Below are 72,089 nucleotides of genomic sequence, written 5' to 3' on the forward strand. Positions count from 1 at the left end.
ACCTTCACCTTTGAAATAAGCAATGTCCTCTTCCAAATCAGAAAATGGTTGATCTCTATCCATGCAAGCATGAAAAGGAGAATCATGATGATGAATGTAGCAACCAGCTACAAAAATGGGTGCTCTTTTTGGTGTCATAATTTTTAGCCATACATAACGTTTGTATTTGTCATCTTTCACAATTGATACAAAATCTTCCAATCCTTTCTTAACCATACATGCTAACCCTCCTTGTCCTCTTCGTTGCTTGAGATTCTTTGACCACATCAATGAATGTACATTGTAATCCTCCAAGCCGTTAATCCTTTGTGTATCATGCTCCCAAGTTTCAACAAGAAGTACAACATCGGCTTTGCTTGTTAGTTCATCAATGCCAACCCCCGCATTCCATGGGTATCCATTACAATTCCAAAAGCATATTTTCAATTGTAACTCGGTCTCATAGGTCACGCATCCCTATTTGCTTGAGAGACTTGCCTCCTCCTTGGGCACATTTTCTTCATGAGAGATCTCCTTGTTTTTATTATTCTTTTCCTCATATGCCTTGCGACGCATATTTTGTTGCTTAATAGTGCGATCTTCACATACAAAACATTTTGTATCCCTCAAATAGATCCAACTATTATCAAGGATAATCTTTCGCTTGGTCTCATCCGGCATGGTGCATACAATTGGCCGTTGTCCCGAGCGAGGAGCTCCTTGCTTCCCCACTCTATGTGCTCCATAGACCATAACTCCGGACATGCCAAAGTGGGTTTTGAAGAAATCTTCAATAACAATGGCAAGAGAAGGAGGTGTCTCCAACTTCTCTTCGGGAATTCCACGAATAACAATGTTCTTGGAACGTCGCTCCCGTTCCTTCAACTCCTCCACATCCACATTCTCAACATTCTTTGTTTGAACCATAGCTTGCATGAGTGAGGAATTAGAAACCACATTGCTACCACATACATCAGCCCAAGACTTGTTTGTGCATACATTTTTCATGTCGCATACATCCCGGCTCATAGTGTCAAATTTCTCCTCTTTCAATACATGGTCATGCTCTACTTTGCTCATCCGCTCCTTCAAAGCATTCAAGTCCACAAGAGAGCGTTTACATTCCTTGACTTCCTCTTCAAGTTGCATCAAACGTGTTGTTTGCATCTCAAGTGTCCTCTTGAGATTCTCATTCTCAACCACAAGTACCCTTAGTGTGCCATTCTCCATTGCAAGTGCTCGTAAGTCTTCGCCTTGTTTGTTTACGGTCTCTTGCAATGATACCAAGTACGCCGTGATCATGGTTTTCGATGTCGTTGGTTGGGTGGTTGTGTTGCTATCTCCACACTTAGGAGATTTTGGATCATTTTCCAAAATGGTTGTGGACCTTGTTGAAGAAGAAGAACCCTTGCGAGTGCCGGAAGACATTGTATGTAAAATAGGAGATGAGAATCAATTTTGTTGAACCTGTTCACTTCTGAAATGCTGCTACAGAAACGCCTTCCATAACTCTGAAAATTTCTGTCTTTATATCAATGCGTAGAGGACTTCGTGCTCTTCGATTGAGGCTATAGATCACCCAAATCGGAGTTCGGATGAAGAAATTATGATCAAAAGAGTGGATTGCTGTCTACTAGGTCAAAAAACGATTGCATTTTTAGAGAGAGAGAGAGAGAGAGAGAGAGAGAGAGAGAGAGAGACTCCTGTTAATGCATCGAATTTTGAGGTTGATTGCCACATGAGAGGAATGAAAATATATATTAACGTATTCAAGAAGGCAAAATGACCTATGGGACCCAACCATTACTAACTGGTGAATCTAATACCATGCCTGGGTATAAAAAATATTTAAAATGAAACTAGAAGTGCTACTAGTTGGAACTGAGAGAGAGAGAGAGAGAGAGAGAGAGAGAGAGAGAGAGAGAGAGAGAGAGAGAGGCACGTAGGAGAGAGCACGTGTCGTAACCTCCTCCATCCGACAGTGTGGTCTGCAGCTCTAGCGACACCGATAACATTGCGCGTGTAGCTATAGAGGAAGAGAGAGAGATTTAGAGAGAGAGAGAGAGAGAGAGAGAGAGAGAGAGAGAGAGAGAGAGGTGACTGTTTTGGAGTAATTTTATCCTTCTTTTTGGAAAGATGTGATGACTACGTCGAATTGTTTTCCAACTTCAAACATGCCCTTGCATGGTGAGACTCCCAAGTAAATGTGTATGCCGACAAATATTCAAGTAAATAGGTAACATTTGCTTGAGGTTTTCAATTAGATCTCAACATCTATTTAACTTTCTTGCTTGCATTTAGCACTGAAAGAACTTAAGCTAAAAATTGGAAGACAAAAGCCCACACTTTGTTGGGGGGGGGGGGGGGGGGGGGGGGGGGGGGGGGGAGAGAGAGAGAGAGAGAGAGAGAGAGAGAGAACTTTTCTTGATTTGCTTTAAGAAATTTACGACGAACAAAGGGGTTGAGGGTAAGAGGGGCCATGCCGCTACCGAAGGCGGCGCCGTTTTACTATTGAGAATAAAAAGTATTGCTTGGACATAACCAAGATGATGTTGCTGAAGCTTGTCAAAATGTTCATAACTAGATTAATAACCATCTACAAAGTAGTAAAATTTATGCAAAGCTACAAGATCTTGAGCTTAAACTTACGGAAATTTGCATTGAGTCTCATTAAAACCTTTCCACTCGTTCCAAATAAAAAAGGTCTTAGGACAAAACATGGGTTGATCAATATAATTCAATCACAATTGTGAGTTTTGCTATATAAAAAAAAAAAAAAAAAGGGGGGGGGGGGGGGGGGGGGGGGAGAAAACATGGGTAATGGACAAAGGAAAGCACTTTTGCAAAGCTCAAAAAGGTTTTCAGCGAGCTTCCTGTCCAGGATATTAACTCATCGGTTGCATTCCTTGCCAGATATGAGTAGAAGGAACATGATCAAGAAGCTTTGAGCTATTTTTACGCAAATGCAAAGCAAGGCTTTTCCCTGAATATTGTAAGCAAGAGAAGGGTAGGTCGGAGTAGTATGGCCACTTGGCACAAATGCAAGAGGATGGCTCATCTCTAGGTATGATTGTAAGACTCCCATTCTCCAGTGGATCCCTTCTCTTTGGTCTCTACTATTCAAGAGGAAACTGAGATATTAACCAATCTCTACCAAATCTTGAGTTCAAGCCCTCTCCAATAGATCTTTGAGGTCTCTTGGGATTGTTTTCTATGACGTTAGAAACTTTTCTTCTTCTTCTACTCTTCTCTCTAAAATCATGCGACAACCTGTGTGAGGAATTCCGTCTTTGCAGATAATTCTGAATCATTGTTTGAGCCAAGGTTAGTGTGTTAACAAGCGATGCATGTTCCTTCAAATAGGCATCTAATTTACATGTTATATACGCTATGGTATGGTTGGGAACATGGCATACATAAGCATAAGCATCAAGATTGCGACATTGAAATGGATGTGGCATTGTTGATGCTTATGAGCCCAACCAATAGTAGGTGATGTGTACCTAGATAACTAAATAAGCAAATGAGTGAATCATGGGCAATTTGGATTTCTTCCGGGGCCTCCATAATAAAAGTAGGTACCCCAATCGCTACTTGAGCCAGTTTGAACATTATAACAGGTCGGACTTTCTGCAAATGTATTGACATCACTTGCTGACATCAAATTGTTGCTAGCCTCCACAATAAGGAGATGAGAGAAATAGGAGCACTTTCCAAATGACTCAAATGGAAAGTGACCACTGCCCATTTGAGTGGATGTATGCTTGCCACCTGGCTGTGAATTCACCACCTCACCACCCCATTCCACCATGCTTGCAGACTTGGACAAGGATGTGAATAATGCTGCTGGCCAATACCCCAATATGTATTTGTTGCCGAATTGCATCCACCAATTTCCTTCCTTGGGATCCTAAAAATGAGAGACCGGTCATTTTGTCACAACCCCTCCCCCCCCCCAAAACCCAAAAAAAAGAAAACAAAAAGCTTAGAGCAAGACTTGGCCTTACCTTCCAAATAAGAATGGTAATATCATATTGATGGTTGTCGTATGAGGAAATTGGTGCAATGCTGGCTCCCAATGCTATGTCGTTGCTCACTTGCACAAAACCTGAGCAAAGAAGGTTATAACACCCTGTCGTTTGGTAGGAATCACTCTGCTTCCAAACAAACACAATCTTTAAGCTTTTGATACTTATTGTTCATTATTTTATCAAATAAAAGGAATTAATTTCAAAGCTACCATTCAACAAAAGAAAATCTTAGTCAAAGCTGGTGATCCTTTTTTTTTTCTTTTGGGCCATACTCACAATTGTGAGTGTGAGTGCAAGAGTTAGATTATCTTAGAAATGAATGTACAATAAGATTCTTTGTGCCTTGAGGAGTCAAAAGATGCAAAGGTTACATGCCTGAGCCTTTTCACACACATTTACATAGTTCCGTTTCAAGATGCATTTCGACTTGTAGCCACCCATAGTTAACACTTTTTAAGTGTCTAATGTTGAAGAGCGTTTGCTTCCACTCATCAGAGTCCTTGTTTTTTCCAACAGAAAATAATTCGCTACTTTCCTATATGATTTCTTTGAACTTTGTTGTCGCTTGGTTTCTTTCAAAAACTCGAAGGTTTCACGACTTCCAAGTTTGTTTGAGATAACAGAAGCGAACAAATTGTGTGCAGACCAGAATGGTTTGATTTTAAAGATCGTTCCTCGTAGAATCAAGTCATTCTTGAAAAATCAAATCTTCCAAGTTTTCTACACCCATTTGCACACTTTAGTCACAAGACCTCTCGTGGCCGGGAAATCTTTGAAAAGATGAGAAGGGTCTTTAGTAACCGCTTTACATCCCAAGAAGAGGTATGTGCCTATCCCTCTGGTATCCCTCTGGATTTTACCTTGATCCTAGTTGGTATTCCCCCCCCATAAGGAATAATTTCATTATGCTATGCCATGGACAATCCCACATGTTTCCTACAACTACTGCCCATTTTGACTCAATCCACGACAATCTCCATTGTTTGTTAAGTAGAGAGAACCAATCTGCTTTGTAGATAAGTTTGGTTTGTGTTCCCCTTGATTGTGGTAGATCAATATTCTTATTTCTTGACCAGTTCCAGACTTTCCAAACATATTCGACCTCATGAATAGGCACCAGAACATTGCTTAGACTCTTCCGGGGTCACTATATGTAAAACCAATATATCATGTGCGCTCAAGGACTATTTATAAAACCCCTTAGCTATGATTTTTTCACCAATAAAAGGGACACTTTTTCGATTCAATCTTTTTTTTTTCAAGATCAGTTTTTCAACCACCTTTTGTACGTGAAAATGTGAAAAAATACATAATAAAATAATCTCTACTATTGAACCCCACGTGTTCTATATTTATTTATTATAGTGACCCCACTGAGCTTAGACCATCAACCACTCTATTGACCAATAGAATTATGTTTTCATTGAGGTTGTGTATTGGGTAGTTAGTTGGTCTGTCTCTTTCTAGCTCATGCTGCTTCAGTCCTAGGACTCAGTTAGATATATTAATCCTTTGTTATTGGTTTTTCTGGCAACTTCTCTTCAGAAGGGCTTTAGAAAACCACCTCAAATATTAGAGAGCCAAGGGGACCAATGTGTAATGGAGTATCTACTTGACTCCGCCCATTCTAGTGCTTCTGATGCTTTGACAAATTTATGTACCAGTTCGCCCCTATTGCCACCTAGCTTTATGTTGCCGTAGATTGGTGCCAGTAGTTTGTTGTGAGAATCTACTTCCTTCCATGGGTCCCCTTGGAAGTAGAACTTTACTTTGTCTATCATATCCCATGCCATAATGGCCCATACGTGATCTTGGTTTGCTATTGTCACAACAAACTTGGCACATTAAGACTCCACATGCACCATTGGGTTGAGAAATCCAATTCCCCCGGGTCCTTGGGTCTAGCAATCCACTCTTATCTTTCCCACTATCACGACAGTATCTTTGGAGTTTTTTCATACAAAAGGTTACACAAGATGTAAGGACTCTTTCCAATTGCTTTTGGTCATTTTCAGGATTGGCGAGAAGAAGGATAAGTACGGGACCATGAACGAGAGACTATCTTCACTTTACTGTGGAAGGGGAGAAGCGCATACTCCCATCTTTTCACCTGGCTCCTAATTTTGAGCATGACCAAATGAAACTTTTGTTTGTTAGAGAATCCTACCCCCCTAGTGAGACCCCAAGGTGGCAACACACTGTTTCTTTAGAGACGAATTCTCTACTAACCACTTAGAAGGGACACATGAATCATTCCCTGAGAGGGAGGAGCCTTGACTTCTCAATGTTTCATTTAGAGCGTGAGGCTATGGAAAGAATTTGAACTATCCCAAGAGTCTTTTTGAGTATTTGAGAGGTGAATTTTAGAAATAGTAGTGAATCATCATCAAAAAGTTTGGCCAGGAGTTGTTTGTTACCTAGATGAGATAGGCCTTGAATGTCCCCTTTCTCAGTGCTCATTTCGAGCATGTAGCCGGGAGTAGCATACATGCTAAGGTATAGGTATGTAGGTGTGTGACTAGCCCTCTTTTCACACTTGGATCTAGCACCCCCTCTAATAGGGCTTTATTTGGTAAGTGAGTTAGGGGGGATTTCAGGTCATCCCATAATTCCTCAAAATACTATGGTCATTCTGGGATTTCAAGTCATCCCAGAATTCCTCAAAAAACCCTATCATCATTCCATTCCATCCTACCAACTTTTCCTTGACCATGAAATATAAGGCAAGTGAACACTCGATTGGTGCAAGAAAAGATCCAAAAAACCTGGGTTTGGGAATTCAAAATGAAGGGATCACCTCAGCTTTCACTTGGTCATCTTCTCACTCAACATGCCCTTATCAAGTTTGAAAAGGAGATTACAAACATCACGAGGAAAAGAAACGGTTTCATCTACCACAAACTTGTCTCTCTAGTAGCCTCTACCTCACAGGATGTGACCCCTATAAGATAAAATACCTAAAATTGAGAGATCAGCTAAGACACAAGGAAAATCTTGCTCTCCACCATGCTATCGCCTTCTTTAGGCATGGATGGGCAGGGAAAATAGATCGACTCTCAAAAGAGATGTTCAAAATCTTAAGAAAGAAGAAGGCAAGAGACACTATCCCTCATCTCTCCTTGTGATGGTAGAGTCTACCAGAGATGAAGAAAACCTAAAAGCTTACTTGATTGCACTTGGAGAAACTCTTCACTCCTAGAGAGCTACTTTCTCCCAAAATTCACAAGGCTTGAAAATAGATTTGGCAGCACACGAAATTAATCATTCCATAGGATTCTTATCAACTTGCTGATCAATCTTTGTCTTTGGCTCACATTAATATTTCTATAGAGGGTGTTGAACCTAGAAGACTTTAGGATTACATATCATTTCAGTCTGATTTCTTCTATACCTTGAATGGCATTCTTGCCCCTGTTCTCCTTCGTGTTTGGGAAGAGGACCTTGCCAATTGGAGACCCCTTACTATGCTCACCTCAACATATAAAGTCTTTGCCAAAGCAATAGGTAATCAGATCACCCCGATTTAGATGAAAGAAATCTCTTTATAACAAGAAGGTTTTATTAAAGCAAGAACGATTTTGGAAGCTATGATTGTTCTATGGGATATTGGTTATGATTAAGATATTCACTAACATAGATTTTGACAAAGACCATGATTGATTGAAATAGTCTTTTATTATTTAGAGTTCAATGCCTATAGGGTTTGGTCTGAACATGCTACTGTTTGCTACTATCTTATGTGAGGGAGGCAATGCGCCAGTGAACATACGGGCAAGAAGGAAAGAGTAATTGGGAGAAACAACACACAAGAAGGAGAGAGTGTGTATTGCCTTTATTGTATATATGAGAAGGGTGAAATAGAGTTAACAAGTTAGTAGGTGGAGAGTGTCAGTCACGGGTGGAAGGCCACATGTCTTTACTCCAAAACCTCCCACTTCAAGGCCAATGTGATCGTAAGTGGTTATGACTAAAGCTAGTATGTACATTCTTGAAGCACATCAACTTCACCCTTATACAAATATGCTCACCCTACACCCATTAACTCGATGCAATGTGCAAACTGCTCCATAGCTAGGCTCTTTGTTGTAAAAGCATATGCTGGGTTGCCATCATTATGGACCTTGACAAGCTCAAATCGATTATCTATTAACGCATCCCAAATGAGATGATACCTCACCTCAATGTGTTTTGACTTAAGTGAAACATGAGATTTCTTGCCAAATCAATGGTACTCTGACTACCATAATACAAAATTGGAACCTGTTGAATGTCTAAATCTCCCAATAAACGTGCCAACCATATAGATTCCTTGTTGGCATCTAATGCTACAACATAGTCAACATCTGTAGTGGAAGAAGATGTATGATCTTGGAGAGATGATCTCCAAAAAATGGCTCCTCCTAAAGTTATGAAAATGAAGCCATACATAGATCTTCTACTGTCGAACTTGTATAATCTTCATTCGTGTAACCAACAATAGATGCATCACTATTACCAAAGCGTAATTATTTGCTCGTTATATCCTTCAAGTGTCTGAGGATGTGTTTCACCGCTATCCAATGTTGCTTGCCAGGATTAGTCATATATCGATTGTAAATCCAATGTCTGGCCTCGTCGCTACCATAGCATACATAAGACTACCTCTTCGACGAAAGAATATGGCACACTAGCTATTTCTGCTCTCTCGGAATTTGATTTTAGAATCTTCCTTGCTTAGTTTCAAATGTGACAGTAGTGTACTCATTGCCTTCCCCCATTGCATGAAACACTGCAATACCTTGTGGATATAAAATTCCTCAAAAAGCTCAAGAATTTCCTTTATCATATCTCTCTTGATACATATACCAAGAAAATGATACATATCTCTCTTGATACATATACCAAGAAAATGATTTGCTTCATCCAAATCCTTCATAGCAAAATTTTTGCTCAACATTTGCCTCAAGTTGGCATTCTCCTTAGTAGACTTTCCTGCCATGAACATGTCATCTACATCTAAACTGAGAACATCCAAAGAACTATCACTGAGTTTCTTTGTATACAAGTAGTGATCCTCTTAAATCCTTGGGATTGCATAAAAGCATCAAATTTTGATTTCACTACCTTGAACCCCGCTTTAAGCCATAAAGCGCTTGCTTTAGTTTGCATACAAGCTTCTCCCTAGTTGCCTATTCAAACACATTAGGTTACTCCATGTAAACATCCTCTTGTACATTTCTATGAAGAAAGGATGTCTTCACATCCATTCGGGCAAGCTCCATGTCAATGGCTACTAGGCCAAGCAATGTGCATTGTGTAGTCATCTTGACAACGAGCGAGAAGATTTCATCAAAAGCATCTCCCTTTTGCTACTTGAATCCCTTAGCAACCAATTTATCTTTGTGCTTAGGCTTGAGATTATTAGATGTAAACTTCTTCTTGTAAACCCATTTGCAAGGTAAGGCTTGCTTGCCTTCTAGAAATTCAACCAAGTCCCATGTCTCATTGTTGACAATCGAGTTGTACTCAGATTGCATGGTACTTGACATTGTCATCAATTTGCATGGCTTCTTTGTAACAAGATGGCTCATCGCAGTCAGTTAGCATGACGTAGTCCAACCCTGGCTGAAATTGCTTAGATGAATGTGAGGATCTACCTAATCATCACAAATCTTGACCACTGCTCCAAGCCCTGTCAATTGGGCCGCTGCTACTCAAAGGTACATCACTAGTCTTTTGAGTTTTTGTAGATTTTGAGGCAATGCCCTCGAATGAGACTTTTCTATACAACCTTTTTGATAGGTTTCTTGTGCATCTTCAATTCGTCATCTTCAATTCCTCGAAGATATACTTGTGTGACTTTGGGTCTAGCTTTTTTCAAAGCTCTTTGGGCATATGTGCATATGTCTCACATCAAAAGACACGCAAATGATCATAATGTGGCTTCTTTTTGGACCATAGTTCCTCTCAAATTTGGCAATTAAATGATGTACTAGGTGACTTGTTAATGATATGTACTGCTATGAGTATTGTCTCTACCCAAAAATCTTGAGTCAGATTCTGCATAGAAAGCATGATTGTGACTCGCTCGTAAATCCTTCAATTCATAGTTTCTGCAATTCCATTCTGACTAGGTGTGTAAGGTACAATAAATTTCCTCTTGATACTCTCTTGCTAGAAAATTCTCAAACTCCTTGGAGACGTATTCTCCACCATTATCAATCCTCAAGCTTTTGATCTTCTTGCTACACTGAATCTCTACCAATGCTAAACATTTTTGGAAAGTAGAGAAGACTTGATCCTTATGTCGCAAAGGATAAACCCACACCTTTCTGGTGGAATCGTCTATGAAAGTCACAAAATAGCTACCTGACCCTACAGACTTGGTTGGCATAGGACTAGGCACAAACGTTGCTATGAACAAGTTTAAAGTGGCTGTGAATGCTTCCTATTCAATGGCGATGAAGTATTCTTAGTTTGTTTACCATAGAAATGCGATGCTTACACATAAGAAAATTGGAATAACTTAACACAAGTAAGTAATCAAAACGTGCTAGTGTTTCCATTCCCTTTTGGCACATGTGGCCTAGCCGGCCATGCCACAACTTAGTGGATGGCAGCTTGGCTATGGATATACAATCCTCTTTTACACATGAAACAGACATGTACAACATTCCATACTTATGACCTTTGAGAATCACAAGATTTCTCTTCCTGATCATCCATGATCCATTCTCAAAAGTGGTTGTGTAACCCAAGTCGTCGAGTTGACCAACATACATCAACTTTTTGCTATGCACGCCAATCTTTCTTTAAATGTTCTTTCTTGTGGCAATGATAGAGCTCAACATTGTGCAAAGAATCGATTTACTACAAGCATTCCCACGATCCTTGCATTTGGCACGGTTTTGAGTGCGGCCTCTCTGACCTTTGCCACTGGCAATATATGCATCACGTTGCTTTGTAGGTTCCATAGATTTCTTCCGTATCTCTTCACTGAATAGATTGAAAACTACAACATCATAGGTCAACTTGTCTTCATGTGCAGAGTTGCTAATCGTTGTGCAAAATATATCCCATGAAGAGAGTAAACATCCAGTAAGAAGATGGGCCACACTTTGTCATCAAACTACAGTGCTTGTGATATCAATTGGCTAAAAAGTACATTGAATGCATTCAAGTGCTTGAACAACGTGTCACCTTCTTTCATGCAAAGCTCAAAAAGCTTCTTCATCAAGTGTACTTTGTTACTTATGCTTTTGCTCTTGTACGTATTACATAGCTTGTCTCATAAAGATTTAGCAATAGCTTCACCCACTATATTGAAATACATAGATTCAGCTAAGAATAAGAAAATAGTGGACCTAGCTTTTGCATCTATCATCTTTCACTATGATTTCCTATTGCCATCTCCCTTTGCACGCAAGATTGACTCTTTGAGTTAGCACATCCTGGATTCGCTCTTTCCACATAGAAAAATTAGTGTCGTCAAACTTTCTAATATTTTAAATGGCCTTCTCAATAGAAGAGGCCATTTTTGTAAGACTTGAGTACTATGAAGAGAATACCAATAGTTATGGTGAAAAAATCCGACAAAATTTTGAAGTGTCACAAAAAGCATAGGTAGACTTGTGGGAAAAATTCAGCAGAGGCTCCTTCGTATTGGGAGTGAAAAATCGACCCAAATGATATATAAAAAGGCATGAAATCAACTCAAGAGAGTAAAACTAAGCATAAACTGTGAATTTTCATTGACAAATGACTGTCATAGGCATAGTTAAGCAAAACATCTCATAAGATATATGACCGATGACGAGGATACTATGATAGGGGACTCCAACAACCTGTATCATTTGAGAATATCCCATCTCAAAAAAATCTCATGCAGGACCCTCCAAAAGGCTAAGCAAACACAAGACACTCGCCATAGTCTTAGAAAGGGCTCTTTCGGTCAGAATCTGAAAAATGGGCGATACTGCCAAAAACGCCAAAAACATGGCTTCACACGAAGTATAGTTCCCGTAACTCAACTTACATGTGTGAGAACCATACGTAAACACGTATTTGACACTAATGCAAATAGTAGACAAGATCCTTGTGGGGATACCTACTCTCAAAAGACCTCAATGGCACTCTAAGTGCTAAAATAATATATCTGGCAATGCATAATATCTCATCGTGATATTCCTAGTACCTACCAAAAACACTGCCTAAGGGCCTATGAAAGAGTTGTATTTGTCTTGTATCTAACAAACCTATAATCCCTGTGTCCAAAGTAGTAGACAAACTAGAGAAAATCGAGATCTATGTCTCATAAACAACCACAAGTGCCATACACGCCGCCAATACGCATATGGCAAGCCGTAACCTCTCTGAAAAACATAGAGAGTTTGAAAATACATGTGAACTGCATAAGGGATGTATGCTTGGGCTATATGCCCCCTTATAAGCCTGATATGAGTCTGTGAGAAACCTTATGTCAGTGTAGATCTGAATCCAACGTCATCTTTTGCTGACGGACGGAAGTGCTGAAAGCGTTGATGCTTGAAAACCAAATTGTCGAATCCAATGTACTCATTGAAAGAGTGCCAAAAGCGCCAAAAAAGGGTGTCAAATTGTATGTGTTGGAATCTAGATGCTGGAGGAAAATGTCTCCCTATGTTGTCGAGGAAAAACCGAGATCAGGTGTCGATAGTAGGCTAAGAAAGGCCGTCAATGTCGAAAGTACCAAGGGAGATCGAGGCCGAGATGGTACCGAAAAACGAGGATATGCCGAAGGAGAGCCAAACCGCTCTCTCTCACTCTCGCTATGCCGAAAACGCCAAAAATCCGAAAAGTCGGCTCGAAGTCGATATTGAAATCAAAGAAGCCCATGGAGGAGAGAGTCCGATCCTCTCTTTGTCACATGCACATCTAACCCTATGTGTACATGGACAAGCTACTTCATGACAGTGATTCATTTCAGTTAGATTAGGAAGTGATCTAACACTTTGTGAGTCTGTTCGCAGACCGTGCATATCCAGGCAATTAGAGTAGATGCATATCCTCTGGTTGCACACAACATGACCATCAGATTTCCATCAGAACCCATCAAGAGCATGTTTACAGTGCATAGACCTATTTTCCCTATTTTTGACATTTTTCACTTATTATTTTTAAGTGACTTTTGTTGGGAACTAGGTAGGGCAATTTTAGCAAGCAAGTATATAAAGAAACCTAGCGCTAGCACTTTCTGGCAGAAGAGGCAACAGGAACCAAGGGTTCAACAGGCACCTTTTTAGCAAGACTCCCCATTGGCAGGAAGACTCAACGTTTTTCAGCCATCAACAAGATCAGCCAGCGGTTTTGCACTTGCAGATTCCCGGCGATAGTAGAACAACAGATCAGCCTAGCGTTTTGCATTTGCAGGACAACCGGCAACAGCAGGACCCCAGACCCACTAGCGTTTTTGCAGCAGACTCCAGTTTAGCCCTAGCTTTTTTTGTTTGCAGATCAACTCCTACCGTTTTGCAGATTCATCGCGACAAGACATCAAGAGGCACCAGCATTTTCAGTTTTCAACAGTAAGATACCGCAGTAGAACCCCCGAACCTCACAGATCTCACCTTTCCGCAGAAGATCCTCACCGCACGGTCAAATCCAGCATAGTTCGCAGATTCAGCCCAGAAAACACAAATTTCAGCATCAACGTTTTTAGCGTGTCGTCGTCGCATCGTCGCCATCGACATCGTCATCGTCATAGAGTCAGAATTCAGCAGACTCAAGATTTGCAAATTTCAGCATGTCTCGTCGTCTCCTCATCGTCGTCGACATCATCGGCAAGTCTAAGCATTGTAGAGATTTGTGCAATCAATAGTAGATCGCTCTCGCCATAGAGAGTGGGGCCTTCGGAGGAGGGTTTGACAACATTCTGGTGTCGTATTCTTCTCTTTCTATCTCTCAATCTCAGCACCTTTATTCACAGTGTTCACCACTTTGTTTGTGTCCATTGCACCCTCTCACTAAAGAACAGAAGGCTCTCCCTTCCGTAAGTAAAAGGAACCCTTGAGCACAGTTCGGCGCACTCATATTGAGCAAAGTTCAACATTCACTTCCGCTACACCTTACATTGGCATCAGAGCTTTGGCAGTGTTTTGTATCACTCAAGGAAAGAACCACAAGAACCACTTATTTTTTTTGGCTTGTTGCGGTCGCACGTAACCCAAGTCCTCTTGGGCGTGTCGATTCCTAATCGTGTTTTTGAAGAGTGACAGGAGACCCAAGAAAGAAGGGCTTGTCCAGCCTCCCCTTTGTGCCTCTTTTCACTCATTGAGAGCAGACCGTGCACTTAGCGGCCAACCAATCGACGTGAGGTGGGAAAATGCAACCTTGGTGTGAGCACAAGGCCGCCAAGGGGTGCGCCTGCAGAAACGAGAAGAGCTCGGGTGAAGAGAAGATCCTCCTCTAACACAAATTCCAAGCTAAAGAAGAACCTCATGAACCTCAACCTCAAGAACTCAAGACCCTCAAGACCCTCAAGAAACCCAAGAACCAAGACCCACAAGAACCAAAGTTCCTCGTGAACTTAAGAACCCAAGACTTCAGTGGATGGTCATCACCCGAAGCGGCATGGATACTTCGCATGGAGGTGATGAGCATGGTTGGTGAAGAAGAGATTTCCCCACCACGAGGTTTTTCCGACCCTCCCCCTTCCCTATCTACGCAAAGGATTGCACTAACTCCTATGGAGGCTTTCGACAAGATGATGATGGACAGGCAGTTAGAACGCGAAGCAAGAACAACAGAAAGAAAGACAAAAATTGATCGTAAGTACCAAGAAACAATGGCAGCCATAGCGCATGACTGCAAGCAAGCATGCTTGGAAGCCAAAGTAAGACTAGCCGAATTGAATCGTGAGCGCGAAGAAAGAGAAGCAAAATTTGATCGCGAGAACAAAACAAGAAAAGCAATGAGCGACCAACACATGAAAGAGATGTTGCGACTCTATTCTCACGTGCAGGCACAGATGCAAGAGATTCGGGAAAAGGAGACTCTCTCATTCTCTTCTTCTCCAAAGCATGACACAGAGGATTTGCATGATGATAAGCATGATGAATTGAATGATAATGATAAGCATGATTAGGATGACAATGACAAGCATGATGATTTGCATGATGACCAAGATGTGATTTCTCACGAGCATGATGATTTACATGATCAAGATGTGATTTCTCACAAGCATGATGATTTGCAGAAAGAGGATGTGATTGTTCACCAGGATGATGGTTTAGTTGATGCTTTTTCTAGCGAAGCTAACCTCGTTGCAGATTCAATCAATCACGAAGAACCGATCTTGGCTTTTGAGTCGAGGTCCACAGCACCCCCACAGGCAGATTTGATCGATCACGAAGAGCCGATCTTGGCTCTCGAGTCGAGGTCCAAAGAACCTCCACAGGAAGTATTATGTTTTCGAATGATTAGTCAGCACGCATTGTTCGAGTGTTTCATTCGTGATGCTTTCCTCTATTTTAGTCACCGTCCTTATGTGATCCCTTTTCATAGGCATGACATATTGTACGATGAGCACGATTCACTCATGAATGAGCACGGATGTATGCGGATTACTCATGAAAAGATGAAATGTTTGCATTCAAGGAATTCACATTCCATGTCTCTTCCTTGGCATGACACAGTATCGGAAAGAGCACAAGAAGGATTGAGCATCAAGCATGGGCATTTCCATTGTGATTTGCCACAGTTGATTGATTAGATAAAAAGTCAACTTTCGACCCCATTGTTTGCGTGTGTTTGATGAACGGTTTGGCACTCCGTCTCTATGTTCATCTCCATTGCATGCACAATTTTTTCGAAGAAATAGAATTTTTCAAGTCACTTTACATGGAATGGGTATGTCCATGTCTCTGTGTTGGAAGTGGTTTTAGGAATTTTCATACTCGAAGATTCTTGAAGAAGGTAGACGCATGACTCTAGATGCAGTTGAAGCATCGAAGGAGCCACAAAGACTTTGTGTCGCTTTCGGTGCGGCACAAAGAAGCAAGCGTTGCAGACCTTTATGAAGTTCAAGTATCGCATGACCCATGCATCAGAGTGGACCGACGAAGAGTCCTTTCTAGGACTCCAGACCCTGTTGACGATCTCCATCGACACTATACAGTTCGGTACCATTACCTCACTTTGAAAAGGAGGGGATGTCACGTCTAATCCTATGTGTACGTGGACAAGCTACTTCATGACATGGGTTCATTTCAGTTAGATTACGAAGTGATCTGGTACTTTTGTGAGTCTGTTCGCAAAGCGGGCATGTCCAAGTACTTAGAGTAGATGCATATTTCTAAGTGCCTATCCTCTGGTTGCACACAACATGACCATCAGATTTCCATCAGAACCCATCAGGAGCATTTTTACAATGCATAGACCTATTTTTTTTATTTTTGATATTTTTCACTTATTATTTTTAAGTGACTTTTGTTGGGAACTAGGTAGGGCAATTTTCACAAGCAAGTATATAAAGAAACCTAGTGCTAGCACTTTCTCGTAGAAGAGGCAACAAGAACAAGGGTTCAGCAGACACCTTCTCAGCAAGACTCCCCACCGACAGGAAGACTTAGCGTTTTTCAGCCATCAACAAGATCAGCCAGCGTTTTTGCACTTGCGGATTCCCGACGACAGTAGAACAACAGATCAGCCTAGCGTTTTGCATTTGTAGGACAACCTGCGACAGCAGGACCCCAGACCCACTAGCGTTTTTGAAGCAGACTCCAATTCAGCCCTAGCGTTTTTGGTTTGCAGATCAGCTCCTCCGTTTTGCAGATTCATCGTGACAGGACATCAGGAGGCACCAACGTTTTCAGTTTTCAGCAGTCAGATACCGTAGTAGAATCCTCGAACCTTGTAGATATCACCTTCCTGCAGCAGATCCTCGCCGCAGAGTCAAATCTAGCATAGTTCGCAGATTCAACCCGTAATACGTAGATTTTAGCATCTGTGTTTTCAACGTGTCGTCGTCGCATCATTGCCATCGACATCGTCACCGACATAGAGTCAGAATTCAGCAGATAAAGATTTACAAATTTCAACCCATCTTGTCGTCGTCCTCATTGTTGTCGACATAGTCGGCAAGTCCAAGCATTGGAGAGATTTGTGCAATCAATAGTAGACCACTCTCGCCATAGAGAGTGGGGCCTTCGCAGGAGGGTTTGACAACATTCTGGTGTCATATTCTTCTGTCTCTATCTCTCAATGGTTTGACAACATTCTGGTGTCGTATTCTTCTCTCTCTATCTCTCAGCACCTTCATTCACAGTGTTCACCACTTTGTTTGTGTCCATTGCACTCTCTCTCTAAAGAAACGGAAGGCTCTCCCTTCCTAAGTAAAAGGAACCCTTGAGCATAGTTCGAAGCACTCATCTTGAGCAAAGTTCAACATTCACTTCCACTACACCTTACACTCTCTCTCTCTCTCTCTCTCTCTCTCTCTCTCTCTCTCAAACTGATGTCGAAGCTCGAAATTTGATATTGTATATGTGTTACATACACTACGATTACCATACGCAAGGAATTGTGTGTGTGTGTGTGCACACAACTTTCACCCTTCCAAGAAAAAAATGACTTGTAATCTCCAAATCTATTTAATTCCTCGAAGCTTTAGAATTTCAAGCTTCAAGATTTCCTAAGGTTGACGTTCAACAATGATCAATTCTCCAAGCCTTAGCATTCCAAAGGTTCAACATTCTCCGATTTCTTAGACGCTTCACCTTTCAATTTCTTACACAAAAACTTAATTTATCAAGGTTGAAGCATATTTCAATCTTTGCAAGCCCAAAACCTCCAAGTCTTACACAAAAACTTAATTTATCAAGGTTGAAGCATATTTCAATCTTTGCAAACCCAAAGCCTCCAAGACTTTGCTAAAATTGATCTCCCTTCTTCAAAAGCTTCAACAACACCTTTTTTGTAGATATGAGAGAAACAGAAAATCTCCTTTGCTTGCTTGTCCAAACTTTTAGCCTGTCGAGAAGCTTTCATGTATGCCAAGGCCATTGCAAGTATAGTCGAACCCACTTTGATACAAGTTGTGAGAGAGGCCATGTGCCCATGTGCACGCGTGCGAATAGGGGAAGAAGGGAGGAAGAGTAATTGGGAAAAACAACACACTAGAAGAAGAGTGTGTGTGTGTGTGTGTTGCCTTTATTGTATATATGAAAAAGGTGAAATAGTGTTAGTGAGCTGGGAGGTGGAGGGTGTCAGTTGTGGGTGGGCGGCCACATGCCTTTACCCCAACACCTTATTTGTCAATGCTAAAGAGCAAGGATCTCCATAATTCAATGGACTATTTGAAGCCTTTGTGCTTAGTAGGTTTATTTTTTAGGGTTTTCCCTTAACCCCTCTCCTCTTACCACCGTGACAACCAATGGTCTCAATCCTCTAGTTAAAGGTAAAATTGCAACATGGCTTATTAAGAGTGTGCCTCTTCCTAGTTCTCACCAACAATCATGTCTATCTCAATTTGTAGATAGCATGTAGCATTGTTGAGCAACGATAACTCCTCTATATTTCATTTATGAGAATTGCTTCATGTCTTTTGTTTTGCTTTAGGTTCTAAGATCTACCAAATTTGGGATTAGGTCTTCCCTCTTCTCTATCCCTCAGTGCTTTCATGACCAAGATGCAAGATTATCAAAGAGGGAGAAGTCTTCAGACTACTAAGAATCCCTCTAGGATTCGATACTCGCTAAAACAAAGATGGAAATGGAATGTGAGTTGATTCAACAGCAAGTTGTCAAGGTGGACTACTAGTTTTCAAACCTCTCTTGCTAGGAGAGTCATTGTTATTTATCATTTTCTCGTAGCTCAGGTTATTTTTTTATAGTCTTGCTTGGACCTACGTAATTTTTTGTTTAAAAACATCGTGAAAATCTACTGCTGAAGTTAGATGGGACATTTGTCTTCCCAAAGATAAAGGGGATCTAGGCATGAGAAACATTCAACTTCGCGTAGATAATCTTGCTATTAAATTCATTATCATAGCCAATTAGAATCCTTCTTAAGAGTGGGCTCACTTGCTCTTTTGTCACCTGGCTCACTTCTCTCTAGATAACTTCAGGAGGTGGACTACCATCTTCTTTGTGCCTCTGAAGATCAAGCCCAAAGGTCTGACTGACTTTGATCTTTGTGGACAGCTTGGAACATGTATAGAACCTTTTTAATCACCGATTGCGACTTCAACCTCTCCTCCCTTGTCCCCAATTTTGATTTGATATGGTGGCCCCTCAAACTTTTCCCTCACTTTTTCGAACACCAACGATGCCCGCCCTCAGAATTTATAACAATGGTCTCAAATGCTGGACTCGCATTTAGAATAAAAATTAAGACGAATCATCCTTTGACGACGAGCTTCTTGCTGTGTTCCCGGAAATGACATTGCTACATTCAAGAATAGCTTCCCAAAAGATCAGGAATGACAACTCAACTCCAGAGACACTACCTTGCACGAAGCCTTTGGTTGGCAAGGAGGCTTCCTTCTCAACAATCCCTATTACCTCGGTGTAGATCGAGTCCCTCCTCTACATGTTAGTAACCCCTTGATCGAGATGAGGGGGTCTTGTTGTATAGAAAACAACAATTAAAGTTCAAAATGGTTTGGTTCTAAGCCATCCATCTGATAAAGTCTATTCTACTCTGGCTTATCCTTCACAAAAAGCTCTCTCATTAGGAGAAGAGAGTCTTAGATGGGCCAATTTAATGAAATTTGTTGGAGATGGTCCAAAGATATTGAAGTTTGCCACACTTGTTTATAAATTGTCCTTCTTCTCCTTCTATTTTAGGAAAAGTTACCAAAATACTCCTCAAATACAGGGAAATTTCCAATATACCCCTCAAATTTTAAATACTAACTAAACACTCGTATTTTGCCAAGGAAAATTCCCAAAATACCCCTTGTTATTCTTGCAAACATCTCGTAACACTTTTTTTTCGCAACTCTTCAAAGGAAGATTATTTCTGCAACAACTGAAGATATTAGAACTAGGATTTTGAATGGCATTGTGGATTGTCAGGCTGAAACGGCTTATTATTAGTAGACACAAATGCCACTATTTGTGAGGTCATGGGTGATTTTTTAAAATATATAAAGACACTTAAGATCTCTATAGTCAAAAAACCTGAAGTATGCAAAATTTGGAGTAATCCGTCCAAATTTGCTGATACAATCATATTTTTTGAAACTTGAGCCTCATTTTGGAAAATTTTCCAAGTCCCACGAGAGTACTTTGGCAATTTTCCCTCTATTTCAATACCTCTTAAGCAAGAACTAAATTTTTCTCCTAATTAGAAACACATTCTTTTAGGAGATTTTACTCGAAGTTGTCATAAAATCTGATATCTAACCAACCCAAACGATTTTCACATATTGAACTGATCATTTAATGTGGGAGAATAAACGGGAAAAAGGGTTAGAATATAGACATGTGCTTACAGATCTATCTCAACACGGGGCTAATGGTAAAGGGGTCCAAATGAGAGATGGTCTGTGAAAGAGCAAGGCTAACCAGTGGAGCTTAAAAGACCTTAGGGTTAGTTTCATTGAAGACCTTCAAAGGTTAGTGTTAAAAGTCCTTTGACCTTAGGTATAGGGCTGAGCTTGAGGTGGGAACCCGGCCCAAGCTTGAGGTGCTTGTCGTGCTTGATGACTAAGGTGCTTGAGGTGCTTGTCGTGCTTGCTGACTAAGATGCTTGAGGTGCTTGTTGTGCTTGCCAACTAGGGAGCTTGAGGTGCTTGTGGGAACACTACCCAAGCTTGAGGTGCTTTGTCATCTTTGCCGACTAAGGTGCTTGAGGATAAGGTGTGCAAAAGTCAAATTCTATCCCTACAAGAGAGGGGGTGAGCCCTAAAGCTAGGGGGATGAGAGAGAACACACACAGACACACTCACACTCACACTCACACAAGGCAAGCTTGGTACATAGAAAGCATATAGGACACTTGTCAAGTTCCTCCTCATGTTGCCCTCATGGTGTGCCTAAACCCTATTGGATAGCCTCCCAAGGGGTGGAATGATAGTTTAGTAGATTTAATTAATTATTTTTGTATTTATCAAATCCTCTTTCTCAAAGGGGAAAGGGGGACAATTGTCCCAAGACTACCCTTATTGCTTGTCATGCATCCTGCATGTGATTGGCCTGTCTTCTGTCTTGCAGCGGTCTAATGAGCTTCAAGCTTGAGCTACAAGGGGGGGTCGACCAAAGCAAGAAGGGGGCTAGCTTGGGGGTATACTCTCCCACACACACTCACACACACTCTTATTTTGTGAAGTGCAAAGTGCAAGAGCTCTATCTCCTTCTCCAAGCTAGTAGAGAAGTTGAGAGCTTACACCAATGCTCTTGGCTATAGAATGCAAATCCAACCAAGAGCCATGCTTCAATGCTTAAGCTTGCCATCTTCTCCTTCATTACTATGCTATTATGTATGCTAGCAAGAAGAGTGATGATAAGCGAGGAACTAATTATTTCTTCTATGAAATGTTTCTTCTTCCTCTTCCCTACCCTCATTCCCCGCTAGCTCTCTCCACCTTCGAAGGTGTTTGAGGCCTTGGGACTGAGGCTTGAGATAGTTAATGCTTTTTGCAAAGTTTATGTTATGCTCGTGATGCATGAAGCTTTCCATCTTCATTGCATCACCTAGGTCACAACGAACACAAAGATTGTATTGTACCAAGTCTCTGTTGATGGGAGAATCTATAATATAAATGCCTATTGCAGGGGGAACCGGCTCCACATAAATCCAGTCCTCAACTGTTGTCATGTAAACTTTGTCTCTTGCAAAAGTATTGTTCATGCCAAGTTAACTAAGTACTATGTTTATGTTGCTACCATCAATTAAGTTCACCCTCTATGCTCACAAAGTTATCTCACAAAAGTGCTTTATCTAATTTTCTAATTCCGCTATTCTCAAAGTTCATAGGCCATTTCCATTACATTGGTATCAAAGCATTTGGTTTCTCTTTTCTTGCTTAAGAACAGAGGTCCTTAAGTAGCCTATTAATAGTTAATTTTTGTTAATTATATTAGGGTAAGTGGGACTGGGATCTATTATCGGTTTTGTTGAGTCCACTATGTGGGAGGCTTTTTCATTATTGAGCCATAAGAAGTCCGAAAGGAGCTATTCCTCAACAACTCTGCAATATTAGACCCACTCCACTACTCTTTATAATTAACCAATTCGAGCCGTGGGTGTAGATACTTAAGTGCCGATTTTCAAAGGCTAAGAGGAATAGAACCTAAGGTTTTGAATTGCCAAAGCATACACTAAGTAAGTACATAAATTTTGTTAACATGGCTGATAATAACCAAGAGAGCAGAATGAACATTGATAACTTTGATTTTGCACATGAAGGTACTAATGATGATGCCCCCATGTTTGTCAATTATCTTGTTACTAAGTTGCAGCAAGCTATGGGCAAACCTGCTTTGCAAGTCGAAGTTAATCAACAGCTTCGTGCTTATGGGATTGCCCTTCCTCTCCAAGAGGAGAGAGCGCTTAGGAGGCCTCTTGAAGAGACCCCCAAAAGAAGTCTCTCTCCCATACAAGAGAAGGAATCCAAAGAGCAAGAAAATAATGAAACTTTAAGTTCCTCTGAAGATGTGGCTCCATGAAGATGGCAGTTTAGACGATCGCCGACTCCTCCCAAGAGGAAACGAAGGAAGAAAAGGGCAAGAAAGAGCTCACTCTCTTCTTCTTCTCCTTCACCTCCTCCTCTTTTGACAAAAGCTATGGCTATTCTCCTAGAGAATACAAGAGGGAAGGACATCAAAAATCATACCCTGCATGGTGAAGGTCACAAAATCTCAAGAAGTTCAAAGAGGGAGGAAAGAATATCTCTTTTCTCACCTACGATTGCACCTTTGGTGCTACCAACAAAGTATTGGCCTTCATCCAGCAATTTGATGTAGCCTTTGGAGACGAGGGCTTCAGGGAGCATAGTTACCCGGAACGGGAAATTGGAATGGGGAACGGGGAACGACAACATGCATGAAATGCCATTCCCTGTTTGGGATACTCACGTCTGAAACACGGAATAGGGATCCGGAATGGGAAATTAGGATGGGGACGGGGAACGGGGACCTGAAAATGGGCATTCCCTATAACTATGTCAAAGAGTCCTCCAAGCTACGCCATGTAGCTATGCACTTCCAGAAATCAGCTCGCCAATGGTGGGCTAGCCTTCATGGAAGCGGCAAAGCCCCAAAGACATGGAAAACTCTACGAGTTTCCATCATGAAGCAATTCCTTGCAAGCGATGCAAAGGAGAAAGTGCTCATCGAATGGCGCAGTTTGAAGCTTCTCTCCCATCATGAGTCTATTCACAAATATGTGGACAAGTTTTGGGACTTACATCTCAAGGCTACTGTCTTTCAAAAGATAGACTTTGCGAAAAAAGCAACAATTTTGTGCGGGATTACCTGAAGAGATGGCCGAGTATGTCAACTCCCAACGGCCTGGTTCTATTAATGAAGTAATCCACCACACCATGATTGCTTCGCGCATCAATTTTCAACAAGGGGCAAGACGGAATGTCATGGAAAACAAAGACAAAAGTGACGCAAAGGGGAAAACCAATGCCTAAAATTTCCCAAGGAAGTTCCAACAACAACAACAACAACAACAATAATTTGTCTAAGGAGAAGGGAGTTTACAAAGGTAAAAACAAACTCTCTCCTAAAGAGCCTGAAACTTTTCACAAGGATCATAATTGTTTTAAGTGTGGGGGGCAAGGACATGGCTATCGTTCTTATCCCAAGAGAAATGCTCGCTCAATGAGACTCCAAGAGCTTCCACCATCGAAGCTCCAAAAGAGGATGCTCATTGCAAAGGATCACCTCTCTCCTATGATGCTGCTTGGGGAAAGGTAAGGGAGCATGATGCCTTCATCTTGTTTGACCCTAGCTCTACTCACAACTTCATATAACAGAGTTGGCCACCAAGTTGGGCATTCAAGCTTTCGAGATGGGGGATGCTATAACAATGATATTGATTTCAAGGGATAGCAAGTCTCTATTACTCCCTTGAATGGGAAGTTGAGGCGTCATGTCCAAAGCTATGTCGACAAAGAAGACTTTTTTATCCCTCCTCTCCAACATGAGGATGCTATCCTAGGAGCACTATGGTTCAATCGCATGGCTGCCAACATGAAGTTCCCTGAAAGGAGAATCTACTTCATCTACAGGGGAAAGAGCATGTACGCTCAGTTTTTGCGTACATGATTTTCGTCAAAGAGTCCCTAAAAGATCCTAATGTTTCATCAAATGTAAATGGTAGGAATCAAGAAGAGTTAGACTTGTCTAATTTTCTAAAAGGATTCCAAGATGTGTTCATCGATGATATCCCTATGGACTTACCTCTAAAACGAGAGGATGATGACCATCGAATTGAGCTCCTACCATGAAGCTCACCTTCTAACAAGCCTCCTTATCGAGTTTCCCAAGCTCAACAAGAGGAGATCATGGGGCAAGTATAAGAATTGGTTGACAAAGGGATGGTGAGGCCTAGCTCCTCTCCCTTTTGTTCTCCAGTCATTTTAGTGCAAAAGAAAGATGGTACATACTATATGTGTGTCGACTATCGAGCACTAAACCATATCACTATCAAAAACAGACTTTCTGTGCCTCGGGTAGAAGATCTAATTGATAGGATACAAGGAACTACCTACTTCAATAGGATTGACCTTAAAAGTGGCTATCATCAAATAAGGATAGTGGAAGAAGACTAAAGACCGCGTTTCGTACAGCGTGTGGCCTTTATGAATATCTAGTCATGCCTTTTGGCTTGACTAATGCACCAGCCACGCTCAATCGTCTAATGGAAAAAATCTTTAGGTCCTACCACAAATTCACTGGAGTGTTCTTTGATGATATCATCATCTACTCCAAGTCCTTGGAGGAACATAAGCAACATCTCCAAGTGATTTTTCAAGCATTGAAGGAGAACAAGCTTTTTTTCAACCAAAAGAAAAACGAATTTTTCCTTCAAGAGATTCAATACTTAGGTCATATTATCTTTCAAGATGGTATCGGTGTGGATCGATCAAAGTTGGAGGTACTAAAAGCATGGCTTAATCCAAGGAATCTACACAAGCTAAGAAGCTTTATTGGTATGTGTGCATACTATTGATTTTTCCAAATAGCAAAACCATTACATGACTTAACAAAGAAGAACGTTAAGTATTCATGGATTGCTAAGGAGAAAAATGCTTTTGACAAGTTCAAAGAGAAGCTTACCTCCCAACCAGTCCTCATGCTTCCGGATCTCGCAAAGCCATTTGAAGTACAATGTGATGCTTGTGGTGATTGCCGTGGAGCAATCTTGCTTCAAGAAGGGCATGCCATAGCATATAAGAGCCGAAGGCTCAATACGGATGCACAGGTCTTAGGAATTTATGAAAAAGAGCTTTTAGCTGTTCTACATACCCTAAACACATGGAAGCACTATTTATTGGGGACTCTATTCATTTTGCGAACATACCATCAAAGTCTCAAGTACTTCATGACGCAAACAAAGCTTTCCGACAAACAAATGAGGTGGACAAATTTTCTTTCGCAATTTAATTTTCATATTGCTCACATTGCTGGTAAGCACAATCAAGTGGCCGATGCATTTTCACGACAACCAAAAGTTAATGCGGTGTCAATAGCAACTCACAATGATCTATCTTCTATGATAGATGAGTATGCTACTGACCCTAACTTTAGAGATGTAATGTCAGTCCTTGCTTTGGAAAAGGAAAGGAATCATTCACCTTGCAGAATGGTTATCTTCTCCATGCCAATAGGCTATGTGTTACCCACTCCCTTTGTGAGAAAGTCATGTATGAATCCATGCTCCTCCCTATGCGGGACATAGAGGCATTCAACCTACTCTCCGAGGAGTAGAGACGTATTTCTATTGGCCTACCATGAAAGTGGACATACAAGAGTATGTTTCAAAATGTGTGGTATGCCAAAAGACCAAGTGTGATAGAGAGAAGCAACCTGGATTACTCCAGCCATTGCCTACCCCAAATTCGCCATGGGAGAGTATATCCATGGATTTTATCTTTGGATTATCCGAGTCTATCCATGTAAATACGAGAATATAGACAATAGTCGACAGGTTTAGTAAGCAAGCATACTTATTCCTGTCAAAAAGACTATAAAAGCACACCAAATGGCAACTCTCTTCACATCATAGATTTTCAATCACCATGAATTGCCAACATCCATCGTGTCAGATAGAGATCCTAGAATGACGAGTAATTTCTGGAAAGGTCTCTTTGAAAATCTAGGTACAAGATTGAATTTCTCTTCGGCCTATCATCCACAAATCGATGGCCAAAGTGAGATAGCCAATCTTACGATACTCGATCTACTAAAGACTTATGTTACCGAAGTACATCAATGCTCACAATGGGGAAAGTACTTACCTCTTGTAGAGTATGCATACAATAACACTGTACATACTTCTACGGGAAAAACACCTTTTGAAATCATTGAGGAAGACCTAAAAGTCCCTTGCTACTTAAAGTGCATGGGAAGAGCTTCGCTGCCGATGAGTATAGCCGTGATCTTCAAGAATCTTTTCAAAAGATTAAGGAGGCTATACCCAACTCTTAACAAAGGCAAAAAGTTGTTGCTGACAAGTACAAAAGGGCCTTAATGTTCAAAGAAAACGATTGGGTATTACTTAAGTTTCAAAAGGCTCGATTGAGGCAAACGACGGGCAAAAATTATATGGACCATCAAAAGTATTATACTAACTAGCAAAAAGATACTATGGTCCTTTCCAAATCTTGGAGCCCATCAATGAGATGGATTATCAACTCAAGTTGCCCAACCATTGGCTCATACACAATGGTTTTATGTGAGCCTACTTAAGCCCTATAAAGGAGAGTCACGAAGTGAACCAATTATTGATAACCCTCCTGAAATCGAAGACCAAGAAGAGGTGCTACAACCCAAAGCTATCCTTCTCCACATGAAGACAAAGTACTACAACATGGTAAGATTATACAACGGTATCTTATTAAGTTCAAAAATTATCCTTTCGAAGATGCTAGATGGATGCAAGGAACACAACTTAAGGATAGTATGAACCTTGTCAATGCTTACAACGCTACATTAGAGTAAGCAAATGTACAAATTTCTTTCAAATGACCAATGTTTTTGTCTTATAAGACTAACTCTTTCTTTTTATTGTGCACAAATTTAAATAGTATGCATCCTTAAAATCATGTTTGTGATGACGACGTCTCTCAAACACCAAGTAGAATTTGTTACTCTACTTGCGAGAATGAAATGGACTAAAGAGCAGACATACTTGCGGCAGCTATGTCTTCAAAGCACCAAATGGATTAGTCATCCATCTTGGAAAGATGTCGTAGGGTAAAAAGGGATCCTTTATCCGTTAAGTTAGATTGACTAATGACTAAGGCTTTATCTCTTCTACCTCATAGTCGAGGACGACTATGATTTCAAGAGAGAGGTAATCTTATAAAATCTAATATCTAACCAACATAAATGATTTTGTCATATTAAACTGATCATTTAATGTGTGAGAATAAACAGGAACAAGGGCTAGAATATAGACATGTGCTTACAGATCTATCTCAACAACACGGGGCCAATGGTAAAGGGGTCCAAATGAGAGATGGTCTGTCAAAGAGCAAGGCTAACCAATGGAGCTTAAAAGACCTTAGGGTTAGCTTTATTGAAGACCTCCAAAGGTTAGTGTTAAAAGTCCTTTGACCTTAGGTAAGCTAGGGATGAGCTTGAGACGGAAACCCAGCCCAAGCTTGAGGTGCTTGTCGTGCTTGATAAGTAAGGTGATTGAGGTGCTTGTCGTGCTTGATAACTAAGGTACTTGAGGTGCTTGCTGGCTAAGATGCTTAAGGTGCTTGTCGTGCTTGTTGACTAGGGAGCTTGAGGTGCTTGTGGGAACACTACCCAAGCTTGAGGTGCTTTGTCATGCTTGCTGACTAAGGAAGGTGTGCAAAAGTCAAATCCCATCCCTACAACAGAGGGGGCGAGCCCTAAAGCTAGGGGGATGAGAGATAACACACACACACACACACACACACACACACACACACACACACACACACACACACACATACACACTCACACAAGGAAAGCTTCGTACAAAGAAAGCATATAGGATACTTGTCAAGTTCCTCCTCATGTTGCCCTCATGGTGTGCCTAAAGCATAGTTACAGGGAATGGCCATTTTCAGATTTCCGTTCCCCGTTCCCATTCCAACTTCCCATTCCCAAAGTCCATTCCATGTTTCACATGTGAGTATTCGAAACAGGGGAATGACATTCCATGTCCGTTGCCGTTCCCCGTTTCATGTTCCAATTTGCTGTTCCGGGTAACTATGGCCTAAAGCCTATTTGTTAGCCTTCCAAGGGGTCCAATGATAACTTAGTAGATTTAATTAATTGTTTTTGCATTTATGAAATCGTTTCTCTCAAAGGGAGAAGGGGGACACTTGTCCCAAGACTACACTTGTTACTTGTAACGCATCCTGCATGTGATTGGCCTATCTTGCAGCGGTCTAATGAGCTTCAAGCCTGAGCTACAAGGGGGGGTCGACCAAAGCAAGAAGGGGGCTAGCTTGGGGGGTATACACTCCCACACACACTCTTATTGTGTGAAGTGCAAAGTGCAAGAGCTCTATCTCCTTCTCCAAGCTTTTAGAGAAGTTGAGAGCCTACACCAACACTCTTGGCTATGGAATGCAAATCCAACCAAGAGCCATGCTTCAATGCTTAAGCTTGCCATCTTCTCGATCCTCATTATTATGCTATTATGTATGCTAGCAAGAAGAGTGTTGATAAGTGAGGAACTAATTCTTTCTTTTATGAAATGTTTATTCTTCCTCTTCCTTACCCTCATTCCCCGTTGGCTCTCTCCACCTTCGAAGGTGTTTGAGGCCTTGGGACTGAGGCTTATGATAGTTAATGGTTTCTGCAAAGTTTATGTTATATTCGTGATGCACGAAGCTTTCCATCTTCTTTGCATCACCTAGGTCACAAGGAACACAAAGATTGTATTGTACCAAGTCTCTATTGATGGGAGAATCTATAATATAAATGCCTATTGCAGGGGGGACCGGCTCCACATAAATCCGGCCCTCAACTATTGTCATGTTCTCTAAACTCTCTCTCTTGCAAAAGTATTGTTCATGCTAAGTTAACTAAGTACTATGTTTATGTTGCTACCATCAATTAAGTTCACCCTCTATGCTCACAAAGTAATCCCACAAAAGTGCTTTATCTAATTTCCTAATTCCACTACTCTCAAAGTTCATAGGCCATTTCCATTACAGAAGTCTTTCTTTGCAGTGGAACAAGGCCCAAAGTAATTTTTTAATTATTATTTGGAAGCAAAGGTATAATGTTTTGTTTGAGAGGGATTACCAGACTCCAAGTCTGAGGCTACTATTTGTTTTTCATGTTTGTTTTTTAAATTCGAGATTTGAAGTATGATCAATGCAAGCTATATCGAGCTTGCACTACTATCCTCAGAGATGTCAACATCTACTCGTTGAGGTAGTCTCAATAAGGCAGTGGTCACACCGTGCATAGTTATCAGTTACTCTTTGAAACAAGTGCCTCATGCATGGTCATACGTGCACCAATCATTTGCCTTATATGTGAAAATAGTGTAAGGACTAGGTTGCATACACCTACTATCCTGCAACCTTTTCAAAAAATTTTATCGGCTTTCTCTCTCTACTTGTCAAATCAACATGAAAAGTTGTGCAGTTGTTTGTCGTCTTCTACCTCCGCAGAGCCCCCGTCTGACTTTTCAAGCTGCCGCCTCTAGCCCACCAATTTTCTTAGCCCTTGACGATGCATCGATTTCATCCTCACCATGAGGGGAGAAATTATTGACTTTACCGAACAGCAACTGGCTACTCCAGCTAGATCGCAAGAGAGCGGTGCCCAAGGAACCTAGCCCTAAATCTACGGACATTATAATCCGAGGGAAGAGGAGAAGAGAGTGCACAGTGTGTGGATGGAGCCAGTCTCCAAGAAGTGGGAAGCTCCTTATTCATGTGTATATACAAGAATAGAGGTAAGTGGTCAGTGGATGGTGGACAGCCAAACACCAGACGTCCGGTCTCAAGCAAAGATACAAAGCTTTTATCCCAACAACCTCGCACTTAAAGGTGAATGTGTCAATAAGTGGATCCTACTAGCTAAACTACTAGGTATGTACAAGAAAATAAGCGAGAGACTTTCTCAACCTACACTCAGTTGCTCGTTCAATCAACCTATATGCAAGTGTATCGGCTCTAGTGATAGGTGAGCATGTACATCCATGCTAGAGCTTGCATTGCAGACAACTGTGTATAGTTTGCATAACTTCACAATGCATCATCCTAATGTCAGTCACTCTACGAATGACACTCCCTGCTGCAAATGCTCCCACTGTAGTTGGTAGGTCGGGCCTCGACACTAATAGGTAGTATATGAGATGTTCGAACGTTTACGAAATCTACGTAAATCTGGCTATACTAGCCTTCTCAGTGCTATTTACATGCACTACATCATCAAAACTGCTCATCATGTATGAATGTGTCATTGCCGACACTAGATGGCTAGTCCTCCATAGGCGAAACTATGAGTCTTGGCATAGCCTTTAGCATGAACATATCATGTTGTAAATATTTGGGTATTTGAGAATTGCCTGTGTGTGTGTGTGTGTGAGAGAGAGAGAGAGAGAGAGAGAGAGAGAGAGGAACCTCAAAGATCAATCTTAGGCTCAAATAATTAATCTACCACGTTGCGGTGATTGAATTTACTATCACACTCCTTACTTGACGCGCTCAAAGACAGGGCGAAGAGAAGTGAGCTCTCCGAATAAGGCTTGAACTCGGGACGTCTTCCCACCAATCTACTACAATGTTATTCGAATTACCCGAAGGTGTGTGTGTGATAAAAAGTGTGTGCGAGAGAGAGAGAGAGAGAGAGAGAGAGAGAGAGAGAGAGAGAATGTGTGTGTGTGTGTGTGTGTGTGTGAGAGAGAGAGAGAGAGAGAGGGAGAGGAGAGAGGAGAGAGAGAGAGAGAGGGAGCGCACCGTCCAATAGATGAACAAGCGGGTTTTGGTGTCACCATACAAGTCGGGACTCACCTGCCCCCCCCCCCCCCCCCCCCCCCCAACACACATACACACACACACACACAGTGATCAGTATCGTTTGCAAGTGTGGACATTGCAAAAGAGATGAGCAGGTAGAAAAGACAAACACCGCGGCGACACAGTTCAATATTCAAGCCTTTGAAGCCGCCTTTCCTCATGAAATATTTGATCTACTGTACAGGTGAATCTCTTTTCCCACCAACACACACACACACACACAGAGAGAGAGAGAGAGAGAGAGAGAGAGAGAGAGAGAGAGCATGCAGGGAAAGTCGTCGAACCTGCCAACCAGCTTCAATGCTGTTGAGATCATTGTTGAAGGAGCCCCCAAGGATCCAAATCTGGGAGAGGCTAAACTCGTTGGACGCTTGCACGCTCGGATTCCAGACGTTTATGTTCGCCTTGGCTCCATAATACTGGCCTCCTTGCACGTACCCTATTGCATGCTGCTCCCCACCCAGATTATGAGTGCCGGGTGGGATAATCAAAACCCTTCACATTTACATAGACAAACATGACAACACACAATTGGCCACATCCCCAGTTATGCATACTAACCTGATGGCCTGTCGCATCGACTGAGGCAGCAGGAACTGCTGAAGGTTCAGGAGGGTGATGAAATTTACGCCCGTAGGTGTGCATTTGCGATGTGTTTCGGCGGAGGTCACTTTCAGAGGTCCTCCTCACAGGAATGGTCCCCTCCGGACAAGAAACTCCTACCTGATGCCAGAGTTGTGGATGCCCGGTAGTGTTCATGGAACCCTTTTCTCTCACATGAGCATGGCCACCCGCAGGCTTGTGATTGCTAAACTTCCGCCCCAAGAATTCAGTGGTGCCTGTAGTCATGGATAGTGTAGCTTAACACTACGATTGATCACAAATGACGTAGCTCAAAGAAAGAAGACGATGAAAGAGGACTCAACCAAAAGGACACCCACCTCTCCTTCCCTCTTTCTTGTCCTCAACCACTGAATCTTCCCGATTCTTGGCATAGTACAATGGTTGCATCTTTAATTACCCACAACAGAAAACGGTTATAGGCAATCAGCAAAATTATAACAAACAAGCTAGCGGGTTTGATCGCTCATAAGCATAATTAGATGTTACTTGCATACACAATCACACATGGGCGCCCATAATATATATAATCACCTTGAAAGGCAGAGTAAATTAAAGAAACAGCTCAAAGTTCAGAGTATGTGGACACTAACTTGAATTTTGTGATCCCTGAGGAGGGGATGATCAAGAGCTGGCTGTTGAGAAATGAGAATACAATCTATCAAATCTCCATCAGGGCTCTACAACAGCATCTCAAATTTCAACACCAAAATCTGTCAGATATCTAAGTATGCGACCCAGCTGAGGGCTGGAAAGACATCGTTTGCAGCTAATTATGAACACAGGGAATTAGTACTGAAATTAAAGAGTAGTCTTAGCTTACCTCAATAGTGCTGATGGCAGGCTTGTTGAAGCGCTTAAGGTGTTGTTGAACTCTTGATGAGACAGCAAAGGCGGAAGATGTGCTCAATACCATAGCCAGCCACAGAAAGGTCATATAGAGTGGTAGCCGCACCAGCATATCATTCACAGAGTATTGAGCTGCCATTCTCTGTTTTTGCTGCAAGCTAGAGGAGCTTGCTCTTCATTTGTCACAGATTGCTTGCTGCTTTTCGCCTCATTGGTGGAGCCCTTGAGAAAGAGGACTTCTCAAGCCCTTCATATCCAGTCACAAGCTCAGCCTTGAGATGGGTGATAGTTCATGAGGAGGAAAAATTCACTGCACAAATTAGTGGGATTTGCATCTATGTAAGCTACTCACATTAAATGAGAGGACTCACTGTGTGTATGTGAGCTTGCGCAAATATTGTGTGTGTGTGTTCATTGGGGCACAACATGAAGTGCTAGTTCGATCAAAGAGAAGTAAGTTTTGCCATGGAGAGATCACACAAGAAAAAGTTTTTAGTTTACTAGCTGCTCGTTAACTGGCTACAAGTGGCAAGACACCTTTGTGTGTGTAAGTGACCAATGATTTTGGGCTTACAACGTAGTACTCAAAGCTCATGCTATGAGAGAGGGTCTGATGAGGCTTTGAGGTAGTTAATGTGTGCACAGAGAGAGAGAGAGAGAGAGAGAGAGAGAGAGGAGCTCATGTGCCTCTAAAGGTAATAAAAGTCGTGTGTGGTAGACTAGTAGGTACTTCTGTGCCTTGTGGGGTACCATGCTTGCAGGCATGCTTCTCTCTCTTGTTGTGGGGTGGGGACTAGGCGCTATATAGCTAGAGACGTGTACATGATGTATGCATCATGTATCGCATCCCAGCTTTGACAAATTATTGGCCTTGCACATGCCTTACATTTACCGTGCAGAGGAATTATAGGGCAAATTTCAGGCTCATTTCTTATAGGAGGTTCCCGTGTTATGCTCTAATTAATCAGCTTCTACCCCAGTTCATCACGATTAGTATTAAGCACCCTTCTGCAGATAACTTGTTTACAGAGGTAATCATTATCATCAGTCCTGCATCTTCTGTCTTTGCAATTGCAATCACCAACAATTAGAAGCAACTAATCCTCATTAGTTACTCAAGGTACAACTTAAAATACTGCCATAGATCATACCTTCTTCTCTGTATTGCACTCCCGGCACAACCATTGTCATGTGCGAGCTGTGAGAGTAGGTCCGATTGATGTAGATGATTTTATTTACTGGCATTAATCATAATTATATTAATGATAGTTAAGGAGCCACTAATTGGATCGAGTGAACCAGTTAGCTAGTCTCGGATGTCTCAGCCACTCCTTATAATTATCAACAATAAAACCGTAGAATTAGAAAACAGTGGGTACCATATGATAAGCCTTCTTTGGAGCTCTGTAGAGTCTGGCATAACATTATAAACAGCTCCTCTACCACAAGTAGAACTGTCTATCGACTTGGCGCTTTTGATCTGAACAATTAGCTGCTCAAGCGCAATTGAGTTAGGTCCAAGATTGCTTTTAGGCAACCGTAAAAGATGCCATTCTTTTACCAATAAAATGCGCCTCAATGGCCTCCTCACAAGTGGCCATGGTGAAATTGATGGATAGAATATCACGTCTTTGCATTCAAGAGGATTATGCTTTTGATGTACTAATTATATTATAAGGTTGGGTGCACGGTGCACCTCCCACGTCAAAAAACGATCACGTAACAAAAGTTCACGCCCTCGTTGTGTGTATTAATGTGTGTGTGCGAGTGTGAAATTGTGAATGTGCGTGTGCGACGGTGTGCGTGTGCCTGTAAATTAGTGATGCGTAGTACCTTTTAGAGGTTACTTGCAAATGTGGGCAAGGCGCAGCAATGAGCATGCTCTCATTGGGAGCTAAAGGGTCACTGTGAATGTATCGATCAGAAGCCAAAAAGGCTACAAAGCAGGTTGCTAGTACATGTTTCCCGAAGAGAGATCAACTTTGAACTTTCAAGAGTGTGTCTAGGCTATGTGTGTATGAGAGAGAGAGAGAGAGAGAGAAGGGTGGGGGAACTCGGGGAGTGTGTGTAGGTGCTGAGAGAGTGGTCAACAGCAAGCTTCCTTTGTTCTCTTCTTTCTCCTCCTCCTCTGATTACTAGTCACCTCCTCCTTCCTAAGTTCTAACACAGACAGCGGCAATTTTTATTTCGCATCATCTTCATACTACCACAAGTTTCCGCCGGACAAAGTGGACCAGCTGGCCAGTCCGCTACCGCCACGGCACCTTAACACCCACTAGTGATGTCAAAAGATCATCCTCTCTTTTAGACTTTTTCACCACCCACTTGCAAACCCCAGGAATCAAAAGGTTAATTTAGAGGCAGTTTACATGGGCACTGGGTTCTCACAAGAGGTTGCCAGAAAAGAGCTCGCAGCCGGTTGGCAACAAGTTGCATTCTTGCTCCAGGGTGAAGAGGTGGAGCGAGACTGCAACTGCAGAATACGACAAGATCGTGCAGGAATAAGACATCTCCTTTTACTCTTGGAACACTATTTATATCCATTTTCTAATTTTTAAAGTTCATTGTATGACTTTGCTGAGCCTCATGTGAACTTGATAGCTACTAGTTGGTTGCGCATTTGAACAACAACCGGTAGCTAGCAAGCACTGCACACGTGAACTGTACCTTAATGGGCTAAGAGTGCTCCCCCATAGGCCCACCAACATAGCTGGCCCTTTAGTGGGTGGAGGCCCGTCATAGGGAGAATCAACACCCCATTAAACAATAAGCAACCATGATTTCGAAGTGCTGGCAACAACTAGCAATACATCGTCAAAAGAGGTGGTTGAAGCACCCCATCAAAACTGTTTGCAACAACCTGTGGACGAGGCATTTGTAGCTAACGCATGTGTATGGGGTTGCTTTTAATTTCTTTGAAGGCCCTCCAACGATGCGTCTAGAGGGCTTCCTCTAAATGCGGTGATTATTATCTGGTCGCCTACTAACACTCTATTCTACTTGACTCCATTACAACCACCTAAGAGCTGAGCCCCCTAACAACAGAGCCCCCCTAACAACTTACTTGAATTAGTGGTATGAGTGTGTTGTGTGTGTGTGTGTGTGTGAGAGAGAGAGAGAGAGAGAGAGAGAGAGAGAGAGAGAGAGAGAGAGAGAGAGAGAGAGAGAGAGAGAGAGAGAGAGAGAGAGAGAGAGAGAGAGAGCTTGCATATTTGATGGCATGTTATGACATTAAGTAGCCCTTTAAGACCAATGTTTCTGAAAAGGTGAAGTGTAAAAATTGAGTTAATGCATGTAGCAACGACAAACAACAACCTTATATACATATAAGTAGATTACAGACACTTTAACAAAGCCCTAAAAGTAGAGAACTTGAGTCAATTTAGAGGGATGTTATCACAAAGGGATGATGTGGCATGGCATAAAGGATAGAGGCCAGACAGAAGGGGGCCTAAACCCTAGCAAAAGAGGCTGAAGAAGTTTTAACAACTCTCAAATTATTGTTGAGTGGCGTAAAAGAGGTTAGGGTTAAATACCTAACCCAACCCAACTTATGGAACTTGGCCAAGAGGTGTAAAACCCTAAAAATAAACGCAAGAAGCCAAATTGCGTAAAAATTGTTGATGTGGCGGGCTGTACAAAAGTTTTACGATTGGCCATGTTGACATGGAGCAGATAAGCATTGACGTGACTTGCAATTGAAAGAAGATGCTTGGGTGCTACTACGGTTTGCGAGGGCATGCCTATGGAAATAGGAGGGTAAGGAGAAGCTTCTTCCAAAGCTAAGTATGCGATTCTATGGACCTTTCTAGATACAAGAAAAGATAAATGATGTATCCTTTCGACTGAAGTTACCAGATACTTGGAAGATTCACAACACATTTCATGTGAGTATATTGAGACCTTTCATAGGTGAAGTGCTAGTGGGAGCTAGATGAGGAACCCAAAGTGGAAGAGACAGAGGAGATCCTCATTCCTGAATAGGTCCTAGCTCACAAGGAAAGGTAAGCTGGCAAGCCGGTATTTGTGTTGAAATTAGGATTGTAGGGAAACACACACAGCTTGGAGAATATGAAGGAAGCTCAAGGTACACAACATAGAGTATATTACTTAGTGTGCAATGGAAAGATAAGTTAGCCCTAGAGTGATGGGTGAATATACAATGCACGGGAGAAAAAACCTCCTAGTGAGGGAAAGAATACCCCCGACGGTCCTAAGTGTGTTCACACACATCACTACCACACGTATATGGTAACCAATCCCCCCTGGGAGTGATGTGGTGAACAAGAGCTGACACATAGAGTATAAGGAAGTGCCATGCCCCGAGGACATGATCAATTCACAAAGGGGAGTAAGCCCAAAGCTTTGTAGAAAGCTTCGAATTTCTCACGAGACAATGCCTTTGTGAAAAGATCTGCAAGGTTATCCTGTGTTGGCACATAAGACAAAGCGGATCTCTCCTGCTGAGAGCCTCTCCCTGACATAGTGGTGATGCACCTCAATGTGCTTTGAGAGAGCATGGAACAGTGGGTTCCTTGCAACTACCAATGTGCTCTGCCTGTTAGTGTAGATAGTGTTGGCAATGTCCTATCCAACACCCAAATTATCCATAAGGTGTCTGAGCCATACACGCTCAACCGTACCTATGAAGACTAGAAGTGGCCACAGTAGGTTGCTTCCTTCTCAACCATGAGATACATGAACTATCGAGCATGAAACGAAAACCACTTGTGGACACTCGCATGTCAAAACAACCAGCCCAATATGAGTCCGAAAAGCATGTAAGTCTTGCCAGCAATGATGCCCCTTTGGGATAAAACAAGCCAATATGTAAAGTGCCACTCAAGTAGGAAAAAATCCTCTTGACAACTTGCCAATTCTTAGACGCATGGACTATGCATGAATCTGCTGACCTGTGAGACTGCAAACGAAATATCCGGCCTCGTGTTGCATACATAAATAAGCCAGCCTACAACAATTTAGTAAAGAGTGAGATCAGTAGGATCACCACCATCATGAAGACTCAATTTCAAACCTGTTTCCATGGGAGTGGCAATAGGTTGCAATCCTCAAGTCCAAACGTACATAGCAATGTCTCTATGTTACTTGTCTGACACAAGGCAATACCACCACCACACTGCTTAAACTATATGCCCAAGTAATGATGCAACAACCCCAAGTCTTTCATCTTGAAAGTAGCATTCAAATCAGTCTTAAATTCAGCAATATGTTTCTCATTTGGTCCAGTGATCAACAAATCATCCACATAGAGAACGATAATGAGAATACGTCACCCTCACACTTTACATACAATGTTCTTTCTATTGGACTGTTACGAAAGCCTCGTTTGACCAAATGAGTGTCAACCTTCTCATACCAAGCGCGAGGAGATTGCTTCAACCCAAAGTTTTCTTACATTTGCACACTTTATCCTCTTGTCCTTTCTTGACAAAATCGTGAGACTGTGTTACATAAACATTCTCAAATATGTCACCATTCAAGAAAGCAGTACTTAACAATGTCTGACTGATGTACATCCCAACCAAAATGAGCTTCCAATGCACATAGAAAGTGCATAGTAGTCATACAACAAGTGGGAGCAAAAGTCTCTTCATTATCTATACCTTTTTGCTATGCATAACCCTTTTCAACAAGTTGAGCCTTATAACAATCAATCTCACCATCCGACTTGCGTTTCAACTTGTAAACCCACTTCGTACCAATGGCCTTTTTGCCAGGGGGCAAATCACATAAAGTCCATGTGTCATTTTCTATAAGTGCATCATATTCTGATTGCATTGCAGCCATCCAATTTTTTGAATTCTGTGCTTCATCAAAAGACAGAGGTTCTGCAACATCACATAAACTAGACACAACCAAAGCATAACAATCTGATGCATAAGATGCATGGCGAGAACGTGAATGAGTACCACTCTACAAAGGTGCATCCAATTTACTGCCACACAAAGTATGCACCGACCATTTTGGCATACCTCTAGCCTGTTCATTTTCAGCCCTTTTCTCATCAAGTACATCATGCACATTTGCATCAGTAATAGGCTGATCTGTAACATTTTCAAAAACCCCCATAGGATGTACATTTACCTCATTGGAATTTACATTCGAACGTCCACCACTAAAAATAGGCAACAAAGTGTCATAAATGTCATGTGAGCTTACATTACTGTCTCTAGTACATGATAACAAGGGCTGAACAAAATCTTCCACAAACACAACATCCTATGAGACCAAGATATGATTTATTTATGGATGATACAACATGTAACCTTTGCTTTCAGCACTATAACCAACAAAGATACATTTGACAACCTTATCATCCAATTTTCTACGTTGCATTTGTGGCACCAAAGCATATGCCAAACATCCAAAAATACGCATGTGCTCAATAGAAGGCTTTCTATCATGCCATGTTTCATATGGAGTCATAGACTGCAAAGCTTTGGTAGGACACCTGTTAAGTACATTTCAAGACATTTTCAGCCATAGCCAGAAATTGTTTGAAGCACATAAATACTTGGGACTTCGCTTTAAGTGGATACACCCATGCATGCTTGGAGTAATCATCCATGAAAGTCATGAAGTAAAGGTACTTGCCCAAGGACAGAGTTTTTATGGACCCACAAACATCACTATGCACAAGATGCAACCTGCATGTGTCCCCAACTGAACCATCCTTTGGAAACTTTGAACGTTGCATCTTACCCAAAATACAACCTTCACAAACATGTTTGAAATGTGATTCAAGAGGCGGAAAAGAAGCAACCATATTAAATTTTCAAACGTAGCAAACTGGCAAAATTCAAATGCCCAAAACGTGCATGCCAAAGTTTTGCATCTGTAACAAAGTTTGAATCCACAATAGCATTTGCAAAAATTTCCCACACTTGTCAAACAAAGTGAGCTTATACAACGCACGACATAAAATGCCAGATGCAACAAATTCATCACCAAAATTGAGATCATGTAATGTACATCTGTGCTGGCGACGTGGCAGCAAAGGACTCGACCTAGTGGAGGTCGCTCAACGCAGGATCACGAGAGGTGGCCAAGCGGAAGAGCGCAGAAAATGCAAAGGCAACGACAATCTGTTTGTTCTACTTGGACATGGAGATGGCGACTGCAAGGGCAATCGGCGTCTGACTCTCAACGCAGGATCACGAGAAGTGGCCAAGGGGAAGAGCGCAGAAAATGCAAAGGCAATGGCGATCTGTTTTTTCTACTTGGAGATGGAGATGGCGAATGCAAGGGCGATCGGCGTCTGACTCTAAACGCAGGATCACGAGAGCTGGCCAAGGGGAAGAGCGCAGAAAAGGCAAAGGCAACAGCGATCTGTTTGTTCCACTTGGAGATGGCGATGGCGACTGCAAGGGAGATTGGTGTCTGTCTGACCCTAAACGGTCACTCAAAAATGCACGTGGGTTGCGCTCACAAGGACAACCAGTAATAAATGATCTCAGATTCCCATGCAGTACGATTTACCAACCACAATCTCGCGTATAAGTGAAGTTGTCACCCTCCCCGAGGTAAGCATTCTAAGTTTAGAGGCAGTACCCCCGCCAAACATCTCAACTATTCTGCCTCTTTTCGCGTCCTCTACTGCGCATCATTCTAATTAACTCTACCCCCATCGATGCTACGTGGTAAGCAAACCATCCCAACTCCATCACCTCTTACTCTCGCGCATCCTCCTTCTCTTACTCTTGTTCTCCAGTGCTTCAGTGACGCGGAACTCTACACACAGTGAAGAGGTATGCTACTTACTACCCTTCTATGCACTTGTATTTTGTGTAGTCAATACCAGGCGAATAAGGGAAGGTAAACCCTGTTTGTTGCACCTGTTCGCTTGGTACTGACCATCGTCCTTGGTCAGTACCAAGCGAATAAGAGAAGGCCACTTAGTTCGATGCCCCTGTTCGCTTGGTACTGACCAAAAGAAAAGTTAAGTGATGTCTGCTAGTACAGAGGTCAATACTAAGCAAATAAGGGGAAGGTAAACCCTGTTTGTTGCGGGTTTAGGGTTTTTTTTACCAAATGCGCGTTTTGAATTTATAAGAAAGAAACAAAATTACAACTTAACACCGGGTTTTGAGTTAGAAAACACTTCAGACTTTACAAAGAGTGGCCTACTAATTTCGGGGGCTTTAGGGTTTGCAATAACCATGTAGTCCTTTTCCTTCACAGCCATACTATCTCTTCCTGAAGCCTGTTGGCAAAGTTAATGGCTTCCTCATATTTACTGGCTAGCTCAAGCATGTCATCCTTTATCTCCTGTAGCCAATTAAAGATAGCCTGTATAGAGCCATTCTCGGCGAGCAATCGCTGCAGGTCTTCAGGCCTTCTTGCTCTCAGAGAGTCTTTAAGGATTGAGATCTTGTGTCTGACGATCAACATTTGTTCCAGCTTCAGGCTAGCATCCTGCACAGAGCATTTAACAAATAAGCTCATCCCAAAGGGTGGGCACACAGAGATGGTGACACGAAGATAGCAATTTGTAATGATCAAAAATCAAATTTTCGATCTAAGTGACCGTATATTATCCATTAGATACAGAATGTTGTATTGGTGTGTATGAAATGATAATTGAGGTTTATGACATCTTGTTTTAAAAATATTGTTATTTCATATATTGTTTAATACAATTGTCTATGTATAGTTCAATTCTGAGGGGATTTTCATACTTAAACACACACACACACACACACACACACACACACACACACACACACACACACACATTTGATGTTGGACATAGCTATATGGTAGCTATTGAAAAGCTATTACTTGCTAATAGATTTCAAGTAGCTATCACATAGCTATCATATATATGTCCTAGAAGTAAGTTGTTATAAATAGCTACTCTTGGTAGCTATTTGATGTCTAATGTCTATCAAAAGTGCTATTAGCGAAGCAAATTGTTTGAACCTTTTTATTTAAAAGTTCTTCAAGAGGTTAACCATTTCACTCTTGATGGTTATTTCAAGTGGACCCCACCTCCATACACAAAAATCAAGCATGAGTAAGTGTATATGACAAGACAAGAGTTTCATGAACTATACAACCTCGCATTGGTTGGGGTTGACAACTAATGGATGTTACAAAAAAAGGCTGGTAGTCAGTGTTCACATCATTGCAAAAAAAGGGCAAAAGGTAAAGCTTTGAACCATTCGACCACAGTTTTACCAAAAATCTACGATGTTGTTCCAAATGGTCTACCAAGATCTACCTGTAATGGTGAATGTGCTGCATGGCTCAACAACCTACACGATTAAAAACTGTCAATGGGTAGAGTTAGCACTTGACAAGTCAAAACGCCATGTTGCTTGGGCATAGTGGTGGTTGAGAACTCAGTTTATCGTGTGGGAGCACATAAGCAGGAGGATTTCCAATAAAGTGGCAAGAGTTTCAAACACATAAATGAGGGTGAAATAGTTAGGAAGTCAAATTTTGTAGGTGCTTTATCCAAGACAAATATGGACAAGTTGAATACTCAACATATTGATTTCGCAGGGGTGCAATTTTTGGGTGAGCAATAGCGCTTTTTAAGAATCGGGCGAGCGGATTCCCAAAAGAAGGGATAATCTACCCATCTCTCTCTCTCTCTCTCTCTCTCTCTCTTTCCAACTAAAATTTGATTGTCGGTTCACGACCAACTTACATTCAAACAAAAAAAACCATGGATGCATTCAATACACTATTAATAAGACAAACAGAAGTTCCTTACACACAATTATGGTCTATTTCATATAGCAAACCCCAAATCTATGTGTTCCATTGCATCAAAAGCAAATACAATGGGGGGGGGGGGGGGGGGGGGGGGGAGGGAGTGGTTTACATCATGGGTGAGGTGGATGAAAGAAGGGCGGTGGGGGGCCATATGCTCTGGGAGGAAGCAAAGGTCGTGCCAACGGGGGCAGTGCACCAAATGGTGGGGGAACTCCTCCAAATGGCAGAGGGTACGAACTGTATGTGGGGGGGGGGGGGCTGTAGGTAGTGAAAGAGGCAATGGATGAACTACGGGCAGGGCCTCAGATGTGGAGGCAATGAATGCACTGGGAGACGGTCCAGTTGCACGCCATGCCAAAACTGGGGACGTGAAAGTGGGATACGAAGCTGCTACTACCCGCCCTGATTGCTGAGTTGTGTCGGGAAAGGTGGCTCTAGCGGATGAAGCTGCTCTGTCACCTGCTTCGGTTGCTTAGTTACATGAGCTCTGACACTCCTATGAAACATCAATGTCGAGCCTAAATCGGAAGGTAGGCACTGAGATGGCTCTAGACAAGCACTGAAAACTGACCAATCCTTTTCACAACTGAAGCAATGCCTGCGTAGTAGTAAACATTGTGCTGCCAATGTCCCCACTCCTGCAAAACAATCCAACATAGCATCTCCCATGTCTGTGAAGGTACCTAGTAGCCATCTACAAAAAAAAGTAATCTTTAGATTTGTTATACCTATAATTTTATAGGAACATGAAGAAAAACTTCCAAAAAGTTTCTACCACCTGGCAAACACTTGACTCCTCTCAACACCTCTACGATAAGGCCTGCCCATATGATCAAGCAACCACTATGTGGAATCTGAACATGGTAGCTTCTCCCACAACATGTCGTCATTTGCACAGAAGCCACGTATATTTGCTGCAATCTCTGCATCCACTCGATCATACCTCGGAAGTAGACACCCACCGGTTCTAGGGGGTGAAAAATGACCAGCAACAAAGTACCAACCTACGAATAACAGTAAAACATTGTTATTTTGAAATGCAAACATCGAAGTTACTATTCGATATCAAAACAAAAAATAACATACCCCCCTCTACATAGTCCTGAACAGTCGTGCAACTAGACTCTGGCAGCCGTATGTACAATATCCTCAACAACTGGAAACGAGCTCCCTCTACCTTCTAAGTGACAATGGAAGATGTTCTGCACGACATGTCGCCACAACCAATCCAAAAGAAACTCGGTTGCCAGAAGGAATGCAACATCCACAAGCTCACTATCCCATTGGTTCCATAAAGGAACCCCACCCGTGCTAGCTGCATGTGGCCTAGTGTGTAAGGGAAAGTCCATGTACATCAAACGTATGCCACCCAATCTCAAGCTGGGGTTCATCTGCCCTGTTCCTGATAGAGAGCGCAAGAATCTACGTAGTGACTGCATAGAACTGCATGCAATCTTTGTTAGCACTAAAATTGTGGACATAACTTTGATTGTAAATTAGCGTGGCTTACCTGTCATTGCACAACACATCTGGAATAGATTTTGCCAAGAACTTGACACTAGCATGCATTGCAAGGTGGCGTGGCTCTACATGCATATCTATATGTAGCAACATAGATCAAATATATCTTTCAAGCAATGCTAAAGAGAACAACACAACATTAACCATTTTCACGTACCTGAATGGTTATCTCCCACAACTCTGGCCATGTCTAATAAGTCCTCTGCAGCCCTGCCATGTGATGGTGAACTTGGAGGGGACTCCTGGATGCTCCCTATTGGTCTTGGAGTGAAGGAAAGTGTTGATACACTGTGGCTCATAGCAGCAAGTCTGTGAGCACTATCGCCGACTTCTACAGAATACTCCTCAACCTCATGCTTGCTCTCACTATCACTGGAAACAACAACCCTCTTATTTCTCTTCCCACATTGCCGATCAGCCAATTGTGCTTGCGGGTCTTTCTTTGAGGCCTGTTTCTTTTTGTCCGGTTTCTTTGATGTGTTTGGAGATAGAGCATCCTCTATCACAACGGCTTTCTTCCATGACACAGTATGCTCGGCTATTAATTAAAAAAGAACAATTATTGAGCCTATGTTGTATTGCTGCATGGAAAAGGTAAAAACTATATAGTATGATACCTATGTATAGGGCTCCCTCTTCGGGTGGGTACTCCTTGTCCGGGTAGTCCAGCCACCAAGGACACTTGAGCCACGCTACCTTTGGCCGCAAGTCGTCTATCCACTTGTCAGGATATAAGCCCATCTCCTCTCTCTCCGACATGCACCATGCATCACTCGGGTGCTCGAGAATGGGGAAGACAAGAGCATCTCTCCACCATCTACAAGACAAACCAAAATGTTTTGAGCCACCGAGAACTAGATTAGTGTATCCTACTACATTCTTAATTTGTCAATTAGAGATGTCAAACCTGTACAACAAGCATCGTGCCATGCAAGCAAAGTGGGGTTGCTCTTCGGGATCCTGTGTGGACTTGATCTGAGCACTCCACTTCTTGAAGGCCTTGTCAAAGTGCTTGCGTCTGTATGCCAGTAATGTGTGGGAAAGTGTGCAACCATGCCTACCTTCAGCCTTCTCGTGTTGGATAGCAACATTATGATTCTCGGCCTCCATTTTCTTGGCCATCTCAAGCACACTCCTGCAGGCAAATAATAAGTCACAAGTTAGATTATCAACAAATTGCTAGCTGGTGCACATAATCACTAAATCTAACCTTTCCAATTGTCACCTATATAGGTGATATTGAAGCCACTGGATCCAGGACTTCTCCGTCAACCCTATGCCATTCTCCTTCAAGGATGCATCACCACCTTAAAGCAAATCAATCAAGCAACACTTCCTAACAAAGGAAAAGCGAAACTTATTTTTCATTGCTACATAATAAAAAGAGAAAGATATCGAATGATTTAAATGACATTTACTTAATCGTTCGGGCTAATGCGTGCACGCGCAACCTCTTCCACTCTCGAGGGTGTCATTTTGGTGGTCTTCTCGCCCCAACCTGTAAATTATATACATTTTTGGAAAAATCGTTGCTGATCTCTGGATTTGCAATGGTGGCTATCTCAAGCCCTTTGCATGTGAAATATTGCTCCGTTGGAGATAGCACTAGATTGATGCTTTCCTGGTATGCATCAGGTGCCAACTCGTAGTCAAAACTCCCTTTTGATGGCAGCCCTTCCGTTTTACTACTGTACATAGCATCGAACTCTTCCTATCATTTGCCAAGGACTCAATCAAAATACACATAATAAGATTTTGCAATCAAGACATATTCTCATTTAGCATTGGTTTAAAGCATACCTTCCAAATGAGTTGCGCAAGGACAACCATTGGCAATTTTAACCACTTTGACTTGTTTGGACCCCTAAAATTCAAAGCCCTTTCTGCTGCCAAACGCGCTCTTTCGAGAAATTTTTGCAAAAGTGAAGTAGGGTCTGCCAACCCTAGCTTTCTCATCATGAAAATATCATGAGCAGTTGTGTGAGGCACTGAAACCCTCGTGGCCCTATTTAACACTCGATTGTAATTTACATTGTCAAAAAAATAAGATGCATTTACATTCGTAAAAAAACAGTTGGGCTTACCTATTGATCATTCCCAAAACCAATAGAAACTCCGCTGTCTTATGGGGTTGAAAATCAACAAGAACGCACTCCACCTTTGGTGCCTTCTCAATTGGGATGTCATTCTCGTTCATCCACCGCATCCATGCCTCCAATCTGTGATTACCATCCCAAACCACAAAGTACCTCTCCACCATGTGACTAAGCTCGGGGATTTGATGAAGCTCCTCATCCAAATCATATGACATTGCAAGATCTCTCAAAGGGTGACCACGACGAGAAAATTGCTTGTGATCCTCCCCAGGAATCCGTTCACTAACAATATATCTTTCCATGGTTGGTTGGTAGCTTTTGTTTGCAATGGAGAGTTGCAAATCCACCACATGGTTATTATGCGTACGGATGGTGGGGTTTGAAAGAAGTCGATATAGAGGCAAGCGTGGAAGTTTGCCATCGTATGGAGCTCTATGAGAATCCACCCAGCCCAAAGAAATGTGCTTGTCGACCACATTTCCAAATGCTTCATCTCTTACATCTTCAATTGCGGTAGCTGTTTCCACACGATGACTCAATCCTCCATTTGATTGTGTTGTTTCATCCACTCCGGTTACGATGGACACAATCCGATTTAAAGAACTCAAGGCTTGAGATTGTTCGATCTCTAGAGTGCATCGCAGAGGGCCTTCTTGCGACGTAGTAACATCAACCTCATCCAAGGCACCAATATTTTTGGATTGATTTCTTGTTCTCATACTTGTGCTAAAGAATTAAAGAAGATAGATATAAGTACGACTTATGAGAAATTGTAGCTAAGAGTTTGAGAAAGACAAGTGAGCAAAAGAAGACTTGACAGAGAGACTTGAGAGAGAGAGATCTGTGCAATAGAAGAAAATAGACATGAGGAAAGTGAAAAGAGTGTGTAAATGCTCTTTATAGAGCTTTTAAATTTTATTAATTAATTTCATTTTTTACTTTAATTAATTTGAAATGTATGTGTGTGTGAGCAATGGGTGAAGGTGTGTGTGTGTGTGTGTGTGCTTGCACGTGTGTGTGTGTGTGTGTGTTGTCCTATGCGTGTACGTATCCGTGGGTGTGTGTGTGTGTGTTCGCGTGCACGTACGTGTTGGCATGTGCGTGTGCGTATCTGTGGATGTGTGCGTGTGTGTGTGCGTGTGTTTGTGCCACACACAACATGCACACATGCACTGGCATGTGTGTGTGTGTGTGTACACACACGCGTACGCCAACGTGTGTGTGTACACACACGCGCACGCCAACGTGTGTGTGTACACACATATGCGCTGCACACACACATGCCAATGCGCGCGTGTGTGTGTTCACACACACACGCGTGGACTTGCCAACGCTCACGTGTGTGTGTTCACACACGTGCACGCTAGCGCATGTGTGTGTGCATGGACACACACACACACACGTAGTCCACGTGGCCACGGAGCGGCCATGCAGGCCGCCTCGTGGCCACGTGGCGTCACATGGCATGCCACGTGTACTATCGACCAACGATAGTACACATGGCACGCCACGTGGCCTGCGTGCTGCTTGCGTGGCAGTACGCTAGGCCACCTGGCATGCCACATGTACTGTTGATTGACGACGGTACATGTGGCAAGTCCACGTGGCCACGAGACGGCCTGCGTGGCCGCTCTGTGGCCACGTGGATTTCCACATGTGTGTGTCCATACACACACACACATGCACTGGTGTGTGTGTGTGTGTGTGTGTGTGGACTGCCGCTTGCCATGCGTTGGCTAGGGGCAGACACACGCCTCCGTGTGGGTACGTGTGGCCGCCCATGGACAACGCGCTGGCCAAGGGCGCTTGGACGCCCATGGCCAACGTGCTGGCAGTCCGCACACACAGGAGCGCCGCCCCTGTGTAAAGGCCGCCAAAAAACCCCACCCTGCTCCCCCCTTACCGGGCCCCTCACATAGGCCCCCGCCCCCGATAGCGCCTGCGCCCGCACACTCGCCCCTGATAGCGCTAGCGCAGACGTCCCCCCGCTTCCTCGCCACCCGCATGACAAAGAATCTTTCGGCATTGATGTACTCTTAAACCGGAAGCAAGACTGCACATATGACTTTTTCCATGGAAGCCGGTTTCCTGGTTAAGGTACAGAGGGGGAGAAATGTTATGTCTTCAAAATGTCCACAATTGGTCCAGCATCCGGTATGGACCTGGTGAATCGAATGAGATAAGATCGGGATGGCGATCTTCGACGTGCGTGGATCCAGTTTGATCGCACCAGACGTGTTAATGAATGGGTGACTATGGCCTATTATGTCTATGATCCAAGGTACATGGCGTACCTTAACATCTTTGTGGGTTGCCTTTGACTCTCTGTAAAACAATTTGCTTGCAGCATGTAGGACCTTTTGACTATTACAACTTGTGAAATGAAACAGGAAGACATGGAAACACAATGTTTGTTTTGGGAGTGCCTCAATGATGTAATGATATCGTGTGGGTGTGACAGAGCTAATTTCTTTTGGCTTCATGGCGGATGAAGCTCAAGCAAATTGGAATGCAGTTCAAATTGTTTTCAATGGTGGTGACAAGACCAATCCAATGAGCGGTCGAGAGCATTCTTGTCTTTTCCATTGGAAGCAAAGCTTGAATCAACACACAATGAAGTATGTGGTGCAAGATTCTCAACACACACACACACAAAGAAATGTGTGAGAAGTGGAGGCAAGCACCAACAAAAGAGGCTGCAACAACAGAGGCTCGTCTGATACGCATGGTGGCGTAACGGTCATTGCATAGACCGTAACATTCCATACATGGATTCATGGCTTAGTTGGTGGAAAATTCATATTGCACATTGGGGTGGCATTATGACGTGCGTAGAAAGTAGCTCTGATGGACCAAACACTCCACGCACAAACCTTGCGGAGAGCAAGCATGGCAGCTGGCTAGCAGGGGAGGGTTTTCGTAAACGCATTTCATTATATGATGCATGTACAACCGACCTTGCAAATTCCATCTTACAGAGCACAAAGGCCATTACATACAGCCATGGAAAACACATTGGGAAGGGTCCATCAATACAAAAGCTTGCAGAACGCCATGAAAAACGTCCTAGCCAAGTGATAAGAGCAGTGAATGAGTCTACTGAGGGCACTCCAATGTATAAACAACCAACTCCATTGACATGAGATAAGGAGACATCAAGGCAAAAACGCAATCCAAATGAGGTTATCAACGTGGAAGATGGTGCATTGCATAGGCTTGAGTACAACTCAGTCACCAAAGATCGCAAGAAGTGTGGAAGACCATGTAAGATCAACTTTGCAGAAGAACGGATATCACAAACCCCAAAATGAAGTATAGGTTTTGGTGGGTAGTATGTAGTTGAGCGCAAGGTCAATCAGGCAATGTGTGCCATACGCCGAACTCCACAAGGTAGTAGGGTCACATGTAGCGGCACGTCAAGAGGAGGACTAAGGTGTGGATGCAGTATTGCAGTTTCTAGCCTTGGTATACCGGCCCCATCTTTTGAAGGATATCGAAACATCCAAATGGTGTGGTGCGTCAATGGTTTTGGTTTTGTCCGGATCATGTCTTGCATTGCCATATAGTAGACCAGAACATTGAGCCGCAGCCTCAACATCCACCACACACTTGGCCCGTGCATGTGGGCACCAACCTATCGGAGGATGAGGTGCAAATATTGCATGAAGGGGGGTATCAAGTGGAGCTCAGCAAAGAAGAAATATCTAATGTAACGCCGGTTGCTCCTGCACAAAACATGACCAACTCTCCTTTCAAGTCAAAAGATACTTCCACTCCTGAAGGCAGTGCAAGAGCCACAGTGAGAGATGGTGTGCATGTACGGTATCGGACTTCCATTTTCGAGGATGCTGCTAACAAGATCAGTTTAGCACTAGCCCTGAGAGAGAAGGTCGTAGAAGAGATATGTGCAGCAGATGGTGTTAATGAGGTCTTCAAAGTAGAGACCAAAAGTGAAGATGATCATGTCGGGATGTACAAAGTTTGTATTTGCAACCAGCCAGCACTGAGCCGAAGCCAGACCTCTATCCAAGCATGGATGCATAGCATTTGTCGATTCTCACTTTTTGTTTGTATGCTTCATAAAATGGACAACTATATTAGTTTCTAATTTTATCTTATGATGACCACATTTTGGTACATTGATTTGCAATTTTTTTCAAATTTGGGAAATGGTTGTTTATTTGTCAAGTCGTGAATAAAGTAATATAATAATTGCACAATGGCTATAAATTACCATTGCTTGAATCTATTTTTGTGAAAGCGTCAAGTAGCTTCCGTTGCACACCTCTATTACTTTTCACGATGATCGATGATCTTGAGAATAAAATCAAGTCTGTGTGGGATGCCATGGAAGCCATTCCCAACGGAGAGGCGTTGTATGGACCCGACTTGTTTAGGGAGGCTCTAAAGGCAACAATCAATGTGTATCGCCTCTATCATTGCCGCACGAAACTCAATATGTGGAGCTTACTCAGCTTGGTCGAGAAGGGACAATTCGCTTTCTCTTGCTGGAAGAAGATTGGGCTCATCACAGAGGAGGATGAGGAGGAAATGACGCAGCAGCTAGGGAGCACGGTGAATCTTCTTTTGCCACTTGAAGGCAGCACATCTACTCCTAAAACCGGGCCTTCCAAAAGATGAACGCTTCTTGCCTATGTAATGCAAGTGCAATAAAATGTAACTTTCTATTATTAATGGATGTTATTGTTTTAAGTACCCTTAGCTCGCATATCTTTGTCTATGTCTCAACGTCCCTAATACCTCTCTCTCTCTCTCTCTCTCTCTCTCTCTCTCTTTCTTAGAGATAGAGATATGAAACAGGCCAAAGAGTCGACAAGGAGGAAGAGAGAATCTTTTTAGGAATCTGCTCACCTTATTCCTAAAAAGCGCTCACCAAAAATTGCTCGCCTGAAAATATCCCCCATTTCCAAGCAGCCATGCTTTTTGATGTACAAGCTAGAATCATGGATGTCGAGAGTGAAATAGAAAGTATTTTCAAGGACATCCAACAAGCACAAGCACAAGTGAATACGAAGGTTTATTCAGAATTGCATACCATTGAGGCTAGTGACAATGTGTCTATGGAGAGGTAGATGGAGTTGCAAGCTGTCATAACTGCAAATGCACAAGTTCTTAGTGTTCTTGGTGTTAGTGAGTCTATCGTAGTAAAGAAGAATGCTCTTTTAGCTTTATAGGTTATCATCGCTACTCTTATGAGCTTGTCATACTTGATCTCAAATGCTTTTGAACATTATTGACTAGTTTTATGCCTATTTTTACATCCAAGAGAAGCATCAAAAGATAAATATGCTCTTGGGGTGCCTTAAATTTAAGAGCATGAGGCTTTTGTTATCAATGCTCTTTCTCACTTGCAACAAGGTAATGGACCCACATTCTCAACAACACCTCCTATGACCAGCATATCTTGGGAAGAAATTACCATTGTGCAGCCCTGTACAGCTTGTGGCTTGGGTTTACAAGATGAAATGATTGTGTGTGTTTGAATGCTACCATGCAAAAATCCTTACCAAATCTTTTGCTTTTCCATTGTGTATGTGTAATGATGTTTGCTTGGCAAAGGAATGTGGCCAAGAGATCCCTCATACTGTGAAGATGATGTTTGGTGCAAAGGCAATGCCCGTTGCAGAAACCTATACAGAAACATGTACCCCACTAGGTATATTCTAAATATTGCTAACCTTTTTCGTTAAGTTTTAAGTCAATGATTGTGCTAGTTTTTCAACAAAAGAACTATATGATAGGTATATATTAGCTATTCATTAGCTATCTAATAGGTGTAATACAACTATTGGACAAGAATTGGGGATAGGGATTTCACTGATGTGATCACGATCGTGTGAGTACGTTAATAACACCAGTAATTAAACAAGAAAAAGACGTGATCACGTTAATTGTTAACGTGATCTTGATGATGACCCGCAAAAAGTAATAGAGGCGATTAGCCCGTCGAGATTTTTATTTCCCCGACGGGCCCGTCAGGTAAAGGATGTTGCTTGACGGGCCTGTCGAGAAAGTAAAAAATTCCGATGGAAGTAACTATACAAAGTAAATCCCCTTCTAACCATGGCACATTGACTAGGCAAAACCCTAGGGATTGTATGCGAGCATCGGGTACTGTCATCTCCTCGTGAATTGACCTAAGGTTCCAGAGTCACAGGTCCTTTTTTTTGGGTCGAACATGATTCTTAATTTGGTAACTACTACTAAAAACACTTAAATCCTTCACTGAACATAAAGGTACAAAACCAACACAATTGAGAATTTGGAGAGTCATGCTCATTGGCGACGAAGCCATTGGTCCATAAAAGGGCTGAAGTTGGTTTTAGAAGATGAGCATATGTAAATGACGAGTCGATAGTCAAGGGTTGGATGCCCTGTACTAGTGTATGGGGTAAAGAAAGATCCTTGAAGTCTTGCATTTTTCACCATCATAGATTTGAGTTGATATACATTGTCACTGCACAATATAAGAGCTATAATTCTTAATTGGGTGAAAATAGCTTTTATATATTGAATTGGATGCATAAGGGGGACTACAATCCTTGATTGGGTACAAGTAGTCAAAAATTCTATGATTGTATTGAAGATTTCATTGCATTTTTTAATGCATTGGTTTATATAGGGAGTGCATTATGTATTATGAAAGATGGTTAGTGCATGACATGACCAATCATAGATATTATTGCTTTCATTGTTGTTTTGCAAATAATTATCATTGTTTCACTGTAGAAGTTGATTATATTTAAAATAGACGTGTCTTATTGTTTGCAAATCGAAGAGGATATAAAAACAGTCATCATATTTATAATTGCATTGACAAATTCATAGCATTGTTGTATTCATAATGTCGTGTAGAGAGTGCATTGCAATGTGTATGTTTGCTCACAACATATGTGATCGAAATGTGGATTGACTGCAGTGCATTGCAAATCTCATATTGTGCAAATTTGACTACTTTCTTAGTGAATATTTTGGAAAAGAAGAAAAATGTTTTTAAAACTGAACAACTAGTTCTTATGCCTTCAATATTAAATTGAATGCAATGGAGAAAAATGTTGGCACAAGTGGTACAAAGAAGGCAAGAATAAAAAAGCCCCTGGCAAAGAGTGGGATTATGCTCACAACATATGCGGTCGATATATGGAGTGGCAATGTAAGTTTTGCTTCACTACAAAATCAAGCGGTGCACCACGAATTACGGACCATTTTTTGGGTAGCATTAAATAGAATTGTAAGAAATGTGAACATCCTCAGGCACTTGCAATTGCAAAGCGTTTGAGAGAAGAGCTTGCCAAAAAGGGTGGCAAGAGACAGTGGGAGGATACATAGCTCTGTTTTAGATGCAAGTCAAGAGCAGTCAGAGCCAAATATTAAATCTGTTGATCCTGTGGTGACACCAACAATAGCCTGTGTAGGGAGAGGAAATATCAAGCAACATTCCTTTTAAGTGTCAGAATAAAGGTGGACTTGGATAAATGCGTCAAAAATCATTGCCTCAAAGCTTTCAAATGTAGTCTCTAGAAGAAGCACAAACCGCACTCGTCAATGTGATTTTCTTCACTTGAAGTGCTCTAGAGTCATGGTAGACAACAATCATTAGAAGGTTGCCTGGAAGAAAATCGGTGAGTTAAATCCACCACGAACATTTTTTACCAGTTGTCACATCCTTGATCCACAATAAGTGACCATTTTAAATAGCTTATAGAATCTTTGTTGCATTTTGGATCTACCACTTGACCGTTCTAAAAGGTTATAGAACACATATTTTTTCTTAGATGCATCACTTGGAGATTTGGAGTTCAAGTTCTTGTTGAAGAATAAGGGAAATATTAATCCACCACCAAGCCACTTTGAGCAAGGTGTGACAAGGAAAAGTGCATCTTGTATTTAGTACTTGCCCTTTTGAAACAAATCAAGGAAGGTTGGGTGCATCCAAGATCCACCACAAGACCATTCTAAACATGGTGATGTAAGAGAAAAAATGCATCCTAGATTCACTACCTTTCCATTCCACTTGTCTAAGCTAGGCTCTATTGAGTTATAGAGGACCATAAGATCCACCACTTGTATAATATATGCCCTATTGAAACATAGAGAGACATAAGGTTCACTACTTGTCCAAGCAATGTTTTATTCAAGCATAGAGGACCATAAAGTCCCATTCTATGCTCTATTCAAGCATAGAGAGCCATGAGGTCCACCACTTGTCCAATCTATGCTCCATTCAAGCATAGAGAGCCACAAGACCCACCACTTGTCCAAGCTAAGATCAATTCAAGCATAGAAAAACACAAGGTCCATCACTTGTCTAGTCTATGCTTAAATGAAGGTATAGAGCCATAAGACGCACCACTTATCCAAGGAACTAACCCATTCAAGCATAGAAAGATACAAGGTCCACCACATGTCCAATCTCTACTCTATTGAAAGACAAAGATCCATAAGGTCCACCACTTGTCTAAGTTACGCTCCATTAAAGCATAGAGGACCATAAGGTCCACCACTTGTCCAATTTATGCTCTATTGAAGCATGTAGAGCCATCAAATCCAACACTTGTTCAAGCTATGCTCCATTCCACCATAGATAGAGACAAGGTCCACCACATGTCCAAGAAAAGTTCCATTCTAGCATAGAGAGCCACAAGGTCCACCACTAAATCTAGGCTCTATTGAAGCATAGAGAACCATAACTTCTACCACTTGTCCAATCTATACTCCATTCAATCATAGAGGATCATTCAAGCATAAGGTCTACCACTTTTCCAAGCTATGATCCATTCAAGCATAGAGAGCCATATAGTCACCACCACTTGTCCAATCTATGACTTACTCAAGCATAGAGATTCATGAGTTCCACCACTCATCCAAGCTATACTCTATTCAATCATATAGAGACACAATGTCCACTGATCTAAGCTCTATTGAAACATATAGAGCCATTAGTTCCACCATGTGTCCAAGCTATGCTCCATTCAAGCATAGAGGACCATAAGGTTTACTACTTGTCCAAACTATGCTCTATTGAAGCATAGACAACCACAAGGTCCACCACTTGTCCAAGCTAAGCTACAGTTGACCATAGAGATCCACAAGGTCTGCCACTTGTCCAAGCTAAGCTACAGTTGACCATAGAGATTCGCAAGGTTCCACCACTTGTTCAATCTATGGTCTATTGAAGCATAGAGAGCCATAAGGTCCACCAATTGTCTAAGCTATGCTCCATTCAAGCATAGGGGACCATAAGATCCATCACTTACCAAATCTATGCTCTATTGAAGTATAGAAATCCATAAGGTTCTCCACTTGTCCAAGCTATGTCCCATTCAAGTGTAGAGATCCACTAGGTCCACCAATTGTCCAAGATAAGCTCCATTGAAGCATAAAAATAGAGTAGACACCCTGTACGGCCACAAGCTTCTATCTATCTTCAATATTTCATCCCTAGTGCCAATGATTCATTGATCTCAAGCTTCATTATGTGCCCAACCACAAGTATCATGGATTATTTAGTTTCAATCTCCACCACTTGTTCAACCTAAAGTATCATGGATTATTCGGTGTCAATCTCCATCACTTGTCTAACTTATAGTCCAATGTAATATGTTTATTGTGGTTTTAAGTTTCAACTTTTTTGACCTTCTTCCATTTTTAGGATGGACTTTGAATCTGAGGAAAAAGTGCACATGGTACTTGACAATTAAATTGTTTGTGTTGGTTGTGTGTGTAGAACCAATGAAGATTCCACTCGTTGTGGTATAAAGATAGGCCAAGAAAATGTATCCATACTAGTGGAGAAATCCATTCCAAACAATCTATTTTAAAAGCTTTTGTGCATCCTAGATCCACCAATTGGCCATTCTTAACAAGTTTTGGAAGGCAAGATGCTTCTTATACCATGAATTCACGATTTGAAACACGTTTTTTAAGGAAATGTGCATATGAGGTTCACTACTTGACCATATTAAATAGCTATTATAATGGGAGGTGAAATTTATACCCATAACTTGGCTCTTCTAAGTAACCAAAAGACAAATGAGTGAAACTTAGAACTACCATTTGGCCATTCTAAATAGCTCTTCAAAGGTGGTAGCATCTTAAACCAAACATCCCAAACAAGTTGTGGAAGGGTGGTTGGTGCATTCAACAAACTATTACTTTTCCATTCAAAGAATATTGTGTAAAGATGGGTGCATCATAGATCCACCATTTGTCCAATCTAAAAAAGTTATTTAGAGGAGCAAGGAAATTTCCAATCCACCATCAAGACACTTTAAGCAAGGTATGGATGGAAAAATGCATCCTTTACTTAACATTCAGCTATTCTAAACAAGTTTTAAAGGGGTTTGGTACATAAAAAACCCACCATTGGGAAAATTCTTAACGGTACAAAATAAAAAATGCATTCAAAATGAACTATTGCATAAATTGCTAATGCATAAGTTTATGCTCTGATAAAATATTTACAATGAGATACAAATGCTTGTATGGATTATGTTTAACATGATATATGAACTTTGAAATAGATCATTACTATGTTAGCTCAAAACATCTTGTGAAATTCAATAGATATCACTCTAGGAACATATTTCTATATGAAATCAAGCATTCATTGCATAACATGATAATGCCATCACAACTCACGGCATTTATCATGATACATACTCAGTAATGAGTCGGTTTCAAATAGATTATCAATAAATTTCACATAAGGGACTTTATCATGAGATTTGAGTGATGTCATGTAAAGTCATAATTTGCAAGAAGCTCTTCACCACTTTCTATGTGGCGTAGGGTTTCACAAACATAGCCACATTTATCCAAGCTAATTTGTGTTGTGGTGGCTTTATGCCAAGGTGGAAAATTGGGATCAAAAGTATAACATACATTTGGGCTCATACTCAGACCATGAGTACTATTTATATATCCTGCCAAATTTCCATCTTCTATGTCACCAACAATATATATCTCATCGTCCACACAATTGACTTATGGATCCTCCAGAAGTGAGTACCTAGATGCCCTTGGAGATATCTCGCATAACTTTTTTCAAGTATCATGGAAATACTTATCACCATCATAATGGAAAATAGTCATACCCTTTTGAAGATGTGTATGCACAAAAAGCCCATAACCAGCTCCTTGTATATTTGAAGCTCGTACTTCAAAGATAACACCACTTATCTCAAAGACTTTATCCTTTTGGAATGGGAAAAGTTTGTATACCAAGAGGATCATCATGCCACACATAATGTGAAAGACATTGTCTTTTAATATCTCTTATCATTTTTGAGTCTGCAATAAAAAAATGTTTAACATATTTTGGTTAAAAAAATGTCAAACATTGTAGACTATATGTTTTAGTTAAGTTTTGTATGTCATGAAGTATCAATTCAACATAGTAAAGAATGATTTTTTTGTATGCCAATTTACATTCATTTTTTTTATAGTAGATATGTTACTTCAAATTATTGATGTAATAAGTCATGATTTATCTTTCCTACAATTTTATACTATTAAGAAAAGGTTCACTACATGATACTTTTGAGCAAAATAAAGTCAAAGATCTTAGATCAATGATCAATATACTTGAAAATATACATGATAAAACTATCATTACATGTTTAAAAAGAAATATGAAACTTATTTCAAAATAAATAGCTTAATTATATGACAAGTGGGTATAGAAGCTTAGCTCATACTTGCTTCAAGGTTCAAAAAGTCCGTAACTGATATGGGTGTCTCATTTGTCGATGCTCCTGCCATATTTGATACTCCATGGTCATCAATGGGATGATCTAATTGATCACTTTGAAGTTTTGCCCATTTTTTGACATCGTCATGCTGATTTGCAAAGCTCAAAAGTCTTGTTTTAAGATTTCTTTGATTGTCAGTACTGTCCACAAGGCATATCACTTCCCTTTTTTGCTTTAGTCCCAACTCCGTTATGTAGCCATCACTGAACATGTCAATACACTTGAAATTTTGTTTGCAATACTTTTGAATGCATTGCTTGATTGTCAACTCCTTCTTGAGTTGTAGAAACTTGACATCTGACAATTGAGTCGCACTTCCAAAATCTAGATCAAGGTGTCCTGCATCTCGTATTATGGATTGTGTCCCTGGATTTCAGGAACTAATAAGTCCCTCAAAGGCATCTCCCTTGCTCAATTGAGAACACAAGTGTGGTGAAGAATTGTATAGCACCAGTAAATTCAAAATGCTTCACATTGTGTAATGCCCCAAAAAATTGTATTTTGACCATGCCTGTCATACTTTGCAAAGCAGACTGTAACACACACAGTCCTTATTATTTGAAAAGAAAGATCACACATTGTGGTTCTATTGACCCACCTGACCCACCTACAATAGCCATAATGCCATCTATGAGATATTTGAATCTTTTAGTTGACCACCTGACCCACTTACAATAACCATAATGCCATCTATGAGATCTTTGAATCTTTCAGTTGACCATTGTAGATTTCTCTCCAAATCACGTGTGTTGTCCAAGATACCCAATCCTATAGAAGTAGGATTGTTTAGATGGTGCTCTAAGTAAGATCTTCCCTCCATTTGAAGACTGACAACATATATAGACCATGGAAGATCTATATTTGAACTTGCTTTGTCTTTCACAATGTTGATCGTCCATTGGATGTACTTTCTTGACTCTTCTTAAAAATCAATCTTCTTTGTACCACGTTTTAGTTTTGATGTCAGCCAAGTATCACAAAGTGTCAAGAAATGGGAGTAAACAACATCATTAATGTTGTATGTGGTAGAAAACTCCTCCCAATTTTCACATGGTTTCTCCTCATTGAGCACATTGAATTTCTCAAGCAACTCATCTTGAATAATTCAATCTTGTTTCAGCTGCTTAATATACGATCAGTCATGTCCATTACACTTGGTGTATCCTTTGCACCCTTAGACAAAACAATCATTCCAGTATCTATTTCTGTTTGAATCTTTTCTACTTCATCTTCGTCTAGACCACACAAATATCTAAAGACTGTGGCCCCTGGCTTCTTATTCTCTCTCTCTCTCTCTCTCTCTCTCTCTCTCTCTCTCTCTCTCTCTCTCTCTCTCTCTCTCATTTCTCTATGATCTTCAGCCATCGATCATAAACAGGATCAGAGTAAGTGACCATATGAGCTTGTTTGGTGGTGATGAATGATGCACTTGTAGGAATCCTTTCCATTTTCAGAAATGCCTGCAAAACCAAAAACAAATTAAATATAAGAGTTTAATTTGTTTTCTCATTATATAACCATGAGAGAGAGAGAGAGAAAAAGAAAACTTACATCCCAAGGTGTGCAAGATTATGCACCTTCCTTTTCTCCAATGTTTGGATGTGATGGGCGTTTTTGAAATATCCATTGACTGCGAAGATGCTTGAGAATGTCACTATAAGGTTGCTTAACATATAGCACCTTGGCCTCCTCATTTTCTATGACTGATATGGTTGTTGCAACTTGTGGGGATGGATCTACAACAATCCGGGTCTTTGTTTTCTTTTAAACTTGTATTAGATCTTGGGAGCCACAATCCTTTCATTTCTTGAAATCTTGACATTTTGACTACATAAATTGAGTGTTGGCCATCAATGATCCAAAACTTGTATTCAAAAAGTGTTTCTTCTTCTACCTCAATACATGTCATTGGAACTCCAGACTTTTGGCCACAATTCTTTATAGGAATTAGATAAGCACATGATGAAGGCCGATTTGCACTTGCTTCAAAGAAGAGCATTCAATTTTGTACTTAATCAGGTTTTAGTTGATGACAATTATAATGATCAGGAGCAAGAAAACAATTAGTGATGGGAATCTCGTACTCCTTATACTTGAAAGAAAAGTATGCCGAATACTTTTCCATGCCTTTTGTAGCACTCTTCTTTGCTTTTTGGATCTCATTCTCTAAGCGATCAGGCTCCACAAACCTTAATAAGGGTTGATTGCTTGTGTCCTTTGATCTCAAAATGGCCTTATCTACATCTGCAACACCAGCTGTTGTAACACACCTTGCCTTTTTGGTTGTGGTTTTCTTATTTGATTTCTTATTCTTCACTTGCTTTCCTTTTAAATAAATAATAATTGCATCTTATAGCCTATCTGTAGTGATATCAAATAGATATTCATTAACATCCCAACCTCGTGAAAACATTGTCTATTCCTTGTCTTTGACCATTTTTTCAACGACATAGGAATCTGCCAATAGTTGATACTCAAAATTGCCAGGTATCCCAATGTTAATGCACTCAATGTCAGGATGTCCTTCAATTGTTGAAACACTTGCAGAGATTACCTACCCTAGATCATCAAATCTATTCCCATCTTTGTCACTAGCCACAAAGACATGCACTTTATGAAATTGTGCACCTTGCACTCCATAAAAGTCTACCATTTTCTCTTATCATCACTTGCAAAGTCAACATTAACAGGAACCGTCTCACAGATTTTTGTTTTTGAACCATTTTTTCTCTAAAATCAAAGAAAACACAAATAACTAGTTAGAATCTATAATGACATGTTGAATGTAATAATTTTTTGAAAGCGTATAAAACTTAATTCACACATAATATTTTATTTACACTCTCGATTCTAAAATCAAATATTTATCCAATTTAGACATTTGATAACCAATGTAGGTGTATCCTAAATCCCATAAGTCATTTAGAATAAGTTTTTCAAGGTAGGTTATCTTGTATCCTTTAAAATAAACCATTTGAAATACATTTTCAAGATTTTATCTATCTTAGATCCACCACTTGGCCATTCTAACCAAACCTTGAAAGGTGGGTGCATCAAAGATCCACCACTTGGCCATTCTAAGCAAGTCCTTGAAAGGTGGGTACAATTGTTGGTGTATCTTAGATCCATCACATTGCATCTTCAAATAAAATATGTAGGATAGGTAGATCCTAGATTCACTATTTGGCCATTCTAGCCAATTCTTGGAAGGTGGGTGCATCTAAGATCCACCACTTGGCCATTCTAACTAGGTCTTCCAAGGTGGATGCAATGGTTGGTTTCTCCTTCATTCACCAACTTTCCATTTTAAACAAAGTGTGTGCAATATGCACACCTTAGATCCACCACTTGACCATTCTAACTAAGTCTTGAAGGTGGCTGCAGTTTAGATCCACCACTTGGCCATTCTAAGCACATCTTGCAAGGTGGATGCAATGGTTGGTTTCTCCTACATGCACCAACTTCCTATTCTAAACAAAGTGTGTGTAATATGTAGACCTTACATCCACCACTTGGCCATTCTAAGCACGTCTTGAAAGGTGGATGCAATGGTTGGTTTCTCTTACATGCACCAACTTCCTATTCTAAAAAAAGTGTGTGCAATATGTAGACCTTACATCCATCACTTGGTCATTCTAAGCACGTCTTGCAAGGTGGATGCAATGGTTGGTTTCTCCTACATGCACCAACTTCCTATTCTAAACAAAGTGTGTGCAATATGTAGACCTTACATCCACCACCTGGTCATTCTAACCAAGTTTTGAAGGTGGTTACAATTAAGATCCACCACTTGGCCATCGACAAATCTTACATGGTGGATGTAGTTGTTGGTTTCTCTTACATCCATCAACTTTCAATTTTAAACAAACTGTGTGAAATATGTAGACCTTAGATCCACCACTTGGCCATTCTAATGAAGTATTGGTAGGTAGGTACATCCATGATCCAAGTATTGGTAGGTGGGTGAATCCATGATCCACCACTTGGCCATTCTAACCATGTCTTAAAGTTAGCTGCATTCAACACTTGGCCATCATAAGACTTGTAATTTTACACAAATTTTGAGGGATGAGTAGATCCTAGATCCACCACTTGGCCATTCAGATTAAGATTTGGAAAGTATGTGCATCAAAGATCCTTTGAAATGTGGATCCAATTGTTGGTGTCTCTTAGATCCACCACCTTGCAATTTAAAATAAAGTTCATGAAATAGGTAGACCTTAAATTCCCTAGTGGACCATTCTAACCAAGTCCTGGAGAGTGAGTGCATCCAAGATCCAACACTTGGCCATTCTAGCCAAGTTTTGGAATGTGGATGCAATGTTTGGCGTCTCCTAAATCCTCTAATTTACAACTGTCAACAAAGTGTGTGAGAAAGATAGACCTTAGATCCAACACTTAGCCATTATAGACAATTATTAAAGTTGGGTGCATCCAAGATCCACCACTTGGCCATTCTAACCAGGTCTTGTAAGGTGGATGCAATGGTTGGTTTCTCCTATATCCACTAACTTCTCATTTTAAACAAAGTGTGTGAAATATGTAGAACTTAGATCCACCACCTAGCCATTCTAACCAAGTCTTGAAGGTAGATACAATTTAGATCCACCACTTGGCCATTCTAACCAAGTATTGGTAGGTGGGTGTAGACCATAGATCCACCACTTGGCCATTCTAGCCATGTCTTAAAGCTAGGTATATTCAACACTTGGCCATCATGACACTTGTAGTTTTACACAAAGTTTGTGGGATGAGTATATCCTAGATCTACCACTTGGCTATTTAGACTAAGAATTGGGAAGTAGGTGCATCAAACATCAACCACTCGGCCATTATAACGAAGGCTTCAAATGTGGATCCAATTGTTGGTGTCTCCTAGATTTACCACCTTCCAATATCAAATAAAGTGTGTGAAATAGGTAGACCTTAAATTCCCCAGTATGCCATTCTAACACAGTCCTAGAGGGTGAATGTATCCAAGATCGAACATTTGGACATTCTAGCCAAGTTTTGGAAGGTGGGTGCAATGGTTGGTGTCTCCTGAATCCTCCAATTTACAACTTTCAACGTAGTGTGTAAGAAAGGTAGACCTTAAATCCTTAGCCATTCTAGCCAATTCCTAAAGGTGGGTGCATCCAAGATCCACCACTTGGCCATTTTAACCAGATTTCTCAAGGTAGATGCAATGGTTGGTTTCTCCTACATCCATCAACTTCCTATTTTTCAAGGTGGGTGCATCCAAGATCCACCACTTGGCCATTCTAACTAGATTTTTCAGGCAGATACAATGGTTGGTTTCTCCTACATTCACCAACTTCCTATTTTAAACAAAGTGTGTGCAATTTGTAGACCTTAGATCCACCATATGGCCATTCTAAACAAGACTTGAACGTGGCTGCAATTTAGATCCATCACTTGGCTATTCTAATCAAATCTTGCAAGGTGGATGCAATGGTTGGTTTCTCCTACGTCCACCATCTATCAATTTTAAATAGTGTTCACAGGAAAGATAGACCATATATCCACTACTTGACCATTCTAACCAAGTATTGGTAGGTGGGTGTAGACCGTATATCCACCACTTGGCCATTCTAACCATGTCTTAAAGTTAGGTGCATTCAACACTTGGTCATCATAACACTTGTAATTTTACACAATGTTTGTGGGGTGAGTAGATCCTAGATCCACCACTTGACCATTTAGACTAAGAATTGGGAAGTAGGTGCATCAAAGATCCACCACTTGGTCATTATAACCAAGACTTGAAATGTGGATCCAATTGTTGGTGTCTCTTAGATCCACCACCTTGCAATCTCAAATAAAGTATGTGAAATAGATAGACCTTAGATTCCCCAATAGGCCATTCTAACCAACTCCTAGAGGGTAAGTGCATCCAAGATCCAACAATTGGCCATTCAAGCCAAGTTTTGGAAGGTGGGTGCAATGGTTGGTGTCTCCTAAATCCTCCAATTTACAACTTTCAACAAAGTGTGTAAGAAAGGTAGACCTTAGATCCTTAGCCATTCTAGCCAATTCTTGAAGGTGGGTGCATTCAAGATCCACCACTTGACCATTCTAACCAGATTTTTGGATGCAAAGGTTGGTTTCTCTACATCCATCAACTTCCTATTTTTCAAGGTGGGTGCATCCAAGTTCCACCACTTGGCCATTCTAACAAGATTTTTCAAGGTGGATGGAATGGTTGGTTTCCCCTACATGAAATTTGCAGACCTTAGATCAACCACTTGGCCATTCTAACTAAGGCTTGAAGGTGCCTATAGTTTAGATCCACCACTTGACCATTCTAACCAAACCTTGCAAGGTGGATGCAATGGTTGGTTTCTCCTATGCCCACCATCTATCAATTTTAAATAGTGTTTGTAGGAAAGGTAAATTGTAGATCCACCACTTGGCCATTCTAACCATGTCTTAAAATTAGGTACATTTAACACTTAGCCATCATAAGACTTGTAATTTTACACAAATTTTGTGGGATGAGTAAATCCTAGATCCACCACTTGGCCATTCAGACTAAGATTTGGAAAGTATCTGCATCAAAGATCCAGCACTCGACCAGTATAACCAAGGCTTGAAATGTGGATCCAATTCTTTGTGTCTCCTAGATCCACCACCTAGCAATTTCAAATAAAGTTCATGAAATAGGTAGACCTTAGATTCCCAGTGGGCTATTCTAACCAGGTCCTGGAGGGTGAGTGCATCCAAGATCCAATACTTGCCATTCTAGCCAAGTTTTGAAAGGTGGGTGCAATGGTTGGTGTCTCCTAAATCCTTCAATTTACAACTTTTAATGTGTGTGAGAAAGGTTGACCTTATATCCACCACCTAGTCATTCTAGCCAATTTGAACGTGACATCCAAAATCCACCACTTGGCCATTCTAACCAGGTCTTTGCAAGGTGGATGTAATGGTTAGTTTCTCCTACATTCACCACAACTCCCTATTCTTAACAAAGTGTATGCATATTTTTGTAGACCTTAGATCCACCACCTGACCATTTTAACCAACTTTTGAAGGTGGAATATGTAGACCTTAGATCCATGATCCACCACTTGGCTATTCTAACCATGTCTTAAAGTTAGGTGCATTCAACAATTGGACATCATAAGACTTGTAATTTTACACAAAGTTTGTGGGATGAGTAGATCCTAGATCCACCACTTGTTCATTCAGACTTAGAGTTGGGAAGTAGGTGCATCAAAGATCCACATTATAACCAAGGCTTGAAATGTGGATCCAATTGTTGGTGTCCCGTAGATCCACCACCTTGCAATTTCAAATAAAGTGTGTGAAATAGGTAGACCTTAGATTCCCTAGTGTGCCATTCTAACCAAGTCCTAGAGGGTGAGTGCATCCATGATCCAACAATTGGCCATTTTAGACAATTTTTGGAAGGTGGGTGCAATGGTTGCCTAAATCCTTCAATTTATAACTTTCAACAAAATTTATGAGAAAGGTAGTCTACCTTAGATCCACCACTTGGCCATTCTAGCTAGTTCTTGAAGGTGGTTGCATCCAAAATACACCAGTTGTCCATTCTTACCAGGTCTTGCAAGGTTGCATCTGGCCATTCTAGCCTAGTTTTAAAGGTGGCTGCAATTAAGATCCACCACTTGGCCATTGTAACCAAATCTTGCAGGCTCAATGCAATGGTTGGTTTCTCCTACATCTATCAACTTCCCATTCTAAACAAAGTGTGTGCAATATATAGACTTTAGATCCACCACCTGGCCATTCTAACCAAGTCTTAAAGGTGGCTACAATTAATATCCACCACTTGACCATTCTAACCAAATCTTGCAAGATGGATGTAATGGTTTGTTTCTTCTATGCCCACCATCTATTCAAATAGTGTTTGTAGGAAACATAGACTGCACATCCACCACTTGGCCATTCTAACCAAGTATTGGTAGGTGGGTGATCCACCACTTGACCATTTTAACCATGTCTTAAATTTAAGTGTATTCAATACTTGGCCATCATAACACTTCTTATTGTACACAAAGTTTGTGGCATGAGTAGACTCTAGATCCACCACTTAACCATTCTGACCTTGAAATTTTAAATAAAGTGTGTGAAAATATTAGGTCTTATATGCACCACTTGACCATTCTAAGCAAGTCCTAGAAGGTGAGTACATGCAAGCTCCAACACTTAGCCATTCTAAGCAAGTTCAGGAAAGTGGATGCAATGGTGTATGTCCCCTAAATTTACAAGCTTCCACCTTTAAACCAAGTGTGTGGGATATGTAGCCCTTAGATACACCACCTAGATATTCTAACCAAGTCTTGAAAATAGTTGCATTCAAGATTCACCACCTGGCCATTGTAACCAATTGGGCCTTGCAAGCTGGATGCAATGGTTGGCTTCTCCTATATTCAACACCTTGCAATTTTAAACAAAAAATGTGGGCTAGGTAGGCCTGAGATGCACCACTTGGCCATTCTCACCAAGTCTTGAAGGTGGATGCATCCACCACTCACCCATGCTAACCAAGTCTTGGGAGGTGGGTGCATCCAAGATCCACCACTTAGCTATCTAATGATTTCTTGAAGTTGCGTGCATTAAAGGTCCACCACTTGGCCATTAACCAAGTCTTGAAACATAGATACATTCTTGACACTTCAAATAAAGTGTCTGAAAAAGGTACATCCTAGATCCACCACTTGGCCATTCTAGCTAGGGCATGAAAGGTGGATGCAGTTGTTGGTGTCTTCTATATCCACCACCTTCCAATTGTAAAAAAAGTGTCTGGGATAACTAGACCCTAGATCCACCACTTGTCCATTCTTAGCACTCTTCCCTTGACCTTAGATCCACCACTTGGCCATTCTAACCAAGTGTTGGAAGGTAGATGCAATCGTTGGAACCTCCTAGATCCACCTCATTGGAATTTTGAACAAAGTGAATTCAAACTTCCCACACAAATTCAAATTTTCCCTCTTGAATTCAAAATTTCTCGTTTCAATTCTAATTTTCTCGCTTCAATTTGAATTTTTCCGCCTAAATTCAAATTGTCAGGCTCTAGTTCATATTTTTCCGCTAGAATTTTCTTGCTTGAATTCAAACTTTCCCACCTAAATTTAAAGTTTCTTGTGGACTGAAATTCAAACCCGAGATCCACCACTTGGCCAACCTTAACATATAAGAACTTGTGAAGAAAACATATGAGACCATGCCTCACGGAGATGTTACAACATGAGAGCAAGGTCCACCACTTGTCCAATCTCAATTTCAACCCGAACCTCAACCCTAAAGCCTAGGGCCAACTAGCAGCCTAGGTGAAATTGATGTGATAGATGGTCTCCTAGATCCACCTCATTGGAATTTTGAACAAAGTGATTTCAAACTTTCCCACGCGAATTTAACTTTTCCCGTTCGAATTCAAATTTTCTCGCTTCAATTCAAAATTTTTCGCTTTGATTTGAATTTTTTTGCCTGAATTCAAATTACAGGATCCAGTTCAAATTTTTTTCTGGAATTTTCTCACTTGAAATCTAATTTTCCCGCTTAAATTTAAAGTTTCTTACAGAGTGAAACTCAAACCCCAGATCCACTACTTGGACAACCCTGATATATGAGCACTTGTGAAGAAAACCTATGAGACCATGCCTCATGGAGATGTTACAACACGAGAGCAAGTTACACCACTTGTCCAATCTCAATCTCAATTTCAATCCGAACCTCAACCCTAAACCCTAGGGCCAACTAGCAACCTAGGTGAAATTAATATGATAGCTAGTCTTTCTTTATGTTAGATCTTTGCTCATTTTATCCCACTAGGTCTTTGTCACCAAGCTATAATAAATTTGTTGAGAAAGAAAAATGAAAATCAAAGTTTGAGACGTATTGGATAGAAAGAAACCAAACAATATCAAAGCATACCTCAGTGCAAGAATCAGCCTCACCGAAACTCACAAGTAAGTCTACTCAAACTTACACTAACATGTACATTATTGTTTTCACCTATAAGTATGTACATAGAACCTTTACACATGAAAAATAATCACACAATCACTCATACATATATATATACAATGCATGAATATTATCAACACAATGGATGTACCTGCACAGGAAGGATAGACAGAGCCATAGTTGAAAAATTCTAAATTTTGTCTGAATGTTTGTGTAAGAGAGAAAGAGTATGTATTTGGTTTAGCGTGTTTATGTGTCAATGTGGGTGTGCATGTGAGTGAAGAGAATATTGAGAGGAAGATGTGTGGTTTGTGTGTCTGTGTGCATAAAAGGAGGCACATAAAAGAAAAGAACCATGTGGGTTTCTTGAAACCCTAAAATCGATGCAGGTGAGGGTGAGAGAAAGAGAGAGACAAAGAGACAAAGAGACAAAGAGAGAGATTTGTAATACTTGCACCTTGCCAAACTCTTGATCTCTACAGAGTAAGAGATGCTGTTTGTGATGATGTGAAAAACCTTTGTGCAATTCAACTCTGATGTGATCTACATGTAGGAATATCTCGAAAGGTGTTGGAGACTAGTTTGCAGGAGCTAAAATTTTCCCTTGGTCGCGAACACAATCTCCTTCTATTTTGCCTCTATTCTACTAAATAACCTTCGTTTTTAATGAATCCCCTTTTAGATATGAATCACCTGTGTGTTTGCCAAATTGCCTTTGTACTGCTGAATCGTCTTTGTGTTTGCTGAATCGCGTCTATTCTATCAAACAGCCTTTGTCCTACTGCTTCACCTATGTTTTGCGACCGTCTCTGTTCTATTGTTTTGATAAATTTTTGTTTCCCTTATTTTTCACTATCTTCTTACATTAGGTTATCTAAAAAGCTATAATGCATGCTTTTTTAACTTAAAAAACAAGGTTAAAATTTGAAAGATTTTCTTTCAAATTGGACGTTTTGACATGGTGAGTTTTTAAAAAACAAAAAAGAGGGTCTACGTATGGGCCAGGGTCTACCGGCAGCCCTCAAACCCCACTGTCGGGGGCGTTGCCCCCGAACCCCCACAGGGGGCGTTGGCCCCGAGACGCCATCGAGGGCGTTGTCCCCGTACCCCATCGAGGATGTTGGCTTAAGACCCCGATCAAGGATGTTACGCATGAATCCCCATTGGGCCCATCATTGAGGGTGCTGAATATGGAGAATTGAAGCGTTCGATCTATGATAAGTTGTACGATCGGTGCTACTATATTGAAGCCGAGTCAGATTTAGGTTTCAAGATGAACCACTTGGCCACGTGCGCGATAAAAATTAAATTGAGTCCTAGAGATAAGAAATATCCTATGATAGGTTTCAATATGAAACATAGAAAGAGGTCAACCATTTGTGCAAGCCTAGTCATAGGGAGTTGATGAAACAAGGTTATAAACATGTTACGTCCAAGCATAACTTAAATACAGCATAATGAGCCACAATGTCCACCACTTGTCTAAGCTAAGCTCTTTTGAATCATAGAGGGCTATAAGGCCGACCATTAGTCCAATGTATACTCGATCAAAACATAGAGAGACATCAGGCCCAAGATATGTTTGCTTCAAGGATATAGGACCATAAGGTCAACTAATCATCCAAGCTATACTCCATTCAACCATGGAGGACCATATGGTCCACCACTTGTTCAATCTATGCTCTATTGAGGCATAGGGATCCATAACGTCCACCAAGCTATGCTCCATCCATAACATCCACCAAACTATGCTCCATTTAATCATAGGGAGTCAAAAGGCCCACCACTTGTCCAAACTAAGTTCCATTCCATCATAAAGAGCCACAAGGTCCACCACTTGTTGAATATTTTCTTTGTTGAAGCATAGAGAGCTATAATTCCCACCGCTTTTCCATCTATGCTCCATTCAAGCATAGAGAACCATAAGGTCCACCACTTGTCCAATCTATGCTCCATTCAAGCATAGAGAACCATAAGGTCCACTGCTTTTCCATCTATGCTCCATTCAAGCATAGAGAACCATAAGGTCCATCGCTTGTCCAATCTATGCTCAATTCAAGCATAGAGAACCATAAGGTCCACCGCTTGTCCAATCTATGCTCCATTCAAACCCATGATGTCCACCATTTGTTCAATCTATGATCTATTGAAGCATAGAGAGCCATAACGTCCACCACTTGCCTCCATTAAAGCATTGATAGAAATTAGTCATTACTCTCAAGCTTCATTATATGCCCAACCATAAGTATCATGGATTATTTGCCCAACCATTGCATGCCCAACCACACCTTTTCTCCAACTTAAAGTATCATGGATTATTTGGTCGCAATCGCCACCACTTTTCTAACCTAAAGTGCATTGTAATATGTAAATTGTGGTTTTTAATTTTGACTTTTTAAACATTATTTTGTATGTAATTTTGACATAATTTCTACTTGATTTTGCAATTAAGTATTGAATCTTTTCATTTGCAAGATGGACTTTCAATCTAGGGAGAAAGTGCACATGATATTTGACAATGAAGTTGTTGGTGTTGGTTGTGTGTGTAGAACCAATGAAGATTCCACTTGTGGTGGTATAAAGATAGGCCAAGGAAATGTATCCATACTAGTGGAGGAATGCTTCAATGATGTGGTCCTTCCTTTTCCTACAATGGATACTAATTCCCTCCAAGGTTCACTTTGGAGTGATATTCGGTGGCCAAAGGTTCAAATACTACTAGTATACCATAGTGAGTGCCAACTTACTTGGACCAATGCAAAGCTACAATGATGAGGAAGAGGATCACGTTGATGCACATGCTACAAATGCAATATCAATAACAAGCTACAATGGTGATGAGGAAGAGGATAATGCGGATTCACAAGCCACAGATGCAATACCAATAACAAGCCCAGAGTTTGAAACATCGATACAAGAATCTTGGAAAATCAAAGGGTTGTTTTAAAGGATGAGACAATGATGCACATTGTCAATGAGGGAACCATTTTATATGTATTTTCACATGATTATGTCAGCTTCTAGGAACTTGGTCTTGATTGTGTGGGTGTGGCCATTGAAAGATCAAATGCAAGCAATGAGAATGTGGTTGAAGTGGGTAGCATTATGTTAGTGGAATGGCCTATCAAATTGGCAATAGTGTTGGATGGGATCCCATTGCAACACTTTGTTCCCATTGATGAAATGCATACTTGAAGTGAATGTGTACACGCCAATGAAGACAATGCTCAAATAAGTCATGAGGGTGATTCTGTTCAATGTTCAAGGAAGAGACGATACACTTTCATCAATGGGATGCAAAAAGAAAAAGCACAACCTGCTTCTAGGTTCTATCTATCAGAGCTGAATCGGTTCAAAGGGTTTCATGTATTGATTGCTGTGCAAAAAAATATTGTCAGTTTACAAATCGTGATATGGTGTTGAAGTTACGGAAAGAATTTTGGGGAGAATCTCAGAAGACACGAACAAACTATTCTCTCCATATGCTAACAAAAAGATGAGAAGGTGCAGTACCAGTTCAAGATAAATGGGACTATTGTTTGTTGTAGGGCATGGTATGAGCTACATGGAATACGAAAGACATCGTTTTACCACTCCAAGGAAAACTTTGAGGACTGTGTGCATGGAAACACATGCACATTGAGAAGAGGACTTCAACAGACTAGCTTAGCAAGAGCATTGCTCAATGAATTTGTGGATTAAAACTCTGAGAAGATGCCACATAGAAGTAGAACAATGTTGGATGGTTCAAGGGAGACTCAATTGGTAATTCCATCAACATACAAGCAAGTGGATATTTTAAGTGAAATCAACATGACTCTTGAACGAATGGGGTATGAGAAGAAGCTTTCCCAGTCTTCTTTTAGTAGAATTTGAAACCAAGAGTACCCACATGTCACCTTAACAAAGAAAAGTGAGTTCTCTAAGTGCTATATTTGTAGTTCAATCAAAACAAGAATGGAAGCCAAACCTAACCTTGAAGAAAGAGCTCTCCTCTTGAGGGAGAGAGAAGTTCACATGGAACAACAGAACAGTTGCAAAAGCCTATATCATGAATGGTGCACATTTTAAAAAACTCAACCAGCTAAACATGTAAGCATAGTTCATGATAAGATGGATCAAAAGAAGACAAAAATTCCAAGACTATGTGTTGTTCCCAAGGGTGTGGATTCAAGTTACAATTTGCAGGTGGCACTAATTGGCATGATCAGTCATGGACATGGAGAAGGTCATTATGGACACTTTGTTTTGAAAGGTCTGTGGCCAGCTGATGCAAACCTAACAGCTGGTTCAATTGCTAAATGTTTACACAACTTAGAAAGGATGGATAAGCATCCACTTGGTGATCTGGTAACAAATGGGCTTCCGAGGAGCAATGTTTCAC

The 72,089-nt window shown here is 41.1% G+C and overlaps 1 protein-coding gene and 1 pseudogene across 6 annotated transcripts; both read right to left on the reverse strand.

Moving 5' to 3' along the window:
• Positions 1 to 3,329: 3,329 nt before the first annotated feature.
• On the reverse strand, positions 3,330 to 34,749 carry LOC147466007 (protein neprosin-like). 6 transcript variants are annotated; one of them, XM_086523301.1, is made up of 10 exons: positions 34,014 to 34,382; positions 33,786 to 33,872; positions 32,609 to 32,944; positions 32,379 to 32,465; positions 32,106 to 32,175; positions 31,726 to 32,003; positions 31,449 to 31,613; positions 31,105 to 31,158; positions 3,987 to 4,133; positions 3,330 to 3,889 (listed from the first exon to the last, which is right to left on the reverse strand). In XM_086523301.1, the coding sequence occupies exons 3-10, from the start codon at positions 32,771 to 32,773 to the stop codon at positions 3,512 to 3,514; spliced, it is 1,344 nt and encodes a 447-aa protein (XP_086379427.1). In that variant the 5' UTR covers positions 32,774 to 32,944; positions 33,786 to 33,872; positions 34,014 to 34,382; the 3' UTR covers positions 3,330 to 3,511. The 6 variants fall into 6 exon arrangements, with proteins under 6 accessions (XP_086379427.1, XP_086379443.1, XP_086379435.1 ...); XM_086523317.1 differs by lacking the exons at positions 33,786 to 33,872; positions 34,014 to 34,382 and adding an exon at positions 34,468 to 34,749; XM_086523309.1 differs by lacking the exon at positions 33,786 to 33,872.
• A 22,955-nt stretch (positions 34,750 to 57,704) lies between these two features.
• On the reverse strand, positions 57,705 to 58,278 carry LOC147466008 (uncharacterized; annotated as a pseudogene).
• Positions 58,279 to 72,089: the final 13,811 nt, after the last annotated feature.

This window comes from Adiantum capillus-veneris, chromosome 1 (genome assembly GCF_014529385.1).
Source record: "Adiantum capillus-veneris isolate H3 chromosome 1, ASM1452938v2, whole genome shotgun sequence".
Lineage (NCBI taxonomy): Eukaryota > Viridiplantae > Streptophyta > Polypodiopsida > Polypodiales > Pteridaceae > Adiantum > Adiantum capillus-veneris.

Excerpts from the sequence above, each read along its gene's own strand:
- LOC147466007 (XM_086523317.1), bottom strand. The coding sequence starts at position 32,773 with ATGGCAGCTCAATACTCTGTGAATGATATGCTGGTGCGGCTACCACTC. Across the intron at positions 32,176-32,378 it reads TCAGGGATCACAAAATTCAA|ATGCAACCATTGTACTATGC; the intron begins GTTAGTGTCCAC and ends GGGTAATTAAAG. Across the intron at positions 3,890-3,986 it reads TTACCATTCTTATTTGGAAG|GATCCCAAGGAAGGAAATTG; the intron begins GTAAGGCCAAGT and ends TCTCATTTTTAG.